The sequence below is a fragment of the Ambystoma mexicanum genome, chromosome 8 (genome assembly GCF_040938575.1).
Source record: "Ambystoma mexicanum isolate Mex_15411 chromosome 8, UKY_AmexF1_1, whole genome shotgun sequence".
NCBI classification, from domain to species: domain Eukaryota; kingdom Metazoa; phylum Chordata; class Amphibia; order Caudata; family Ambystomatidae; genus Ambystoma; species Ambystoma mexicanum.
In genome coordinates this window covers 860,392,886-860,464,974 of record NC_090929.1, presented here as the reverse complement: position 1 = coordinate 860,464,974, position 72,089 = coordinate 860,392,886, and the positions used below count along the sequence as shown (strand labels likewise).

The window sequence follows — 72,089 nt, the reverse complement described above, 5'->3', positions numbered from 1 at the left end:
CTGCTATGAGGAGGACAGGGACAAAGAAGATCACGAGCAAGCTGCCATCAAGTAGAAAGAGTGCTCAACCTGCTGTTGTCAGTCAAACTGACGCTATGCTGGGGCAGTAGCCACTATTTAAACCCAACTGTAAAGAAGAACTTAGTTTGAGTTCTGGTTTTTGTTCTGAATCCGTAGAGATATCAAATGAGAGACCGGAGGAGATTTCGAAGGAGAAACCAAAGAAGGGAACGAGAGAGACCCGGGAAGGAGAGCAGAGTGCAGGGTGTGGCTGGTCGGAACACATGAGCATGTTGGGAAAGTCAACAGGATGTCATCGGTAGCAGTAGTAGCAGAAGAAAGTGGAGTGGGTGGCTTGTAAGGCAGCAGTACGTCTGCAATAGCAGTGGAAGAAGAGCGTAGAAACCGGAAAGTAAGCGAGAGATCGAGGAGAGGCGAAACTGGTCCAATCCCCTACCAGCCCAGGAGAGGGAGACCGGGCGAGAAGGTGAACCTACTGAGAAGAAGTCGAGTGAAGTGGAAAAGACTGAGTGTGGTACGCCCAGAGAATATCTTGATAATTGATCAAAAGCTGACATTAGTAGAGTGAAGCGAAGGTGTGTTGGTGGTGAGACATGTGGTGGATAGACTAGGCGGTCCGAGAACGGGACTGGAACATCAAGCACTGGCCTACCGGGGAACCGCATAGGCGACTACCTGCAAAACATCCAGGAGGGTGAGCAGTACACAACCTGGAAAGACTGTATGGTTGCGTCTGCACCAAATGCCAGAACTGCCGATAGCCGAGAGCTGTGAAACCAAATGGGCCCCAATGAAAGAAGAAGTAAAGAACTTAAAACGTAGGGAACAACCCCAGGTGAATAAACAAGTGAAAATACCAAAGAGACTTACTTTTTACCATGGGCTGGTACTTAATGTGAAGAAACCTACAGATCCCCCACTGAAACCCTGCCTAAAGTCTCCTCCTAGGTGGCCAGGGGAAGGCAGACGCTTCGTGATCCCAACCCTGGGGGTGGTGTAATGCAGGAGGATCACCTGAGAGGAGACCAGGACCAGCGTGGTGGGCGATTCCATCGGATGAGACACAGTATTATTTCTCTGATAGGAAGATGCTTCCCAATGTACCTAAAGAGGTCATGGCATATTGTCACTGTAATGTCTCTAAACATCATATTAGATGTAAGGTTGTGAACTCCAAGGTTATAAAATCAGAGCAATCTATACCGAAAGAAAAACCTTGTTTGGTATCCCAAACTAAATGCCTTCCTCAATCCCGAGGGTTCAATGTGAAGAATTATAAAAGTGTTGTCTCCAATAGACCAGCTTCCTCTATAATAGTGAATGTTCATAGTCCCTTTATAACAAGCCTTACAGGAATTAAATCTACCCTTGAAAGTTATTCAGAAGTGGAAAAACCTAACTCTGTTAAAAGAAACTACAAGTCCCAGAATCCTAAAGATACTGAGACGAGGACGAGAGCTGAAGAGGCATGTAGATGTAGCCATCAGGTAATTAATCCTAGTAGCCATTGCAGTAATCAGGCAATTAAGGCTAATAGTCCACACCTGAAGACAATTGTTGAACCTGTGAGGCATAAAAGGTCCTGCCAGGAAAGAAGGTGCCGAAGGAGCTGGACCGTGAGCTGTATGGCTGGCTGTAGCAATAGAGAAGAAGCACAAAGCTTGCAATTCACGAAAAAGTGGAAGAATATGAAGAACGCCGGAACGTGGAGACAGCAGATTTCACCTGCAAGTTCTGAGACTGTCCTGTTCTCCCAAAATCTGAAGTGCAGAGGCTGCGCAGCAGAAGATGTTCAGGAGGGTGAATTTTCTTGATGTCAGCCTTATTGCAGTGATTACAGAGCTGCGACTGTTCAGGAGACTAAGGGCAGAAGCAAGTGGCAAGCCGAGGGTCTCAGGATTAAAAGGAACTCCCAAATTGAGTGGCCAGACTGAAGACACCCATGCTTCAGAAGGGTGCCGGTTCCCAGCGAGCCAGAAGCAGTAGAAATGGTAGAGGAAGTCGGGAAAACAGTGTGGCCTACAAGAACAGTGTTTGTGAAGCCTGTGAGTGAAGCACGGCATTTGAAAACACTGTGCAAGCCTTGCCGGTAACTGTAGCTAGCTCTTGACTGACTTGTGTATTACTTTATGCAAGTGAAAGCTGTTTGTTATTTCAGAAGTCTTTCGATACGTGAATGCTACACAATGGGAATGTAGCACTCGTGTGTACCGTGAAAGGTTTAATACTTGCGTGAGACACTTGCTGTCTCACAGAGTGGTCGCGTGACCCTAATTAAGAAAAGGGAACATTCTTTACACTATTACCGAATACCAAACCTTGACAATATAGAGGTTACAAGTTACAAAGAGTTAAAACTACATCAAAAGGAGGTTTCCTGTGACTAATTGGAAGAATTCCTGAAGGAAGTAGAACTTGATCCTTTGCTGTTACACGGCAATACAACTCTATTCTTTTTTAAACTTTTCTTTATTGGCAAGGAACAGTAGCAGGCATGTAACACAGTACATCGGCAAATGTTATTACATGTTTGGGATTAGCAATGCATGACACGTACAGGGATTTACAAAGGAGGATTGATTTACAGCCCATTAGTCTTTTCCCAATTCGAGGTTATGCTTCAATCTGTGCGTCTGACAGGGGAGAAGAGAGCAGTTCTATATCATCTTTACTGTTCAGGTAGCTACAGAAATCTGTCCACACATTTTTCCGGCGGGAGTTCATAGGGAGGGAATTGATGTAGTCTTCCTCGCACATTTGAGTCCAGGTAAGGGCCTTCAGCCACATCCCAAGAGAGGGGGGATCATCGCTTCCAGCACTGTAGTATGCATTTATTGGCCACCATGGCCCCAGTGTTCAGAAACCTAGACACTTTCTTCGCCCCGCCCCATCCCACAACCCGAACAGTATAGCAAGAGGATCAGGGACAATATGGGTCCGCCCTATCTCTGATAGGGCTTCAGTCACTGCTTCCCAGAATGGGACAAGCGTGCTGCAGGACCAAAACATGTGGGTATGGTCAGCCTCTGTAGATCTGCATCTCGGGCAAGCGTGGGACTGGTTCTGTGCAAATTCCACCACCCTGTGGGGCATGTAGTATAGCCGGTTGAGAAGCTTGTATTGCATACATCTCAATCTGGAATTGAGGGAGACCTTGCGTGTGTGTAAGCACATTTTGCCCCACATGGCATCTGTAATTGCCAAACCCAGTTCAGTGCTCCATGTGTCCCGCGGTTTCTGGGGTGCATCTACCGACTTTGCCATCAGCATTTTGTACAGGGAGGATGTTATGCCCCTCCCACTGGCCGAATTGGATATGTAGCAAATCTCAGGTGAGTCAGGGGGCTCGTGGGGGTAAGAGGGCCACATGGCGTGAACTGCCGCTCTTAGTCTGAAGTATTGTAGCAGCTCCAGAGCTGATCCGAAGTGGCCAGGTCACAATGTCTGCGGGGTGATGAATTTTCCTTCGGAGTATAGATCAGATAGCGCCCGATATCCTAGGTGAAGCCAGTGTCGCCTGAGGAGTTTGTCACTTGTGGGGGTGAGACCCGGAAAGTGCCAAATAGGCAACCACTTATAATATGGGTGATGTTTGGGGTGGAGTTGCAGTAGTCGTCTCCATGCCATGGTTGTGGTGGCCACAGGGTCAGCCGGGGCATCGGTATGGTATGAGAGATAGAGAATTAGGGACATGATATTTACCTCCCCGATTGCAAGGTTCTCAAGTTTCACATTGGGGGTGTGGGTCTAGGTGTTTATACCAGTGTGTAGCATGTTGGGCTTGTGCGGCAATCCAATATCGGGTAACGTCAGTGGCATTAAAGCCCCCTTTCTCATAAGGTAGGGTCATGTGTTGCCACTTCTTGCGAACCGCGCCGGAGTGCCACAAGAATTGGGCACATACAGAGTGCAAGTTCGTGAAGTACTGTTTTCGCGGCCAAATCGGGATATTTGCGAAAATATAGAGAAGCTTGGGGACTATAATCATTTTGATTAGGGACAGCTTGCCCGATAAGGACAGCGGGAGGTTACGCCACCTTGACATCTTGGATTCCGCAAGTTGTGCAGTAGCAGTGTAATTGTCGGCCAGTAGCGAGGATTTAAGTAGAGATGCCTGAACCCTGAGATATCTGATGCCTCCTGGGGACCAACGAAGGGGGAACTCACATGCTGTTTGTAGGGTTGCAGTAGTGAGTGGGAATATTTCGGACTTGGAGTAATTTGTGGTAAAGCCCGAGAATGTGCCAATTTTTGTTATATCTCGGATGATCGGGTCTAAATGTACGGAAGGGTCCCTGATGTAAAGGAGTGCATCATCAGCATATACTGATATAATTTCTGGTGTGTCGCGCAGTCGTCTACCCCTGCGGGAGTGTTTATCTCTGACACTGTCGGCCATGGGCTTAATGGCTAGCGCAAATAATATAGGGGAGAACCGGCAGCCCTGACGTGTACCCCTATGGAGCGTGAAGGGTGACGACGTTAGGGAGTTAACCAGAACTATATAGCAGTTTGATATAGGATATCATGCATGGACCAATTCCCATTTTCTGCATCACTGCCCACATATATTGCCAGGACACCATATCAAATGCCTTTTGGGCGTCCAGGGTAACTGGAACTGCATTAGCTTTGGGATCGATTCTGGACATGACATTAAAAAGCCGATGGATATTGAGGGCTGTTTGGCGGCCAGGGACGAAGCCGCTTTGGTCTGGGTGGACCAGGTGCGACATTATGGGGAGGAATCTGTTTGCTATAGCCTTGGCAAATATTTTGGTATCTGTGTTTATGAGGGATAGGGGTCTGTAGGAACCACAGACATTGAGGGGTTTACCCGGCTTGGGGAGCACAGTTATAAGGGCTTCTTGCAGGGATTGGGGCCGGGTAGCCAGACGAAGCGATTTGGTCCAGACTTTGTGTAATCTTGGGGCCAAAATGGCAACATGTTCCTGATAAAATTCTGAGGTGAGCCCGTCCGGGCCGGGAGCCATGCCCTTCGGGAGGGTAGAAATAACCTCAGCAATCTCTTCAAGGGTGATCGGAGCGTCCAGCTGCTCTCTGGTGGCTCGAGAGATGTAAGTCATGGGAATTTGGTCAAGTAGTAGGTTTATGTCGTGGGGGCTGTGCTCCCGCTGGGGGCGTACAGTGCTGCATAAAATTCCGCAAAGGTCTCCAGGATGTGCTGGTCTGACCAGTGTTGGGCACCACTCACATCCCGGATGTTGTCGATTCAGGTTCTACCCCCTTCAATGCAGGCCAGTCTGGCCAAGGTTCAACTCGGTCCGTCCCCCTCACTGTACTTCCGTGCATCCAGGGGATGGGCGTAGTATTGTACCTCCCTGAGGGCATGGGATTTGAAGGTTTCCAGCTCTGATCTTATCTGTGCTAGTTTGATTGGTGAAGGTGCGGAGGTATATTCCCGCTCAAGTTCTTTAAGTTTGGTTTCAGAGCGTTGTAGGCTATTTTTTATGTCCTTGAGTACCCCGGATTCCCTAGAGATGCACATATCTCTGATAAAGACTTTGAATGCCTCCCACCGGGTCCCATCAGGTGTATCTTGTCGTTTGTTGCATTCGAAAAAAGGTGTTAATTTCGGCCAGGATTTCAGCCTTGAAGACTATATCACGCAGTGCCTCTGATTTGAAGCGCCAGGGGGAATGAGTAGGTGGGCCAGGCCCCAACTTGATCCGTAGCGTCACTGGGGAGTGGTCCGAGAGTGTGCGTGCCAGTATCTGTATGTCTGTGGTCTTTCCCATTAGCTCAGACGATATGAAGAACAAGTCTATCCTAGATAGACTGTCGTGTACAGATGAGTAAAAGATGTAATCTCTCGCGTGTGGGTAGAGTGCTCTCCAGACATCTCGTAGGCCCAGTGTGTCCATGTATGTGCGTAGGCGGTTGGCAGCCCGGGACATGGCTCCGCTGCGATGCCCAATCTGTCGAAATCTTTATTTAAGATCAGGTTCATGTCTCCCCCCCATATAATTGGGACCCCGATATATTTCATGAGTAGGGTGGTTACTTCGCCAATGAATTTGGGGGCATCAATATTCGGGGCGTATGTGTTCACCAGTAGACACTCTGGGCCCCATCACGAGTTTGGCGGTAACGCCAGCGCTAAAAGCGCTGGCGTTATTAACCCTACCGCCAAACCCATCGCCGCTATTAGCGCCAGATCACGGGTTTGGCAGAACGGGTATTCCCCATTCCCCATTGAGCCCATTCCGGAATACCCCATTCCCCATTGGGCTCAATGGAGAAAATTCACGCTTTTACCGCCGGCAGATTTCCCACCGGCGGTAAACGCGCCAAAAATTGGAAAAATCTCGGCAGATTTCCCCCAGCTCAGAGCTGGGGGGAAATCAGCCAAAGCCGTGATTTGGTGGACCCTTAAATCCGGCAGTAACAGCGCTACCGCTTGATTTAAGGGCTACCGCCAAACTCGTGATGAGTCCCTCTGTGTCGGCCAAAAGACAGTGTAGGATTACTTATCTGCCCCCCGAGTCTATATAGCTAGTGCGAAGTGAGAATTCAACTGACTTGTGGACCAGGGTCAGCACTCCTCTGGACTGGGTGGAATACTTAGTGTAGAACCTGTTGGAGCCCCAAGTCGGCGCGAGGGATGCTGCGAGGTGCCCAAGGGCATGTGTTTCTTGAAGAAGTATTTTAATTCCGTGTCTTTGGGCATATGCAGTTATCCTATGGGCTTTTGTGAAGTTTCTCAACCCCCGGACGTTCCATGTCATTAGTTTAACAGTCATGATATAGCATTATGGAACATCCCAACAGTGAGATCCGTCATCTTTCAGTGGTGCACATACTGCTACTGCACTGTCGTGCCAATTTGTAGCCTCAACCACTGCTTTCTTGCCATTTTCAATGTAACAACCCCCAACTTTACCCCCCCCCACTCTCACTTCCCTCCCCCAACTAGCAGTGTAGTGAAACCCACCCAAGTAGTATGTGCAAGCGTGCTGGTCCCAACGAGGCAGCGCCTACCCACCTGCCCAACAGGGGCACAACTGATAGCAAACCACCAGAATAAGCATTGCAACTGCAGCGGGGGTCACCGCTGCCGTGTACCCAATTTAGCTAATAGTTTGGTGCAGAAGGCACCGCAATTCATTTAACTGTGATTTATATCGAGATTGCAAGAAAAACATTGTGATGCATTGTAACAGGCAAATGATGAAGTCATGGTAATTGCGACATGAATGGTAGTGGGGGCCTGCAGGAGAGTCGGGAGGCGAAGGCAACCCATATATGAATATAGTTGTGACAGTGAGTGGGGGTGACGTCCGCCTCAGACCAGGGCAACCCCAGCCTATAGTATATCGGGTTGAGTTGGTGTACCATGATCAGGATTAGGAGGGAGGAGGATCTTTTGTCAGTGATCATGGTTTTGCCCGATAGGCCCCACTACTGGTAGCAGGTATCTGCCTCCTTAGTCATTGGCCATTAGATCATCTGCAGGCTCCCCAAGCGGGATTTGTGATTCGATGAATTTCACTGCTTCATCTGGAACTGTAAAAAAGTAGAGTTTGTTGCGATGGGTACATTTCAAGCGAGCAGGGAAGAACATTGCGTGTTCGATTTTCCTTTCCTTAAGCATCTTCTTCACTCCATTATACTGTCTACGCTCCATCTGGACCCCCACAGAGAAATCTGGGAAGATTCTGATGATTTGTGAATCTAGTCTCAATTCTCCTTTCTCTCGCGCTAGCCGTAGTATGCGATCCCTATCTCTGTAGCTGAGGATCTTACCAATTATTGGTCTGGGAAAGTCGCCCGGTTTAGAGCAGGGGGCCAGAGCCCGGTGTGCATGCTCAACTGTGAAGAACGGTGAAAGTTGAGGGTTATCAAGGAGGGCCTCGAGGAGGTTTTCGACCGCTAGTTCCATCCTGCCTTTGAGAGCAGACTCTGGAACACCCACAATGCGGATATTGTTCCTCCGTGATCTAGACTCTAAGTCATCACACTTGACCTTGACTTGTTTCATATCACGCACCAGTTCTGTGACTGTGGTTTGTAGGGCGAGCACCCCGTCCTCATTGGCCCCGATCCTGGTTTCCACCTCAGTTATCCTAGTACCATGCTGGTCCAACTTAGTTCTCACAGAGGCCACATTAGCGTTAATGTCGTCGAGCTTCTCACGAAATGAGGCCAAATTCTTCACCATGGACTCCATTATCACTGTTAGATCAGGCTGAGGGGGTCTGAAAGTGGGTCTATGTCATCGTGGTTCGAGGAGGAGCCTCCCAGCTCAGGTCTGGGTGTTGATTTGGTCTATTTATCTATAGCTCCAACCTTGTTGGCCCCACAGGATCTGTTCGACATGCTGTCAGTGGTTGATGGTGTAGGGCAGAGCGGACAGATGCGGCTCGTGTAGTTGGAAGGAGCAAGCTCTCTCTGCGTCCGTGTCACTGGACAGATGTGGGTGCGGGCTGTGGTGTCGGAGGGTACTGATGCTTCGAGTAATAGAATCGGGAGCTGGGGCCCAGGGAGAGACCGAAGTAGCTGGGTCGCAGTATGGGATTCGGGGAGCAGCTCCCTGGCTCAATAGTTCAATGTAGAGCTTTGGAAGATCTGCCAGATACCAGGTACAAGATGAGGGTGCAGGGGCGAGAAGGATGTATTGTTAGGCAAGTGCGGCCGGGGTGGGGGTGTTGAGGGTCCACTGGTACAGACCAATGGAGGCCTGCACAGTGCTGACCAGCCAGTCAAATAGGGGGGGCACCCCACTATGGCGACCCTGGGTGCGCAGCAAGGAGAAGGTGCGGGGGCCCACCACAGGCCCCTTCAAAGATCGTCTGCAATATTATGGGCAGCCTCTGAATCAATCCCACAAGCAAGGTCAGTGGCAACATGCGAGCGTGGGCAGCTCGCTCCTTCAAGCCAGTAGTTGTTGCAGATGTTTTGGGCGGCTCTGAAGCATAGGACACACAAGGCCTCACAGGGGGCAAGGCCACAATGCAGGTGCTGATGGGGGTACTGCAGGAGGAGAGATCAATGCCCGCAGGCCTCACGGTGCAGTCCAGGCCCCAGGCGTGAGGCACGAGGCGCACAGGTAGAGGAAGTGTGGGGCCAGCCTGAGAGGGGGGTGAGAATCAGTTCGGGCAATCTTTGGGGGGGTGCAGAGAGCACAGTAGGCGGCCCCCCCAGCTCCTCACCTGTGGCGACGATGGTCCAAGTGGCTGTGTTGAGTGGGGAGGAGCTGCCGGAGGGGCCGTGGGGTCCCAGCGAGAGGTGCAGGGACGGAAGGTAGTTGCTCACTCCCCGGATCACCTCGCCAGGACGGAATGTGGCCACCAGCCACGCGCCGCCCGTCACCCCCAGGTCCGGGCGTCGCGGCATGGGAGAGGTGGTTAGGCGGCAGCCCCACGGAGGCGGGCAGGTCTCTCCACGCAATGCTGCCCCGGCCCCCGTGGCCACTCCAGCAGGAGGCAGGTGTGGCGTGCGCCTCAGCACGGGCGGGTCCGGCCCGCAGTACGCAGCTGGCTAGGGAGGGCAGAGGCAGGCGAGTTCAGCAGGGTGGCCCAGCACAACGCAGATAGCTGCCGCTTCAGGCAGCACTCGTTCTCAGGTGGCAGAAAGTGTCTCCAGGGAGCAGCGCCCCAGTGGGCGCGTGGCATCTTCACGCGGCCCAGTGCGGAGTGGGCCCGAACCAAGCCACACATGAAGGAGCAGAAGACCGGCCTTAATGTGGCTGTGGGGCTCCAATTTTCTTCCACATTGGGTGCAGATGCAGCACCAGAAGTCAGCTATGCAGGGAGAAGGGTTCAAGCACAGGATTGTGCTGTGGACCGCTGATGTTGGCGGATAATCAACGGCTGGGCACGGAGCTCCAGAGCTAGGCAGCCATTTTCCAGACTGCTCAACAGCACCCCCCTACAACTCTCTATTCAACATTAACTCTTGAAATCTACTTTAATATGATATGGCATTTGATATGATATGATATGGCTTTTATAATGCGCCTATACACAAGTGTTTCAAGTGTTTAAAAAGAGGTTGCGTGTGCCCAATTGTGTTTTCACTTGAAAGACTGAATCCTATACTGTATCTTTAATTGACATTCTTTTAATTCATACAAAGTAAAGAATCAAGACTGTTGAAAAGAACAAGCAATATCCAAGCCAAGAGGCAGCCCGTATGTATAGTGAAACCAACTTTGCCAAGAGTTAAAGGGACATCCAACTACACTGGGAAGTTGTTAACTATCAAGTGGCCTAAGTTACAAGTATACCATTATTACCTGAAGATGGGAGAGTGGCACCAAAGCTTCTCGATAACTACTTGGGCTGATAACTGGCAGAAAGGTGTTTCGTTATAGATCAAATCCAAAATTGGTGGTCTCGAGGTAGCGCAACATTTGCCAAAAAAAGCCAGTCTGTTCCAGATGACGGTACACCTCAAGGATGGGAGGCCCAATTCTCTACAAAGAATAGCAATCGGAGTAGATTGTGGAACACCCAACACCCGTTTCCAAAAAAAACCTCGAGGTGGGTCCACAAAGGCTCTGAGATGTTAAACATAGCATCGGCTCTATAGGTTACAGCTGGAATGACTTTTGCCTTGTAGAATCGAACAACGAGAAGAACGGAAAAACACCCACATTTTCTATTTATTGCACAAGCCTGGCTAGTTAGTGTTTTCCTTTTTTCAAAAAGGTGGGATAACATGGGAGCTTCAGATCTTAAATTACTTAGCCAAACACCTAAGTATTTGAAGGATTCTACATGTTCGATCTTCTCGCCACCAATGTGCCATGAAGGGAGGGTCTTAGATTTAACAGATGAACCAAAACTCATGGTTTTTGTCTTACCTTTGTTAATCTCGAGACCATTTTGGGCGATGTAGTTTTGAAGGGCATCAAGTTGCCTCTGTAGGCCCACCGGAGTCTGATCGATGAGTACTACATCTTCGGCATATAATAGTTGAGATAAATGAGAGCCACCCACCTTAAGGGGAAAGGATCTTGTGAACTGAAAGGCACCGGGCATATCTTCCAACAAAAACGTTAAAGAGAGCAGGAGCCATTGGGCACCCCTGTTTCACACCTCTCAAGGTCTTGATTTTGTTAGACAAAAGCCCGGCTTGGCTTAGTCTAACTCTCAGAGAGGTGTCGTAATGCATGGCCTTGATGGGCTCCAGGATAGCCATGGGACAGTTCTTCTTCTTCATTTTTGAGGCCTCTGTCTACCTGGTCAAAAGCCTGGACCAAATCCACAAAGACCATTCAGATTTTGGTTTTCATCTCTGTGAGATTTCCTTCAGGATTTGCAGCAGAAGGATGTTGACAGCCGTGCCCAAACCCTTCACGAAGCCAGATTGAAAAGGGTTGTGACTATCAGTGGACCGGCTTCAACCATGGAAGTGGTCCAATAGAATTGTGCCGTACAATTTGCCGATGACATTGTGGAGAGCTATAGGGCGATAGTTCTTTGGATCATTCCGATCACCTTTTTTGTGTATCGGCACCAGTATTGTTCTCCTCCATGAACTAGGCAATTGATGACATGTGGAAATTTTCCCAAACAAAATGGCTATGAAGATAGCCCAGTCTTCTGGATATTCCCTGAGCATTACGTTCATTAGCCCATCTGGGCCTGGAGCTTTAGCGGTCTTTAGCTTCTCAATTTGATCCACAACTTCGTTAGTATTGGTGTTCGTAGCCCATGAACCAAAGTTCTTAGGGTAGTCCTCAACAGCCCCTATAGCCGTGGTCGAAGTGTAGAGCCTGTCATATTGGTCAGTCCAGATCTCCTCACTTATGGGGTTAGATTGATCGACCTCTGAAGAGGACTCATCCATTTTAATTAGGGACCAAAAAGCTTGCAGATCTTTACCAGGGAAGGCTTTCAACATGGACTCAGCGGCATTCTGATATCTTTGATATTTTGTTGTATGGAGCCAGTTTTTATAACTGAGTTGAGCCAGCCTAGCTTCGCTTCGCTAAAATCCTTAGGTAGATTAGATTTCTTTGCAACTCGCCTCAATTTTCGAACTAGTCTTCTCTTTGCCACCAAAACTGGATCAAAGACGTGGTTGCGAGTCTTGGCCTGAGGACCTTTAGTTTTAAGGATGTAGCTGAACTCCTCCAACAAAGGTGAGTATTCGACCATAGATGCAGTTTTCTCAAAGTTAGAGGTTGAAGTTCTGATTTTATTCGATGACATCCTAAGGCGTAGACCCTTGTTGCATGTGTACACCATTATAGGCGTGTAATCCTGAACAGTAGACTATAGATTATTCTGTTCTGAATCTCATTATGTAGACTACTGGGGAAGTATAATTTTGTGCTGGAAAGTGGCTTGGAAAGATGGGTGGCGTGAAACTGATTCATGGAGAGCACCTCTAAAATGTTGTTTCAGATCATGAATGGGCTACACCTTGTGGAGCTGTGCTAGGACACAAGGAACAACAGGGGGGCCTTTCATCCCAAAACAAGGAGATCTTACTCCAAGCTTTCTTTTCTCCTGAGCGGGTTAAACGGATGGGGGGGTTACTTTTATCAACACAGAGTACCTGAAGTTATCTCTGTCAGACCATACATTGCTAGGTTTGGGTATATATGATTCCTTTTAGACTTGACTCTTCACAAAAAAACGTTTTTAAAAAACAACATTTCTTTTATGCGAACAGCGAGTCCCTTTATTTCAGGGCATAGACCCACTATCGAAGGCTTTTAAAGTTGTAATTCATGGTGTTTGAAATGCATCCAGCTAAAGAGTGCAGCGAGCGCCAGTAGGGAGATTAGAAGTGCAAATAAAAATGATTTAGAGGCAATCAGTGACGTAGGTGGAACTACATGCTGACACAAAAGGATCCAGGCCCATGCTAAGGAGTTGTATGAAAGGGTTGGTAGATCTGGTTAGGGGGGAACATAATGAGGGAGCCATTGCAGCCTAGATGTTATCCATGGAATATGCAGACAGCATTCTTCATTTTTGTCAATTTGGATGGGATGCTGTTTCGCCTACTTTGGGGAGGAAATGCGCTTTGGCTAGCCTAAGCATCGTTGAAAATGCCATATGCAATGGGAGACTCCTGACTTCAATGTGTATTATGGGGCTTCAGAGGTCCAACATGTAAATGGATGGCTTTCGGAGGGCTCATGTGATCGGCCACAACAGTGATTTAGAAGGGTATCAGGTAATAATGTCCCCATACATAATGTCCCCATACATAATGTCGCCGGGAAAATCCATTGGCGACATTATATAGGGTGACATTATGGGAACGGGTTGTCCCCTGCTCCTCTTGTAAAAAATGTAATAACGCCTCTGCAAAATATTGCGACTTTTTTGTCAGGAGACATTTTTGTGGGGACATTATTACATGAAACCTTTAGAAGGTGTTGTACCTATAGGACTTGTTGAATTACCCGGTTCTTGGGAAATAGAAGGTACATACATTTAAAAAAAAAGTGAGTGATGGGTGGAGTGTTTTTAATTAATAGTAAGCCTTGACACGGCCCTGGGCCTCTTCCATGTTATATTTTCTGTAAGATGTCTGCGTCATTACTGCTGGGTACTGGCCAAATGCAAATCAGTCTTGGTCCTGCCAAGAATTTGGGCTGGCTAGTTTGAAATGCTGCCCCATGCTTGCTCTGTTGGGAACCCTAAGCAACCACAGAAACAATTGGCTTTTTTGGGCCTCATACGTGATGTATATCTTGGTTCCGGATGGCGGTGAGTGCTAAGGGCCCAGCCCATGTCTGTGTATACCCTCTCGCGGTTTGCACAGCAATTGCCAGTCACTCTTATTAATTCAAAGTTTTTCCAGCTGGCAATATTCAGTGTTGCAGAAAGCAAAACATTCTAAAGACAATTAAAACCATACAAATAGCCTGGAGAGAGATGATTAGGAACCCACCTAGAGTGTGGAACATTTTTGAGGATAACCAATATGGTATATGGAAATGGAACATACAAGGGTGATGCTCGTGTGTGGCAGGAGAAGATCTGGAAGGTTAACGGCATACATGCATTGTTATAAGTGATTAAGACGTTTTGCTATGCACAGACAGAACTGGGCCAAAAGTTAGCCAATCGTTTTGGAGTTCACCTGAATTGCCGCAGGGAGGTGTAAAAGGCTTTTCATCCTGCAAAGGATCGTGATTACTCAGTGGTCAAGCAACTGCCGAATAAGCCAAGTACATCTCCTTATTACACATGGCTTGGCTGCACCAGCCTTCAGCGGCTATACCAAGGGCATATGCAAAGTGTGCAGCCAATTAAGGGGGCCCATTGGAAGAATGTGGCTAGTACAGGACTTGTGAATGTCCTAGGAGAGCTTCACAGAACATTCGTTTCAAATGAATTCACTGTAAGGGAATGATGGAGGTGTATAGATGTCCTCTTATGTTTATGACTCAGCCAGCATCTTTCACAAACCTTGAAATGTACTGTGATTGTGTGGAAGGTGGACGGAGAAGAGCGAATTTGCAGACGAAGGGAGTTCCAATGTTTGGGGGCCAGGAGTGCAAATTAACGAAAATAGAATATTTTCCTACTAGGACATTCAACGTTCAACCGTAAAACAATAAATGCATTTGTAAAAATAACTTAGAGCTGTCAAAGATTGTCATAGATCCATGTCGGATCTTGAAGTGAAATAACCATATGAATGGCATTTACCACTCCGCACAGCAGGGTGCCGCTCTCCTCCTTGTGAGAGTTTCGACTGTTACACAACATCCCCCTGAAATCAAGCATGAGGTTGCAAAGGGGAACTGCCACCTTTTCGCAAACCTTTTGCACATGCCACTTTCAGAGCATGGCAGGCCACAAACACAGGAATAGGCATGGACAAAGGAGGTGGGAAAGGTGCCATGGCAAAGGTGACTTAGGTATGTTGGGCAAAAATTGTTAGCAGGAAAACATCATGGAACCTGCAAACCTGTTACAGATTATTAGCGTAGAACATTAACAGCTAGCAATTGAATTTTCCCAAGAGAACATTCAGCATGGTGTTTGGTCCAAGTTCACTTTGGGATTCTTGATGACTTAACTAATGAACCCTCCAAAGGTATTGTGGAGGCATCATGAAGCAAGACACAGACAACAGATTCAAATTTCAAACAGAAATAATGTATTAACTCAAATGTCAGGATGGTAGAAGGTCTAACTTGCTATATGCGCAGGTGGGTTTGCCTACCTGAACGGAACTAAGGAACGTCTGAATCCTAGAGTTCAACTTAAAAGTCTGTCTGTGTTCAAAACTTATCCTTGGTCTCACAACTAAAGCTAGACAATGTGTAGGGATGTCAATAATAAAAGAAATGGCGATGAACACAAAGTTCTGGGCTTCTTCCAGCTCTTAGCTTCCTTTTCAGCTCCTCTTCCCCATTCTCAGGTTTCCCTTCCCCAAATTCAATGCAACACAGTTCCAACGAAAAGGGTCTTGAGGCTTAATTGTCAAGGCAACATTTGCAGTTCCTCAAGTCTCGGGGTTCCCTTCCCCAAGACTTTAATTCAGCCACTATACTGTATTAGTCTTTTTCAAAAGGTTCAACACAACTCAAAGTCAATCTGACCCTCCTTCTGCATTGCATCACCAGTTCGCTTACAGTGATTCTCCTTGGCTTGTTTCACAATATCTTTGGTTTTCACAATTTAGGGCTCACTGGTCTAGGTGCAGTTTTTAGACCAAACTGTGCATCCATCACAGGCCTGCAACCAGGATTCCTAGGCTTTTCAGCCAACAATAGTTCTTCTGTACTTGCCCCTGTGTTCAGAGGCACATTCACTTAGCTCCTCTGTGGTGGCCTCTTGGCTTTATGTGCAGGTTTACACTCTTATGGCTTCTCCTAGTTAGCATCCTGGCTTTGCTAACACTCTTCTGGCCTCTAGCCAGTCATTGGCCTTGCCGCACTGCTTCTGTTCATAAAGTTCACTTTCGGCTGGGCTTATTCATACCCCACCTTTGTATGACACTTTTTCACACTTGCACTCTTTTCCATATGTTGCTGTCACATGGGCACTTTCCCTTTGGCTGTCATCTGATATTTGCTTTGCCCATAAAGTTGCATTAAATTCAGTATTCAATACGCTTAATGCATAATTCAAATTAGTTTCAAGTTTTCATTCAATTTGATACTTAGTTACTTATCTGCAGTCCGCTAGGAGCGCTCCGGCTTTGTGTGGCTCTCCCGACACCCACCGGTCCTCGGCATTCCTCCCCGGTAGCTCCTGCTGCTTCCTTCTGCTTCACCAGTCAACGGGTCAGCCTATGCGAGCCCCGCTTGCAAGCCAGTTGCAGTCTTGCACATGGAGGCAACTCTGTTGTCTCTGCAGGGGCGCAAATGGTGTCCTCTCTTCTGCCCCGGTCGTCCGCAGCTACAGCTGTTTGTTCTGGCACAAGGAGGCTCCCACAGCTGTAACAGCCTAAGAGCATCTCTTGCATTGGACTCCACAGGTCCTCTGGGATGTCGGCCGGCATCCTAGCTCCTTCTACGGTCCCACCACGGCTCTCTGCTCTCAGAAAGGGTTCCCTGATGGTCTCTCCCACACAGGCCTCCCTGTTGCCATCTCTGCTGTTCTCTGGCTCTCCATGTATACACCTGCAACCACTTGACATGTTGCAGGTGTGGATTCTTAATTGAGCTTGCCTGACTATAATTAAAAGGACATGCTTGACCCTCACAGTACTCTGCAGGCATCTTCCTCATCCCAGTACTAGAGTGGTGAAATGTGTTTTTAATGTTCATTACTCTCAGTCGCCTCTTCCTTGTCTCAGTACTAATGCAGTGAACTAAACTACTAGTGTGCACTACTCCTAGTTGCTTCTTCCTCATCCCAGTACTGTGTGAGAAACCTGAGGCTGTCCTCACATTTTCACCCTCTGGGTCCTTTGCTCAGGTTGCCAGGGAAGGGTCATCGCATTTGGATCCTGACCCTGGGGGCAGACAAGCGAGGGAGGATCACCTGCGTAGGGGGTCCGTGGGCAGTGGAAAGAGGATACCTAAGAGTAAAACACAGTATTCCCCACTTTCCAATTATCCATCATGCTACTCTTCCTCAGCCTTTATGGGATATTACCATTCCTGTCCCGCCCCCCTCTCCATTTGCAACATATACTGAGACGAGGAAGAGGCGACCAAGAGTTTGAAAGATTACCTTTCGGAAAGGTACTGTGAGGAGGAAGTGAATGGAGAGGCATACTACACTACAGTACTAGGCTGTCCCTTTAATGAAGTCAGGCAGAGTCAGGAATTTGACAGAAATTATCCACACCTGCAACACCACTCTAGTACTGACAGGGAGAAAGGGAAACCTAAGGATCAGGCATGTCCTGCTAACTGGCCTAATGAGAGTCACCAGGCGAAGTGATGATTTTAAAGGTGTGAGCGGCGCACAACAAAAAAGGAAAAGAAAGAAAAGCATGCACCTATTTTTAAATTTTGCATGTAGAAACTTGTAGAAACTTGTCAGAGGCATTTTTAACATATTAGCTTGTTTTAATGTTTTAATGTTCTAACTTTCGTTTAAATTTCGTAGTAACTGCATTGTTGGCTTTAATTATTGTGCTTTTACTTGGAAGGCAAACGCTAGCTCTAGGCATTACTTTTCAGTAAAATAGAACGCCAGGTGAATTAGAGAAACGTTGTTTCCCCTGCATGCTTTCAGGTCCTAAGAAAACTACAATCCCCAGCAGGATTGTAGTCATCCAATCCCATTCCTCCTGAAACCCGGCGCGAACGTGCCGGCGCACACGGGCAGGCACAGTCTGCTTCAGTCTGTGCAAGAAGGTGCCAGGAGGACCCTAGAGGTAAGCGAGCCAGCACCCTGGTATGTTTCATTGGGGTAGCCAAAGCGAGCAGTAGAGCCCTCTCTGCCCACCTTGTCTTCACCCCTAGACCATAGAGCCCACCTTGGAGGCTAACAAGGCCCAAGGAACATTAACAATGGAGTCTCCAATGTAGACGGTGAGGAAGCAGGAAGGAGTCGACTTTCCGCAGCAGTTCAGTAACATACCGGTACAGTTGCGTGGTGAAGGGAGCATGGAGAGATCCACAAAACAGCCAAATAGCAAGATTGGGCAGAAAAAATCCCGCATATATGACACAATAACCCTGAAAATAGGCCTCCTAAACACGTTCTCACTAAATAAACACGCTTTTAGTGTCCATGATTTAATCAAAGAGAGGGACCTAGGCGTTCTGTGTTTAACAGAAACATGGCTGAAGGAGCCTATTGGCCCGGTAGCCTTAAATGCTGTCCCAGAGGGATACATCTTGTATAATAAAAACAGAGATAAGGGACAGGGCGGAGGAGTGGCAGTAATAGCCATAGAGGCTCTACACCTTTTTAAAGCAAGCTTTGTATGCACAGGCTGTGAGACTATTCAACTAAAGTTGACCCACACACCTAACAACTGTCTGAATATCATCGTGGTATACAGACCTCCCTCCCTAAACTCGGATTTTGATAACGAGATTGCTGTTCAAATTAGCAAGCTAGTCTGGGTAAATTCCTCCACCTTATTAGTTGGTGACATGAATAGGTGGAGGGGCAACCCAGTAGACAAAGAGGCTATGGCCTTGGAAAGTACCTTGAACAGTACGGGTTTCCACATAATAAACAACAAACCCACAACACCTCAAGGGAATCAGCTGGACTGGATCTGTACAAACAACCTGCAGTCAGCACAGGTCTCAACAGAGCCTTGCATTTGGTCCGGCCATAGTCTGGTCACCTTTGACCTAATACTAGAATCCCCACCTAAAAAGCAGGAGAACCCTCATGTGAAAGTTTGGAGCAGAGATTTCAGGAATTTAGGGCCCGAGCTTTTAAAACCATGCATACAGCAAATATTTGAGTCATTTGCAGAAAATGATAGCTGCGAGCTCATGTTATCGAAATACACCACACATTTTCAAAAGCTAGTAGACAAGCACGCCCCATTGAAAAACAAGTCCATTAGAAAAAACAATAACCAATGTAAATGGTACAATAACGAAATCAATACCCTTAAACAAGTAAAATGCACCAAGGAAAGAGTACGGCAACGGAACCAAACCCAAGAAAACAGGGAAGATTGGAAACGTATAGATAAGGAGTATAGAAAGGCAGTAAAAGAAGCAAAATCAAACTATTACAATAAAGAAATTGAGGCAGCCGCAAATTCAACCAGCAAACTTTTCGAAATACTCAAGGCAATTGAAAAATCCAAGGTGCTCTCACCACCCCACAACCCCTCTAAAGAAGACTGCGATAGAGTGCAAGAAGCTTTTGCCACCAACATTTTAAAAGCCAGAAAAAATATACTGGCAAGGGACATCACAAGCTCAGAAACCCTCCCCATAGAAAATCCTCCATCTGAAAGTAGAGAAAGTTTCAGCTTTGCATCTATTACGGAGGAGGATTTTTGTCTGCTGTCGGCCAAAATGAAATCAACTTTGTGTGCGGAAAATACACTCCCCACAAAGATTATACTGGATAGCAAAGAACTTTTCGCACCTACTCTTACTAGAATAATAAACGCCTCTTTTATAGAGGGAATAGTTCAAAAAACCATTAAAGATGTCACAATAACTCCCCTAGTCAAGAAGGCGGGTCTGGACCCTAAAGATCCAAGTAACTTGCGTCCCATAACCAATTCGAACTTTATCTTGAAGATACTGGATAAAATCACTACAAACCAGTTGCAAAAACACATGGAGATTCATGAGATGCTCCACTATCAGCAATCAGGTTTTAGAGCAGCACACAGCGCCAAGTCAGCTATGCTTGACTTACAATCACATCTGCTGGAGTTGATAGATAAGGGCAAATCAGGGCTGCTCATGCTGCTAGACCTCAGCGCAGCATTCGACGTGGTTGATCACCAGTTACTCCAAGCTGCTCTAGAAAAAATTGCAGGGTGCTCCCCATCAGCACTGGCTTGTTTAGCGTCTTTCCTGAGTGACAGGAAGGCAAGAATTCACTGGGGAGATAAATCTTCAGAAGCGGCCCTTATCCTGTTTGGAGTCCCTAAAGGAGCTAGTTTGTCTCCACTGTTATTTAACTTATACATGTGAAGCCTCTGTGAATTACTGGAAAGCATCGGTGTATTTTTCACAAACTATGCCGATGATACACAAATTGTCTTTGAACTAACAGGAGATTACGTTACAGATAGTGCCAAAATAGAAGAGGTTTTTAAGGTCATTGACATCTGGATGCAGAGACACTGGATGTGTCTTAATAACAACAAGACAGAACTCATAATCTTTGGTTCTCGTCAAGCAAGAACTAAATTAGGAGTACAATGCAAGGATTTTGCTATAAAAGAAGCCACCATCTCAGTGCTACCACAAGTTAAAACACTGGGGATGATGGTGGAAGCATCAGTTGGTGCCGAAGCCCAAGTCAACTACTTATCTAAAAACAATGCATATTATTTCCGCCTCTTAAGAGCCATCAGACCCTTCATTATTGAAGAAAATACCGCAAACATCGCAAACATTGCAAGGGCGATCTTACTGTCCCGCCTAAATTATGGTAATGCTTTGCTAATGGGAGCCACAAAGAGAGAACTACAGAGATGTCAGGTCCTACAGAATGATGCTGTCCGTATAGTTAAGAAAACCAACTACAGTGACCACATATCGACAGGAAGGAAGGATCTTCGTTGGCTTAGAATAGAAGAGATAGTCCATTTTAAGGCCATGACGATTGTCCACAGATGCCTCTTTGGAGTGGCTCCAACCTATTTTAGACAACAATTCTCACTCTATATGCCAAAGAGAAGCCTCAGATCAGCAGATGTAGGCCTCCTGATGGTTCCGGAGGCTAAATGGGCAGCAGGTCAAGGCAGAGCCTTTCCGGTCAGGGCAGCCAAATTTCAGAACAGGCTCCCAGCAACCCTGATACAGGAAGGAAATTACATCACTTTTAGGAAATCTTTGAAAACATTCTTATTTCAGTGAATTTCAAGGCAATAGGGCACTCTCTAGACATAGCTATGGTTAATCTAGTACTTAAAACTTCCACCCTTTCATGCAAATCTTATTCTTCGGTTCTCCGCACCCTGATGCCTGCGGGCTTTCGGTGTGCTACAAGCACATAGAAATAGAAAATAGAAATAGGCAAGGGAGACCAAGGACTCACACCCGAGGCCCCTTGACAGGGCTCAGGTGTATAAAAGGTGGAGCAATCAGTAGTGCATAGAGCAGCAGTTGGGAGACCAGAAGGGAGGCTGTGAGGCCGAGTCCAGCCGGGGATCCCTTCTCAGTCCTCCACCAGTTTTTGCCAGAAAAGCAGAGCGAGCTGAGGGTGCTGGATAGACCATGGGGGCTGAAGAACAGGAGGCTGCAGCTGAAGGCTCCAGAGGAGAGTTGAATGCCAAGACGCTGACCCAGCGTGTCAGAGGGGTTGCAGCGTGGCAAGGGAGCTGCGGCACCAGGCAGCCATATCGGGCAATGCTGTATCCTGTTGGCCATGTCCAGGCCATTTTTCATTCCCCTGGGAGGTGTCAAGGTCCCAGGGGCGTCTGAGGGGCAGGTGGTGAGAGCCTGACCTCAATGCTAAAGCCTAATGAGTCTGCCCACCACTGTCACACTATCCAGTGAGTTTCAAATAAACTGAGAAACTCAGTAGCGTGTGGGAGGCTGGAGCGGGAGAATTAGAAGAGAAAAGTGCAAACAGGACGACAGTGGCAGGGAGCAAGAGAGAAAAAGAAACAAAGATGCGCAAGCGGCGTGAAAGAATAGAAAAGGAAGAAACAAGAGGTTGTGGACGACCCAGAAAGAAAGTGAAGTGAAGGTTTTAAAGGTGTGAGCAGCACACAACAAAAAGGGAAAAGAAAGAAAAGCATGCAAGCAGCACGAGGAGAGAAAGACAGTTAGCAGTGTGCAAGTGGCACAGAAAGCCAGAAGGTGCCAAAGGAAAGTGTGCAAGTGGCACAGAAAGGCAGAAGGGGCCAAAGGAAAGCAAGAAACAAGAACATTAAAGGCTGAAGGTACCAGAATCATGAGGGAAAGGCAAGTACCATGAAAGCAATATAAAGAGTCTGAGCAGAGGGGGCCATGCATCAGAGTGTTCGTGCATGGGGAGGAGTAAAGGCCATGCGTCCTCGAAAGTCTCACATATTGCCCCAGTGTTTAAATGAGGAGGTGTACAGCACCATTTGAGAGAAGGTGGGGAAAGGGGAGCTACACTGAGAGTGAAGTGGGAGCGAAATCCCCAAAGTGAAAGAAAGGCTGTTGAAAACCCAAAAGAAGGAACAGTGATTTGCGAGGTGCATCCTGACAAGATGAACCTTTGTGTTTTGTGTTTGTGAAACTTGAAGTGAACCTTTTGAGACCAGAGGGGCCTCGGCTTGGGGAAGGGAAACCTGAGAGGCCCAAAGGAAACTGTGAGTGAAATTGTTGTAACGAGAAAGGCCTAGGCTAGGGGAATGGAACCATGAGAGGCCTGAAAAGAACTTTCATTGAACTGTTGGAAGAAGAGGGGCCTAAGCTTGGGGAAGGGAACCCTGAGAGGCCCAGAGGGATTGTGAACTAAAATTGTGAAACTTTTTGTACCAGAGGGGCCTAGGCTTGGGGAAGGGAACCCTGAGAGGCCCAAATAAACTGTAAGCATTAAGAAGCTTGGTGAAGGGGAACCCAGGAGAATTGCTGTGAACTGTTTTGTTTTGTTGCAAGAGCCCTACCCGGAAGATCCCAAAGGCATCTTTTTGAGTTGAACTATTTTTAAACTGGCAGCAGGAATCCTAACGATAAGGACACTTGAATCCAACCTTATTTTCAATTTCTTTTTTTTGAACCACTATTTTTCTTTTAAGGAGACCCAACACCCCATTTGTTTCAAGAGTGAGGGCAAGCATAGGTTTGACACAGACCAGTTTTGTTTTGTGATTTACGTACTTTGACTCTCCTTAGAAACATCAGTTGAGGGAACCACCCCATTCGAGATAGGACAGGTTAGGCATTCCACCAACCCTACTACTTTTATTTATAAAGGTTTTCAACTGATATCCTTGTGTCTGTGTCTCTCTTGATATCAGGCCTGTCTCACAACTGTCAGATGTAAAATGTGGGAAAATGAGGGCAGCTGGCTTTCAGTAGCCTATAAAGACTGGGGGAGGGCTAGGTTGGGCTTCAATAGGGAAAGGGGATACCATGTCTCCCCTGTGGGTACCCCACTCCCAATACCCAAGGACCATCCACCCAGGTGATCCTCCCTCGCTTCTCCACCCAGGAACCAAACGCAATGGGCTTTCCTGGCCACCTGAGAAGAGGATCCAGGGGGAGTAGGATTGAGGATATCCTCAGGTTTCTCAGAGAATTCACAATCACACTTATCATGAAGGTGCCTTTCTCAGAAGTGCCCTCGCTCCAAGATTAGTGCATGCTTACATTATCTCCATCTTAATCCATAGAAAGACTACTGAAATCCACAGCTTCTTACTTATTTTATTAATACTGCATATCAAATCTTTGATGTGTCTCCTTAGTTCCAATTAGATCAGTCTTTGCAAAAAGTGGCTACGAGAAATTGTCACATTTCTTGTATATTTTAGCTGAAACATGCATTATTCAGTTATTGTTTTTACCGAGTCATATGCAAATACCATAGCAGCAAGCAGCACTGTATAAGTGGATGGAACCCTTATGACAAATGGAATCTGAGGCTCTTATGCAAGATGCTTCTGAGCACTGTATCCTTCAGTTATCCAGATGGGAGGCCATACTTGACCATTCAGGAGATTTTCAACCTTTAGCTCACCATATGATTTGGACTACAGCTCCCATCAGCCCTAGACAACACAGTTAATATTAATAGTGATGAATCATGGGAGTCATATTCTAAAATACTGGAGAGCCAGAGGTTGTAGAACCCCTGTCTTAAGAATAGGTTTAAAATGGAACAAATTATAAAAAAGTAAAGAACAGCAATACCAAATGAATTCATGATCTGGCCAATCCAGATACACTGCTTGGAGATTCGTGTTCAACAGATCACTTTAAATTGTACACAACTATTGTTTGCCAGATGCCAGGGGCAATATCATTCGATCTGCAGTGTGAAGGGACCCATTGTACTGGCATCGTGGGTGAAGTATCTGGTGGTCGTTGAATTTGCTGCCTGGCCAGAGGCATTTCCAGTTGGAGTTTGAAGAGTGCCTTGTGACCCATCTTTGATGAATTGTCCACATGGCTTAGCAGTACACTCTGCTTCACTGTGGGATTACGCTCATTCACCACCTGCCTTCTCCTCTGCAAGGTCAGTGATGTGTGTGCCCCAGCGGTCCCTCCGCATTCAGCGCCTGTGTGTGCTCGCTGCTAACTAGAACTAGCGCAGAGGAGGTTCCTGCTTTCCTCACCAGGCGATGGCCTGGTAATTCCTGTATTTCTGCTGAGTGCAGACTCCCTTCAGAAGGTCCTCAGTCCTGGGCTGATGATACCGAGAGGCGCTGGCGCAGGTGCTTGATGAAGTCCGCCTGAGACTGCGACATCACCTGGTTAATGATGGATTTAGGTATCCAGCCCTTCAACAGGAAAAATAGGAAAAGTATTTTAACATGTGTTGGGTGCAAAATTGCACAATAAAAAAATCTGTCTGTTTCGTACCCAATTAGAATCAGCTGTGTAGTGTAGCCTAACTATACCTCGCTCAATGATAGCATCAGTCCCCCTGACATATGTTTTTGTTTGACATTGGCTGAGATCACTTCCTGTTGTTGCCTATGTTAAGAAAGCAAGACAAACATGATTGTGGTTTCCTGTAGCTCTAGCCCCATGGAATCTAACTAATTCAAAGCAGGGAGCAGTCTTATCCATATCTCTAATATTATTTTTAATAAAGAGTTGAATGCAAAATATGAGGAGTATTATGCGAGTAGGCTGTAGCTTCTCCTCGGGTGGCCCCTGAACAGCGCACCCTGTTGACAAAAGCTTTTTCTGACACGAGCTGGTGCAGCCGTTGCGGGAAAAGAAGCACCTATGAAATGTATCCCATATCCCTGCCACCATTTATGACAATCTTTCTAAGGGTTATTTGACATGCTTCCTTTCTAATACTGGGGTTGCAATGCCAGGAACCCATTTAGCAGACGAATATCAAATACACCAGAAGTATCTATAGGAGAAACTCTTTTTTAGATTATAGTAGATTTGTGGCTTCAACTACAAAAACGAAAAAAAAAACTAGACCTTCCCATGGGCCCCACAGACCATCCCTCCTCTGCCATTGTATCTACCCTGCTACGCCAGAATTTTGATCAGGGTGGCAAATATTTTGTACGTTCCAGGCCCAAATCTCTGAACCGCACTCACCATAATAGTTCAGTATTCTCTCATTACGCTTCTTGATCAGAAAAGCCTTTAAGCATGAATCTTCCCCAAACCATGCTTATTTATTTATTTATTTATTTTAGTGATTCGCTTAGAAAAACAGCCTTTCACGCAGATGTAACAACAAGTACAAAACAAATACAAAATAGAAGATTTACATGGGAAGATAAAGTAACTAATGTCAAAAAGAAAAGAAGAAATCAAATATGTTCACATAATTTAAAAATCTGAAATTAGCCAGTGGAGACAAATCTCAACGTCGAGATAGTTAAAGAGATGTTCTTGCCACTTAGGAGTCGCAACCAGAAGTGGGGGGACGAAAGCATATCACAATCATATACATAGCGGGAAAAGTATAAGCAATGTGTAGAGATGCTTCTGCTTATGCTACAAGCTGTATAAGATAAGAGGTTGCCATGACCGTACCTTGAGGTCCATGTTCAGAAGCCAAGTGAAGTGCGTCCTCCTACTGTCATTCTCGAAGGGCCTCAGTATGATGCAGGTCAGACCTGCTTCGGCCCTATTTAAAAGAAAAGAGTAACAAAATAAGAACTTTTTTGGGGGGGATCAACAAAAAGTAAAAAAAATATTAACAAGGTTCTTCTGTGGCGAGCTTCTGTATTTTTATATCTTGGACATTTAATTGTTCCTGAAAGGTACTGGAATTTGAGAAGTGGGTGTTCTACTGGTAGCGGAGGGGCATTAAGAGCAGTGCCATTGCAAAATTCTCATCATTGCCACCACCCCTGGCTCAGGAAGGACCATTAGCATTCCTGGGAGCCAATCAGGATCCAGGGCTTCCGGGGAATAAGCATGGTACGGCCATGCTTCCTAACGGACCTCAGGATTCCAGACAAACACCAGTCACTGCCACGGTCTCCATCCGCTCCTGTCACCCACTCTCCCCACTGCTTTCTACCACTCCCCTCCTACCTGCTGCATTCTCCTCCTCTCTCCCTGTCCTGCCACCTCTACCCACTCCCTGTGTCTCGTCTCGCTGATTGTCCTGTGTCAGTAACATAGTGAGGGACTACCTTGGCCAGCCACGGAGTGTCCATTGCTCAGCAGCCCTAAACCAAAAGATTCCTACTCCCTTTCTTTTTCTACTAATCTCTTCAAGCGCCCTGGCCCCATGACAGGGGGCCTTATTGTTCAGAGCTACTGGACAACATGGGCTCTTATGCGTCCTCAGCCTGCCTCCCCTCTTTATGCACCTTTCAGGGATGGACTGGCCTAGAGGGAACTCTGGAGATTTCCCGGTAGGCCTCTGCACCCTGGGCCTCTTTTTTGTGGAAACCTATTTAATTTTCAAATGTTCTCATTGGAAAAGGTTTGGGCTTGCTGAAAATGTGTAACATGGATCCCTTTGAACATTATTTCCAGGGCCTCTTTTAGTTCCTAGTCCACCCCTGACACCTTTACCTCCCTCATGGCCATAAATCGATGATCCACGCTCATAAGAGCATGTATTTTCCACAGCTGCAGGCAATAATGCTTAATTTCTTGCCAACATGTAGTTGAGTCATAGTCCATGCCCATTCCTAGCGTTTATGTTATTTGTATCCGACTGCAAGGGAACTAAAATGCCAAATATTGAAGGCTCGCCATCTGAACGTACCTGACCAGTCCTTTCCTCGGGGGCATCAGCTCGGACTGGGTGGCTGTGCCGACCAGGTAAATAGCAGAGCCCTGTCTCCAGCAGTGACGGACGCTCACAAAATCTCTTTGGCCAATCAGGTTCCCCAGGGTTTCTGCCGTTACTTCACGAGTGACCAGGGTATGCTTTCCAATTCGCTGAAGGATCTGAAGGGAAATGGGATTCATGAGTTTGAATGGATTTACAAATGAAGTCGCGAGTACAGTTCAGCTGAGGTAAGATTCGCTCGTTGGTGTGTCAAACTTCTTTGCTCGTTGGCTGTTCAAAAGTAGTCCTCACAGATGGTGCTCAAAGGGGCTATTTACGTTTGGTTTTCTTCCAAGTGGCTTGACAAAAGTTGTACTAAGCACTTAAAGCTAAGCATTTGCTTTCCAACTGATATTTGATGCAAGCTTTTGCTCGGTTTAGCTGCTAATTATAAGGGCCTTCATAGGAAGCAAAGGAGGATCTTAAAGACAGAGCCAGAGATATACACAACGCGCGCACGCGCGAACACCACACACACACACATGTAGAGGAAGTGAGATAAGGAGCCTCATTACGAGGTTGGTGGCATCTCATCGGGAATTCCACTGAGATACCACCAAACTGTATTGCCTGTACTGCCACTTCATCGGCAGTATTACTACTGGCAGTAATATTGGGGATTTTTGGCGGTATTACCACCAGCAGAAGCTGGAAGTCGATCCTCTACTTTACCTTCAAAAATGAAGGTAACAGGATTACTTCCACTTTTTTCCCGCCCTGCCAAAGTCGTCTGAAAGCAAGGAGTGAATAGAAAAGAGAGGAATCGTGGTTTATCAAAAGAGAATCAAAATAAAGAAAATAAATCCACATCTTTCACCGCGAATAACAGAAACTATGCGCATCTCGACCTCATAATAACTGCAACTGAGAGCTACACCATTTCAATCTACATTAAAACATTTACAATGAAGCTTTCATTGAGATCTTCTGACATGCAGACATGTATTTCACGTGGAATTGAAGTCTATGGACAAATAACGAGCCAACACATTCCAGATCAGGGCAAAACACATATGCACACACACTTGACCTCCATCTCTGCAATAATAGGCTAATGCATAGAACTGTCCCCAGCAGTGGGTTCAGAGGGCAGCTAAGAAGATGTTCATCTCTTATAAGCATCCAGAAAGGGAAAGTCTATGTTTACAACCTAGAGTCCCATATATCGCTGCTGCTGCCGCCGCCGGGGCATTAAAACATGGCCGTCCAGGACTTTCACACAACTACCCTAGTTCTTGAGATTACTAGAGCAAGCCTTAGAAAGCCACTGCACTTCTTGTTTCAATTTGTAATCCTATATCTTGCACTTGCTCCTACTCCCCTTCCCCTGGCACTTCTCCCCTTCCCTCTCCCCTGCACTTGCGCGATCTCAATGTCACTGGGCCTAGTAAGATCGCTGTCTTGTTCCCTACTTTTCCCCTCCCTTGCCTTGTCGCGCCTTGAAACACGTGTGTATAGGCGCGCTATAAATAACATATCATATCATATGTTTGTATGTATGTGCACACTGGCATGGAGGGCACATGGATGGAAAACAGGTCACACTCAAAGCTCACTCTCAGCAAGGCATGTTACCGTTTAGATTGTTTTTCTGTGCCCACTTAAAACATGCAACCCTCCGCTTCCTGCAATAGGGTCAGGGTGGTCTCATGAACCAGGAGTTGGAATTTTTGAAGATCACAAGGGAAAAAGTAGCATCATTCACAGCAAACGTCATGCAGTTCACTCCCCTAATTCTGGGCTGAACCTGCTCCAAAGGCTCTCTATGCCAGACCCGACATAGGGATCGGTATGTATGTGGATTTTATGACCACAAAAATGGGACAAAAGTCTCTCTTGTGCTTCTGGCTTTCTGGTCGGTGGCTTGTGCCCCTGGCATGTGATGGGCGAGATCTTCTCCTGGTATCCCATATCTGTAGTGGTGGTCACTCAGTGGTTTGGCACAAACAAGGCTGGTGTCTCACAATTCCTGAGACATAGGCATGAGGCCACCTCTGAACTAACCCTGGTTTCCTAGCCCCCTCGCCCATGAGAATCCCTTGTCACATCTCCTGGACGCCTCGCCACATGCTTTTACTGCTGGAGCCCATCTGTGCACCCCTCTCCTCATACTCTCTGGCCACTAGCTTCACCTGCACCTCATCAATGCTTTGCCACATACTTGTTCCTGTATCCGCCACAGGCTCCCCCTTGTCAGTTTCAGTGTTCACCCCTGCCCTTCTCCTAGTTGCCGCCCACCTGTCAGCACTCCCCGCCTCCTGACTTACTTCACCTTCTCCACCTCCTCCTGATATCTCCCGCCATTCTTCTTTGATCTTCACGTCCTCCTCTCTCTTTCTAATCTCCTCTCTTCTGCCACCTGCTTCCTTGTGTCCCTCCACCATCTCTACTGCTCTGCCTCCAAACACCCACACTACTCTGCTTTGACTTCCGCCTTTTAAATGCCTGAAGGGCTGGTAATTGGTGATTTAAATGGTATAGGGGTTTCATATGTGGCGGATGTGAAATGGCTGAGCCAGAGTGGATGGATACTTTGACAGGTACGTCCAGTTCAGTGGATTTTCACTTTGCAGGTTGTTGGGCCCAGACACTGAATAAGGGGGCTGCCATCTTGGATTTGTCGTTTTCGGACATCACTGTGCAGAGCTGTCAGCTTGTGCTGACTCGCTCTCTCATCCTAGTGCAGGCTCCAAGAGACCAATGCTGCACCCTGGTGCTGCACTCTCGCTCACATGCTGGCTTTTTTACAGTCAGGATTAGATAGCTGCCTCTACCACAGTGAGCGTGTGTTGGCAGAAACAAGGTATGCACGATTTCTGGCCACCTTGATTCCAGATTAGGAGTTGCTTTTTTTTTCCTATGGGGCGGAAATTTCTTTAACTTCAACAAGGTAAATGGTCCTCAAATCTAGCGATCCCTACACCTGTGGGTGGCATGGTGGGGCTAGCCAGGGGATCCTGCCCAATGTGCCCCTTTGGTGCAGCATCACATGCCCTTGGGGGCCTCTGACATCCACATCCGTGTGGTCAAGCAGGGGACGTCAACACAAAATCCTTATGTCAGATAATAGATAAACAATGATCTATCAACTTTCATCTTTAAGAGGTGAAACATGTCATGGATAATCCTTTGCAGTACTGCTATACCTTGTGTTAATAAACCTTTATTTGAATATTAGAGAGAGAGGATTGAGGGAGGGAAGGGGGTAGAGGTAGAGAGAGAAAAGGCCGCCCGGAGAAATAGAAAAAGGGAGCTGTGGCTTTGGAACTACGCCTCAGTGGTAATGTCTTTAGCAACCACCAATCAAATTTCACTGGGGCCTTATTTCCACAATACAATCAGGTACTCCTCCAATCAGAATGATGCACAACTCAGCAGACTTCATGTCATCTTCCACTGAGTTGCCCACCAGAAGCCATGAAACGCTTACCTCTACTTTGCTGACAGCGGGGTTCCAGTCATTCATCTCCACCAGTTTCTCAAACAGCTGGTAGTAGAGCGCATCGGCTGGATAATCCAAGATGGCTTCAGCTCGGAAGACTTTACCAATTCTGGGGAAACCTTTACTGAGCACACAATCTCCGCTTGCCTATCAAGGGACAGATTGCTTATCATAGTCTGACAAATATTTGAATGCAAGGCATTTTCGCATATTTTATGACAACTTACATTGCTAAACAATACACATTTGAAACTGCGATGCTGAAGCTGAATGGTTGAATATGCAAATCAGTCAGTGCAGAATTGAAGACATCCCATAAGCATTGAGGCAACATACACGTGCTTCGAGTGAAGGTTTATATTAATTGATCAGGTATTGATCTATTTGATTTAGTGTATGCCTTGGACGGATAGCTTTGTCTTACAAAAAACATTCTTAATAAACAAAAAATAGATGTGTTGGAGCTTTTGCACTGTGCACAGTCACAAAGTAGAATCACCTCCAGTTAAAGAAAAATCCTCCTAAAAGAGGTATATTCTGATCTGTACACACCTTAGTCAAGACCCTCTCAATAAAGAGCGTCTGCTGTGTTCCTGCAGATGAAGTATGTAGGCATACATCTATTAGATGTGTTTTGGCTACTATGTGTCGCTTGCAACACCTATAAGCCTAAACTATTGCATTAGAGTACAGATAAGGAGAAATGGCATATGAGGAGGGACACACAGCTTGCAGGTGTTTGGTTATTTGCCCATCCATGACCATGCTAATCCCTATGGCCATTCCCACCCAGTTCCTGCCCCTCCCTGCCCAAAACCCTTCCTCATGAGAACTCTTCGAGCTTGCTTTATTCAAGCCTCACCATCAAACGTATACCATCAAACGTATGTGCTGGAAGTGCCTGCCAGCTTTTTTTTTCAAATCTCTTGAGAGTTAATGACTTAATTGGAGTTGTAAACCCACTACTGGTGTAGTAAAAATGTCCTAACCATGTTGCCTTCAGCCACTCCATTTATAAGCACTCTGTGCGTCCTACACTGAATAAACAAGCATTGGCAAAGCCAACAGTTTTGGCTTATGTATAAGTATTAGGCATTTGCCAGGCACTGCTGTTAGATACCCAGGTACTTCCATCATTTTTCATCTGCTATAATCAATGGGCAGTTGATACCACTGCGGCTGTTTATGTTTATGTTATGTTTATGTTTATTGAATTTATATAGCGCTTTAAGCCAAAGCACTTTACAATATAACAACAGGTACAAAAGTGAGAGAAACATATTTACAAACAGGAACAGGTCATTAAAACAATAAGTAGAACTATTTACAAGGGGGGGAGAGGGTAGGGGGAGGACAGAGGAGGGGGTAGGTGAAGGAGTAACGGTGTAGGATTTGAGTTAGAGGGGAGGGGGACGGGGGATGGGAAGGGAAAGGGGGGAGTGATCTGGTGTCCTCATTGCCCTTAAGTAGTATATGTTACCAATTTAAGGTCAGAGGGGAAGGAGAGAGGATGGGGGAGTGGAGGAGGGGGCAAGGGTAGGAGGGGAGGGGTAGGGAAGGGAAGTCGGGGAGGGTCAAGAAGATGGGCTTTCAGGGAGTGGCGGAAGGATGAGTAGGTAGGGGCCGAGCGGATGGGGAGCGTGAGGGAGATTCAGTGTAGGGGGGCCAAGAGTTGGAAGGAGCGGAAGAGTGAGGAGGCACATGGGGCTGGGGGTACAGTGAGGAGGTAGAGGTTTGCTGAGCGGAGAGAGCGGGAGGGGGAGTAAAATGAGAGGAGGGAGGAAAGGTAGTTGGGTGCCAGGTCGTGGAGAGATTTGTAGACAAGACAGAGGAATTGAAATTTCAGTTGTGAGAGGATATGAAGCCAGTCAAGTTGAGAGAGAGAGGAAGAGATAGAGTCACGGGGGCCGAGGAGACATAGAGTATGGATAGAGGAGTGGTAGATGGATTTTAGGGAGTTAGGTGAGAGAGAGGGAGTCCAAAGAGGAGAGGGGAGCAGTAGAAGAGGCGAGAGAAAATAAGGGAGATTAGGAGTTTGGAAGCATGGAATGTGAGCGAGGAGCGGATCTTGCGGATGTTATAGAGGTGGTGGCGACAGGCTCAAGAGGTTAGAGAGATGTGGTTGGAGAAGGAGAGAGAGGAGTCAAGGTGGAGGCCGAGATTGCAGACATGGGAAGATATGGGGAGGTTGGAAGGAGGAAAGTGGATGAAGGGCGGGGGAGAAGGGGAGAGAGTGTTAGGAGGGAAGAAACCCATTTCAGTCTTGTCACTATTGAGGGACAGAAAGTGGGATGACGTCCAATCTTTTAAGGCCGTGATGCAGGAAGAAAGAGTGAGGTGGAGGTCAGATTTGAAGGAGGAGAAGGAAAGAAAGAGTTGGGTGTCATTGGCGTAGAAGTGGTGGGAAATGCCGAAAGAAGAAATGACTGAGGAGAGAAGGGAGGTACAGAGAGAGAATAGAAAGGGTCCCAGCACGGAACCCTGAGGGACGCCATAGTTCAGGGGGAGGCAGGTGGAGGTAAGGCCGCCCCAGGAGACAGTGAAGGATCGATTGGAGAAGTAAGAGGTGAGCCAGGAGAGGACAAAGTCTTTGAAGCCGAAGGAGGACAGTGTGCTAAGAAGTAAGGGGTGACCTACGGTATCAAAAGCTGCAGAAAGATCAAGGAGGATGAGGATTGAAGATTGCTTAGCGTAGCGAGCAGTGAGGAGAGAGTTGAGGACATAGGTGAGAGCAGTTTCAGTGGAGTGTTTAGGGCTGTGCCTGGTAAGTGCCATTCCCATGCCTGCACAAAAAACAAAACTGTTGACATTGCCAACGCTTGTTTATAAAGTTCCCATTCGATAGAAAGTAGTCCCAGGCAGGCCAATTTCGCATAGATCACAGTTAAATAGAGTACGCACGGGTGAAGGGTTTTTTCCCTTCTGGTGAACGGCAAACAGATCATGAGTGCAATATTCTGGTAAATACGCTATTTTGGCAGAAAGCGAAATCTGGATTTTGCCCGACAGATTACCAGACCTTTCCGGAACCTTTGTGACATAGGAAGAAAATCACGAAAATGTCTCAAATGCTCATGCGTTTTTTTATTCGCTCCTGCAGGTGGTGAAACACTTGTGTATACGCGCGTTATAAATGCCATATCATATTATACTCGCAAACCACGTGGCTTTAATTCACAAGACTGCGTCAGTAGCGGACAAATATATTTGCATGTCTCCGATACAGTTTTCAGAATCAGGGTCAGTCTTTTTCTGAAGAAATATGGAGTGACATGCGCTCTTGGAAATGCAGCCCCCTCCAAAATGGGGTACGTTTCCAAGTGCGTCTACCATGCAACTCTTTCCACTGAACCTTTCTGCTCGTGTCATATCACAGGTGCAGAAAATAGTGGAAGGCTGTCATACCTGACTAGCGTTGGTATTATTTTTTGCAAATCCGCCGACAGTGACGGCCCTTTAATGCGTGTGGGCATCGATGCTGTTGAGATTGTGACGTCGATTTTTAGTTGCATGTATTGAGTCATATGTATGGAGTTTGGTAAGCAATATTGCTCATTCGAATTTGAATGGTATTTGTGATTTTTAAACGACACGGTTTAGTAACGTTTTGCATATGCATGATTTATGGAACGGTACAGTACATAATTAAATCATTTGCAAGACGGACAAAGGACAATGAGCCGCGGGAGGCGTTAAGTCCTCTCACACTTTCTGCTCTGGTAGTTCAGCGCTATCACTGCCGCCTGGCGGTTAACCAGAAAATGACCTTCCCTTACCGCATATGAAGATTATCAAGTCTCAGAGATAGAAGTTAACACGATGAGGCTGGTTACGTGGTGCACACAGGAAAACAACTATATTCCTGGAATCTTTACACAGTGGCAAGAGATTACTGAGTATTTAGACTTCAGGTTTTCTGTGGTCTAGCGTTTACATTATGCCCATAAAAGCTCTGTTGGGTCGTCTGGAACTGCATTATTGCTTCTGTGTCCACTGGCCAAAATGTACTTAATCACTGGAAAACATGTTTCTTGATATTTATCTTTACACTGTCCTTCCTTTCTTCTTAAGGCCAGTCTCCCTTTAATCCTACCTTGCTTTCGTTCCCCTGGCACCCCTTCTATCTACATTCCTTCCTACCGCTCTATTCTCTCCTTGTTTCTACTTTCTGCATTTCTTCCCTCAGTAATTCCTATCTTTATACTTTACCTCCTCGCAAAGTCCCTTTTCTTTCTTTCTCTCTCCCAACCTGCCCCTTAATGCTGTTTCATTCGACATTCCTTCCTCCTTTCCCTCACCTCCGCCCTTCCTGCCATTCTTTCTCGTCGTTATTTCTGGTTCTACTTTTTTCAAATCTGCTTGACTTTCATCTTTACCAAATCTGTACCATGGGGCATGTTAATTAGCACGAAAAATAGAGAGGGACGTAAAATGCAGAGTAATATTTACTCTGTCTGTTGCGTAACGCAGTGACAGCAAGGGGAAAGCTGGGAATCAAGCAGCATACAGAGTGAAACAGGAAGAACGCGATTAGCACTGCACATTACCCAACCCAGCAGCACCATTTCTATCGAATTCAGAAGGATACAATGCTGAGTGGGCCTCACAAGGAATCAAAGCAAGGACCTGTAGTGAACATCAGACAGTGAGTGGGCAACTAACAGAGATTTCCGGCCGCATACGAGGGCTCTGCCAGCCTCAATGACATCATTGAAATCATTTATGACATCACATATGACACCACATTTGTGGAACAGTGATTTATTGGCTTGCAAGTACCGTGCTCTTTCACACACTCTGCCTGCCAATTTGTAGACAATGTGAATGTGTCCCGTGATGTAGTAGTCCCTTGCCTGGCTCTGGGGACATCTAGTGGGGGACCAAGGGGACCAGGTAGGTCTGCAAGCAAGTAGATGACGGACCGGGGCACATCGCTGGTCACTCCTACTTCGTCTCTATCACAGGTTAGGGGAGAGTCACACGACACTCGTTAACCATGACAACCCCTAAATCTTGAGGGGCGAAGCCATTTTAGAACCACTAAAATAAGGCTCTGCCTATGCTAAAAAAAAGCGGTTTATGTAAACGGTTTATGTATTCCTGGAGTAGGAGATGTTATAAACACTGTCTTGTTAAAATAACTCAATACTGCACGGGAGGTAAAGCATCCAGCAAAGGAAATAACTCGCTTTAACATGGGTAGCACACTGCCGCTCAGACATCAGAGGCCTATCACATTTTCCAGTGCCCTGGCTCGGTGAGCCTGCCAGACATCAGAGGCCTATCACATTTTCCAGTGCCCTGGCTCGGTGAGCCTGCCAGACATCAGAGGCCTATCACATTTTCCAGTGCCCTGGCTCGGTGAGCCTGCCAGACATCAGAGGCCTATCACATTTTCCAGTGCCCTGGCTCGGTGAGCCTGCCAGACATCAGAGGCCTATCACATTTTCCAGTGCCCTGGCTCGGTGGGCATGCTCAGACATCAGAGGCCTATCACATTTTCCAGTGCCCTGGCTCGGTGAGCCTGCCAGACATCAGAGGCCTATCACATTTTCCAGTGCCCTGGCTCGGTGAGCCTGCCAGACATCAGAGGCCTATCACATTTTCCAGTGCCCTGGCTCGGTGAGCCTGCCAGACATCAGAGGCATATCACATTTTCCAGTGCCCTGGCTCGGTGGGCATGCTCGGACCTCAGAAACACATTACATTTTCCAGTGCCCTGTCTCAGTGGACCTGCTCAGACATCACAGGCATATCACATTTTCCAGTGCCCTGGCTCGGTGGGCATGCTCAGACATCAGAGGAACATTACATTTTCCAGTGCCCTGGCTCGGTGGGCATGCTCAGACATCAGAGGCATATCACATTTTCCAGTGCCCTGGCTCTGTGGGCATGCTCAGACATCAGAGGCATATCACATTTTCCAGTGCCCTGGCTCGGTGGGCATGCTCAGACATCAGAGGAACATTACATTTTCCAGTGCCCTGGCTCTGTGGGCACGCTCAGACATCAGAGGCATATCAAATTTTCCAGTGCCCTGGAGCGGTGGGCATGCTCAGACATCAGAGTAACATTACATTTTCCAGTGCCCTGGCTCGGTGGGCATGCTCAGACATCAGAGGCATATCACATTTTCCAGTGCCCTGGCTCGGTGGGCATGCTCAGACATCACAGGCATATCACATTTTCCAGTGCCCTGGCTCGGTGGGCATGCTCAGACATCAGAGGAACATTACATTTTCCAGTGCCCTGGCTCGGTGGCTCGGTGGGCATGCTCAGACATCATAGGAACATTACATTTTCCAGTGCCCTGGCTCGGTGGGCATGCTCAGACATCAGAGGCATATCACATTTTCCAGTGCCCTGGCTCTGTGGGCATGCTCAGACATCAGAGGAACATTACATTTTCCAGTGCCCTGGCTCGGTGGGCATGCTCGGACCTCAGAAACACATTACATTTTCCAGTGCCCTGTCTCAGTGGACCTGCTCAGACATCACAGGCATATCACATTTTCCAGTGCCCTGGCTCGGTGGGCAAGCTCAGACATCAGAGGAACATTACATTTTCCAGTGCCCTGGCTCTGTGGGCATGCTCAGACATCAGAGCAACATTACATTTTCCAGTGCCCTGGCTCGGTGGGCATGCTCAGACAGCAGAGGCATATCACATTTTCCAGTGCCCTGACTCTGTGGGCATGCTCAGACATCAGAGGCATATCACATTTTCCAGTGCCCTGGCTCTGTGGGCATGCTCAGACATCAGAGGAATATTACATTTTCCAGTGCCCTGGCTCGGTGGGAATGCTCAGACATCAGAGGCATATCACATTTTCCAGTGTCCCAGCGCGGTGGGCATGCTCAGACATCAGAGGAACATTACATTTTCCAGTGCCCTGGCTCGGTGGGCATGCTCAGACATCAGAGGAACATTACATTTTCCAGTGCCCCGGCTCGGTGGGCATGCTCAGACATCAGAGGAACATTACATTTTCCAGTGCCCTGGCTCGGTGGGCATGCTCAGACATCAGAGGCATATCACATTTCCCAGTGCCCTGGCTCTGTGGGCATGCTCAGACATCAGAGGAACATTACATTTTCCAGTGCCCTGGCTCGGTGGGCATGCTCAGACATCAGAGGCATATCACATTTTCCAGTGCCCTGGCTCGGTGGGCATGCTCAGACATCAGAGGAACATTACATTTTCCAGTGCCCTGTCTCGGTGGACCTGCTCAGACATCAGAGGCATATCACATTTTCCAGTGCCCTGGCTCGGTGGGCATGGTCAGACATCAGAGGAACATTACATTTTCCAGTGCCCTGGCTCGGTGGGCATGCTCAGACATCAGAGGCATATCACATTTTCCAGTGCCCTGGCTCGGTGGGCATGCTCAGACATCGGAGGCATATCACATTTTCCAGTGCCCTGGCTCGGTGGGCATGCTCAGACATCAGACGAACATTACATTTTCCAGTGCCCTGGCTCGGTGGGCATGCTCAGACATCAGAGGCATATCACATTTTCCAGTGCCCTGGCTCGGTGGGCATGCTCAGACATCATAGGAACATTACATTTTCCAGTGCCCTGGCTCGGTGGGCATGCTCAGACATCAGAGGAACATTGCATTTTCCAGTGCCCTGGCTCGGTGGGCATGCTCAGACATCAGAGGCATATCACATTTTCCAGTGCCCTGGCTCGGGGGGCATGCTCAGACATCAGAGGCATATCACATTTTCCAGTGCCCTGGCTCGGTGGGCATGCTCAGACATCAGAGGAACATTACATTTTCCAGTGCCCTGGCTCGGTGGGCATGCTCAGACATCAGAGGCATATTACAATTTCAGCGGCACTCAGTGAGTGCACGCACACATCACTCACTCAGTGATCCCACACATGCAACAAGGGCACACCATGCATGGTCATCCAGATTGTCTGCTGATCACAGCAATGTCACATTTGTTTCTCTGTGGGCCAGGCACAGAGAGCTCCAGCAGGGAAATGGTGGTTAGTTCAAAAAATACTTTACTCTGCTCACCTTTGGATAAGATCAAGTACCATAATTGTTCTACACGTGGGGGCACTATGAGCAGCCTGGGGCAGTGCCGGACAGAGAAAAGAAGTACAAAATATTGGGTCAGCCCCAAAGCACACACAGGTGACCCCTATCAAGCACAGCTAATAAGCCACACGCTCATTTACATACACAGGTGCAGAGCCTCACAGCTAGCCCAACCACTGGGGGGTGGCCGTGTCAAATGGCTATTTAAGCAAAGTGATACGTTCAGACAGTGTGGGTGTTTGAAGGAGGGGCTGGCTGCAGGAGTTTGGAGGGAGTTGGAGAGCGGGGAAGGAGATTGGGGTGAGATTGGAGACAGAGAGAGGTTTGAGGAGCGGCAGGGCGATAGCCATTGGAAGGAGGTGGTTGGATTGCGTGTTAAGTAGGGGACTGGGTTAAGTCATCAGTCAAAAGTGGTTGGGTTCAGAGTTAAGGAGGAGGTTATTTTAAGACATCTTTAGAAGGACATTTTAATGACAGTTAAGGAGTAGGTGGGTTGTAAACATCTGAAGGAGAAGGTTGAACAATAACAGCAGAAAGGGGTAAAGGAGGGTAACACAGCCATAGTTAGCAGGCTCATGGAGGCTCGAGAGAGCATGTTTGGTTCAAGGAGAGACCCCATCTGAAGGATTAAAGTCCTTGGTGGTAGGAGGAATGAGTATGTGGTGTGGCATTGAGGAGGGACAGGAGCAAAGCGGGAGTAGAGAGGCATTGTGGGGGCAGGACACGACCCCAAAATTTGAATGTGACAGAGACCTCTTAAACTTGCCAGTGGAAACTGAGGAAGCCAAATCCAGTGACTCTGTCATGATGTAGCAGAGAAGCACTGTCTGTAGGGGCTACACAGTGAACTGGTATAGGTTATATCCCGCTAGTAAACACTAACAACCTGAGGCATACAGGAAAAAGCTTGAGACATACCCTGAGTGAGAAGAGAGTTACCCTGAAATTCAAGCAAAGGAACCTTGACACTGGTTGATACATACTGTTTTTATGTTAGCTTTCTGTTCAGCCACTTGCTGACCCCACTTGGCGTTAAGACACTTTCCTCTGACTAGTCTAGTGCACTCCCTACCCTACCTGACACTCAGTGATATGGTCCTCACTGTCTCCTCCCCTGGTTGCTTGTAGATCCATTGCTGCCAAATGCCCACCCTCACCCTCCCCGTTAGTTCCCCGCTCCTTTTTTCTCTGTTTCACTCGCTGTGTTCTCCCCCCTATGATTGGAAAGTGCTCTGTTGTTTCCTGAAATTAGGTCTGCACTCAATAACTACCCTAATAACAATAATAATAATAGACAGGTTCTGAGTTCAGCCGTCCCCAGCTTAGACTGTCCAACTACAGGTATTGTGACAAATTCCAGGGCATTTTCACTGCTTCCATGAAGAAGCCCCTTCCCATGAGGCCAGGGAGGTGAGGCCCCAACCCGATAGTCCCCCTGGGGATGGTACTCTGCGGGTCGATGTCTTCGGGAGGGAATCGCTCTATGGGACCAGTGACGATCCCCTTGGGAGAACGCAGTAACCTCCTCCTTCCGTTAATTCACCTCTGTCCTTGCAGCACACTCAATACCCTGTAGTTCCCCAAACTTACCTCTGTAGAGTTGAGGAAATTAAGTCCCAAGAAAACACTGAGACAAAGAAGAGTACTACTGAACTTCATGGTGATCATCAGTTCAGTACTCTGATGAGGAGGAAGGATGGAGTAATGAGGAGTGTGCAGTCCAGTCGTTGGAGACTGCCTATTGGCTATACAGAGTACATATCAAAGGAAGGACTTAGTCATTGGTCGAGCATGTCCCTGAGGAACCGAGAGCAAAGTTTGAGTCCTACAGAGATACAGGGAGAAGTTGCCGAATGGCACACCGGTGGAGGAAAACCGCTGTCTCTGAAGCTGCGTCAAAGAACTCGCAGTGCATGGGAAACCGAAGTGAAACCAAGCAGCCAGGTAACTTGGGACACCTACAGGAACAAAGCCGTGCAGTACGTCTCGCTGAAGCTGGAGCAGTGATGCAAACTGCAGCGGGAGCAGAAAGAGAAGGATCAGAAGCTTGTCCAGAGAGTCAGAGAAGCCCGAGCAGGAAGCAACGCAGCGGGAACCTGAAAACAAGGTGCAAGTGATGTCTGGATCCATGAGAGGGCTAGCGACTAAAGAGAGTCAGCCTAATAAGGATCAGGTACCGATAAGGAATAAAGCTGATTATATACGGGTCGAAGACCCTAAAACAGACATAAGGACACAAGCATATGCTGCATCAGTAAATACACGGGTCCAAGATCGTAAGATAAATATATGGACACTGAAATATGCTGCACCAGTAGACTCTTGGCAGGGGAGTAAACCAAGTGTCCTTAAGGACCAATACAACGAGATCTGGTATAAAGCAAAGAGGCAGATGACATGCGAGTCAAGGACCCTAAGAGAAATATATTGACACAAACATATGTTGCGTCAGTAGACGCTTGGCAGGAGACTAAACCAAGCGTCCTGGAGAGCCAATACCAAGGTGTCTGAGACCTAAGTGAACTACAGAGGCAAAGCCAAAGTAAATGAGTCTGGGACCCTGAGATAGCCAAAAAGAGGGAAAGTGAAAGAAATTGTTTAAAGTATCTTATGTGGAACAGTACCTGATAGGGAAGAACACCTGGTCTGTTCACTTGGACATTGAGTAATATTATGTGGAAAACCTGCAAAAGCAACACAGCAGGGTCTGGGACCCATATCAAGTTAGGCAAGGTCCAGAAGAGCAAACTACAAGGGTCAGGGACCCACACAAGAGCAAAGAAGCAAAAAATCAAGGGGCTGAGGCCCAAAGCAAGAAGGAGACAACCCATAGGGGTCTGGGATGAGAAACGCAATGAGTTGAAAGAAGGGGTTGTGAACCTATTACCATAGGAAGAGACCATTTCTGAGTTATGTGGTCAGGTCTGGCAGGATAGTGCACCAGACTTGGCACTTCAGTTTTGAGTTGGAAAAAGATCCCAGGGGAAGACGTCCCCCTGTCACAAGGAAAATATGTTTTGTGCTAAAGAAGTCTACGGCTAAATCTGGTAGGAAAGTAAACCAGACTTAACCCTACATTTGGGAATTGAGGACAAGAACAAGGCGAAGAGACTCAACACCCTCCTTTTGATACTTGAGAACTGTGTCTGGAGGGTCACTTATTGTGTTTTCACTCTATGAACTGAACTTTAAACGTCTGTATCTAGAACGTGAGTATCTAGATCAACAAGACGCCCAGTTTTTCCTTAGTTAGTTTAGTGTTAGGGACGGAAACAAGTTTGAACACAGGACGGTGGACTTTATACATTACAAAAGACATCCTGAAAGAGTCCTTAGTGTTTTTGTTGAGGTAGAGAAACCCCTCATAGAAGTAGGGTAAAATAGGTTTTTCCTTTTCTTCGTATGCAAATAAGTCTTTGCCGACAAGCATGCCACCACTGTGTCAAACCCGCACTTCTGAACCCGCACAGTATTTATGCATGCTGTGTTCCTGCTGTTACCCTGCTCATGAGCCCCTTCTTGCCTCTTGTAGTCCAACTTCTCACTGCAATAATCTATTCCTGGGGTGGCGCTACAGTACCACCAAAGGTAACTGCTATTACTGCCAGTGGTTAACGGAGGTGCATCACCTCGCTACAGGGTTACCACTGTTTTGGCAGTTACGTTTTATGAAATACTACTGGCTGTATGTCAATTACTCTGCATTATTAATTAAATAGCTAAATTGAGGTTGTGAATAACATACTGTGCCCATATCTCTTCTGATATTTTTATTTGAGACCATTTTTATGACAGTTATCACAAATGTATGATTACTTTCACTCCAAATGTACATACATCATGCCAGATTGGAGTCTGCCTTCCTAGGGATCAGCTGATACCTGGATCACAAAAAGTACGTATTTTGGCCACAACTATTGAGCGCCCTTTGACCAACACGAGTTTCACACTCCAGATTACAGTGTGTGACTAAGAGTCGTGATTCAGGGCAACATATTTATCAATTCTCAATGTTAACAACTGTTTCCATGTATTTCAGAATACAGCGATTCATCCATCCATGTTTGGATGATAGAAATTGTATAAGAATAAAAAACAGGTCTCATTCACAACATTTAATAGAAAGGTGTTTGCGATATCCTGAGGGTTTGAAGTACTAATCCTGTGAAGGTCTGATTAGAGCTTAGAACCAACCAGGAACAGTGCTAAAGGCTTGAAGGCTTTTGCACCAGCAAGGCTTTGAAAGGTTTTCTGAATTTCAAGGGCGTTGGTCCGGATTAAAGTTCTTGGGAAAGATTGTTCCACCGTTCTGCTCCCCCGGTGGCAAGCCTTTTACTTCCTGTCCTCTTGGATATGTGAGGTGGTTGTTTCAATTTGTTGGGAGTAACGGAATGGAGGCCGCGTTGGAACATGCCATGATGAACTCTTTATCATGTATTTATTTATTTAGATTTGTAGAGCGAACTGCGGCCCGCGGGCATCGAGGCTCTATAAGATGAACGTAGGAAGGCTTGATTCAGGGTTACATGAATGCTGCCCACAGAGTTTGACTTATTGGTGGGTACAAGTTAAAGGTACTGAGATGGATACAGTATAGGTTACAACATTGTGATGTATGTGATGCTACTTAGGTTTGCAAAGAGCAGCGAGGCTGCAAATATGGCTTTGTAAAGCTAGAAAACAAGTGCTGCCTAGCATTGCAACTCAACCAAGGAAATACTAAAGAGGAAGAGAGTGGCAGAAGTTAATAAAACTAAATGAAAGACTAAGGGCCTCATTACGAGGCTTGCGCTGACGGAATGAAGGGGGCCGGTACGGGATCAGCCCCCTTCATTCCGTCAGGGCTGATTACGAGCTTCCCATCACGGGACCCGGATCAGACGCCTGGTAAAACCAGGTGTCCCTTCTGGGTCCCGCGAGGGGAAGAGGGAGGTAACAACGGGACACTTATAATGTGCCCGTTGTTACCTCCATCCCCATTCCCATTGAGCCCTTTGGGGGCTCAAATGGGAATGGGGAATGGTTCCTGCAAGGAGGACTTGCCGGGACCTCCTATGTCAGAATGACCCGGTAAATCCCCATTGCAGGAACCCGGAAAAGGAGCCCGGTTTGAAGGCAGCCATGGAGCTAACAGCTCCATGGCTACCTGCAAACTTGTAATGAGGCCCTAAGTCTTTCCTAAAAAACGAAGACTCTTCTCGAGTTCTTAAATTGTCTGAAAGAGAGTTCCACAGCTGGAGGACAATAGCCAAAAAAAGCTTGCTCACCTGCTCTTATAAGTCTCGTGAGATTTGCTTAACAACTTGAACCTCACGTGAGTTTCCACGGTGGGCTACAGGAGAGCCTGGGAAACATACTCTTGATGTCTAACTCTTAGCAACGTCGAAGCCATCACATCTTGCATCCTTTCCAGGAGGCTAAGAAGATATTAAGGAATATCGTGTTAGCCTCCTCATGTGTACCATTGAAAAATGCCAAATGGGAAAGATCTAGAGACATTTTGGAACTTTGTCTGGGAAGTTGAAGTATGGGGCAATCCTCTTCGGAGTCTTTAGTGTGAAGGAACTTTCAGTCACAGCAGCCCCTATTTGGAATTTCATGGTTAACCTGTCAGTCAAAAGGGTATCTAGATGTTTCACTGGGTAGGATAATGAGGTGCACTGACCTAGTTGTGGTGGTCAGATATTGCGAGGCCACCCCTCGGCGGAATTCACAACAACCGTAGTTTCTGTCTTTATGGGATTCATTTTTAGGGGTTTGCCTGCATCCATTTATGCAGAGAAATTAGACAGCTGGAGAAGATAGCGTATTCTATATTGTTAGTCGTTTCTAAACTAAAAATCAATTGAGTGTTTTAGACATAATTGTGCACCGAGACCCCAAAACCTTTGCTTAAAAAAAGTTGGCGTCCTGCCCCATATGTTCAGGGCTAAGATGGTGGGAAGGGGGTTCCAGTTTTCAGAGAGAATAGTTTTACTTAGCATCGTCCAGCTTTATTTGTAATACTGAGTCCTAAAACACCTCTGATGGCCTGTCTGTCTTCGTCTTACTGATAGATTTGATCCATCAGCTATGGTTTTTGGATACCGAAGCTTGAGCCTCATTACTCCATCTTCACGGGTTGAGTATGGAGTCGTGGGTAAGGATTCTTCTTGGTCTGTGTGGACTTGTCACAATAGGACTGGTTTCACAGGGTCCTAGCCATGATTGGCCGCGGGTAGTGGTCGAAAGGGTTTGCAGTGGTGGCAGTGAGTCTTCTGATCAGAGGGTTCCGGTCACAATTCGAAGAAGACTTCTGATGGCATGGCTCTGTCGACTTAAATATGCAGAGCCATACAAATGCGCCAGAGGAAGCTGCAGGAGCAAGGCGCTAATTAGTTGCGAGGTTCTGGTCTTGTGTTATAATCGTGGGGCGGTTAAAGTTTCTTGTAATGTTCTGCCTGAGGGGGAAGCATAGAAATGGGTTCCATTGTTTCTACTCTTACTCTTTTAGTATGTTTTTAATATAGGGGAGTGTTATATATGCATTTAGTTTTATTCGCAACGTGGCACAGAAGACAGTAGCTTTTGATACATTCCTTTTGAACACAAATATGTGCATAATTGTATTGTTGATAATTATTTTTAGGAATAAGTGTGCATAACATTTTGTGATTGTTGTTGCTTTTATGGATGCATTTATCCGAATAAAGTTTGATTGATTGGTTGGTTGAAAAAGCACCACACCCTTTGGGACACCAGAGGTTAGTGGAAGAGATGCTGGAATGGGAAGGTGGACGTGCAATCAGTTGTCGGCCACTCACCAAACCCAACCCCTTCAGCACCTCCTCCCTAGTTCCAATTCCCACTAGCCTTTTTCGCAATATTAAATGGGTGACTGTACCAAATGCGTTGGACAGACCTGGGAGCACCTATGCTCAGGTTCCCCCCCTGGTCAGGAGCATGTCTTGAAAGTAGAAAACTAAACTTATTGTTCACACCCTCTTCATGCATGGCCACATGTTCCCTCGCTCGCTTGAATCTTGAGGCTGCTTCCTGTGCTGCTTATGCATAAAAAAAGATCAACCCAATAAGGTGTTGGGAGGCATGCTACAATAAATATGGAGAGCTGGCATTGATGGTGTTTCATCGGTGGGCAAATAAATCACTCTCTCCCCCAGCCAACCTCCATGACGTCCCTGCACAAGACTGTAGATTCATGTACATGTGAGTGGCAACATATACATTAAGTGAATTGCATGTTTCGCAGCCCTATGTCCTTTCACAAGGCCAGCAACAGAGATACACATCACTCACTTTCTGGATTTCAGTCTGCCAGCCATCCTGCTGCTGGAGCATTTCCAGGGCCCTCTGCCGAGTGGCTTCTCCTTGGTTCACATAGAAGAGCTCTGTGAGGGAATACTTCATGCTCACAGAAGAGGGCGGGGCTTTGTCCAATCCTGAGGCATTAAACACAGATCACCTTGCCATCAGTGAGTAACAGTTGTATTGTTTGTTGTTTCTTCAGACTTTAGAACTCACATTGCTATTTCAATGCAACAAAAATATATTCCGTTTTCAAAGTTTGTTGAGCTAATCATCAGCTGTTTTTTGTAAGTTAACAGTGGATAAGAATTATATTCAGCACTAACCAATGGCAGGATGCAGAGGCGTGGTGGAAGTTAAGCTGTTTTGTTTTCATGTGCAAACCCATGTATATACTCACTCATTGACCCCCTCACTCATTAACCACTCACTCGCCCACTTGCTAATCACTCACTCACCAAGTCACTCAGTGATACCCTAGCTAACTTACCCAAGCACATATTCATGTATTAATTCACTGACCCCTCTCACACACTTACAAAACTCAATCACCATCCCAGCCATCCTGCCAAGTAGTCATTCACACTCATGCACCTATCCACTCACTTAATGCCCCGCTCACTCAATTTCCCGCGTAGACCTTAATGCATGCATACGCTAAGTCCTGCACAGTGCAGATGATTGGTGCAGCAAAACGTGGACAATCGGAGCACCCACCAATGAGGTTCTTACCAATGTTTCTCCGAAGCATCCTGTGAAGGTAGTCAGGGACCCTTGCGAAGAGGCTGTGAGAGCCGTTCACCATGAGCCTGGTCAAGTCATGTCCAATGGCAGCCACAGCGGTCCGCTTCAAACCTGCGCAAAGAGGGAATACTGTCAACTTCGTCGTAACCTTTTGCACTTGTGCAATGAGCTGATTAATCCGAGTCGCCAATTTTTCGATCACGTGCTCGGTCTACAACAGGTCACGGCAGGCTGTCCAATTTGTGTGTATTGGCAAAGAACATAGACTGCAGCATTACTGGTGGCTGTTGCCATATCAGCAAGTGCCTTATTTCTCCATCTTCTAATGACAGTTCTGGTTTACCTTCTAATTCTAAGCAAAACTAATGTTCATATATTTCTGAAATCTGCTTGAAAGAAGGACATTATAAACGTTTTTTTTTTTAAAACAAATGTATGTGAATGTATGTTTATGTGACTATCTTCAAACTCATCCAGGGGAGTTGTCTAGTGGCGAATTTTCAACCACATCCTAGGGACTGGTGGGGGTTGACGGTGACATCACAGGACTCTTGACCAATAGCTCTCTAGGAAGTGACATGACATGTCACATTGTCATTGAGCCTGAAGAGCCGGAATGATATGTCTCATGGCAATCTTGTTTCACAACTCAAGGCTGGAGAAGTAAATAAGCAATGATAACTGCCATACAATGATCTATAAGCAACAATAAATCATATGCATTTTTTATAGCTTGGTACCAATAAATAATAATATTTATAATAATGGTAATATCATGGCCGTTATTATTACCCACATGTATTATCTATTGTATGGTCCTTTTCTTGGCTACATAGTATGAGATTATAAACTGTATCTGTGAAATTGGTTTTTATGGGCAGTGATGCAGAAACAGCTGATGATGATGTTACCCGCATCAAGGACACACACTCTGAAGGATGGGAAGCTGTGTTTGCCAGCCAAGGCTCCACCATGCCAAGGCTTGCCCAGTGTCAGAGGCAAACTCTTATCCATGAGCGAGCCACACGCTGGGGGTATCTGACAAAAAAACGCAGATCTGATTTAATTTAACACCCCCCGCCGCCCCTCCCCCACCGAAATGATCAGATTTACTTTATCGTGTACCATGTTATTCAAAACTCTCTGCTTTACCCACAAAGTGTACCCCAGAGAAAGTGATACCTGCTTTAAAATCCTCTGCAACAACTCCTCACCACCTCGGAATGACCAATGTGAGGGGGCGTAGCTGCAAACAACGCCCAGATCCGTGGCATGAGGGGTGCCGAGTGGGCTGGTGGGCGAACATACGAACGCCCTGGGACCCGAGCCACAACAGCTGACTTCAGCCGGAAAGTAGACACCGAAAGAAGAAACCTCCATCCGGGATTGCACTGCTACTGCTGAGCAGGCCCTGGTCATTTCTTACAAACCTCCCACCTGTGCCTCATAACAATGCCTTTTATCCAACCTTTTATCCGAAGCACTTTACACAGAACATTGTATATACAATAATTATTCCCCAATCGAAAATTGGCATTCATTTCACGGGCATCGGAAGGATGAAAGGCTGGGTGTATCTTGCTGGGATTCACATGCAGATCGCAGCAGCAGGCGCTTAATCCGCTCAGCTATTTTACCAGCATAATGAGAGTAGAAGAGATGCTTCAGGGGAATACCAAACCTCCACAGTTGAATGTACACAGTAGTGAGATATTACCTCACTGCCTAACTATGACCTATGCTCTAACTTCCAAACTAACGTATGACAATCCTAAAATACGGGAAATCAAGCTAGCATCCCCGTTTGCGACTCTACCGGCTCATTTGAAATGTGTCAGAAAAGACACAGATGGGGAAAAACGGGCAGTGATAAGCTCCACCTGCTCTTGCTCATCGGTGTCATTCTCACCTGGATTGCCCTGTTGAAGCAGGACTCTGGACATGTCCTCGCTGGGGAGGGGGCTGTGGGGGTGTAGGGTCTTCAGCTTCTTAGCAGGCGGAACTGTTACCAGCTGCTAATTGAAGCTGAAGAAAGCAAGCAGACTCCATAGAAAATCATTCTAAAGGCAGCCGCCATGCGTGTATTGGCAGCAGACATTAACGCTTTGTTTCTTTTTGCACGGTAAAGGTAATGCAAATCGACAAGCCACCCGGATTCCTGTGCCTTATTACCACCAGTCCAGAAAATGATCACAATGCTCCAGCGAGTGCAGCGGATGTAGTCACTTATGCCACCCTTTCTGTGGTATTCATGGCCCATTTAAAACTAGCCTCTAAGTGTGCTGCATAAACCAACAGTAGGCCTTCTTCTTCTTCTTCTTCTTCTTAATTACCGAATGCGTGGGCGGACACACGCAGACGCTTCGCCATCCAATAGGATGATGTGCACCAACCCACCAATCAACACATAGCCCACATAAACTCACAACTCCTCCCACCGGCCGTCTGTCTCACAAAATCCAACAACACACTGCTCCTCCTCCTGCCTCTCACCCCGTCACTTCCCAGCAAAGCCTTCCCACTCATCTCAGCCACACCCTGCGCAGACAACCGAACCCTCATCAATTCTCTCTCCACAACATGTCTCTCACACCTAAGCAAAAAATGTGCCACAGTCTCAGGCACCCCACGCACTGCACAGTCCCTTGACTCACGCTTCCCCACTCGATGCAGACAGTCATTCAGCCCCACATGCCCTATCCCCAACTGATTCAGCATCACCTCCTCCCCCCTCCTCCATTCCAGACTTCCCGCGTCCACCTTCACCGACACTTTCCCACAGACACCAAACATCCACCTGCCCTTCACCCCACTCACCCACCTCTCCTGCCACTCATCCATGACCCGTCTCACCACCACAGCCTTCACCTCATCCACACTCAAAGGCAACCTCACATCAACCGTTCCCCTCCTCAGACCTTCACCAGCCGCCAGATCCACCAACTCATTACCCAAAATGCCACTGTGAATGGGGACCCACGCCAACTCCAAATCCTGAGAGCGGGAATCAGGATACCCCTCATTAATATTCACGAGGAACATTTGCATAGAAAGATTCTATATGTATGCATTTTTTTACATGAATATTAATGAGGATACCCAGAAAACCTGTCAAGATTCTGGCTATGGAGGCCTGGAATTGGACAACCCTGGCATAAAGCAACCAGAACCGATGTTCATTTCAAAGAAAGAAAAATGAGTGGCAGCCAGGGAAGTCACCGGAAAAATTGTGGGGATACACTAAAAAATACATCAACAGCAAAAAACAAAACAACCAAAGACTGCAGTGGCAGTATACTATTGAAAACAATTGACATATAATACCTTTCTGAATAGTCCACAGCCTATTTGTGTTTCATTTATGCTTTTCCCACAGCATCACACTGTGGCCTAGGGATGGCATAAGGCATGGTCCTCTTTCACTCAACAATCCTGGCACATCACATAGCTCTCAACTCACACGCTTATGGCAGCTCGTGAACAGCTGACTCACCCGCCAAGCCTCCTGCCCATGGGCATCTCACCCGCCAAAAAACAAAATCGGGTGTTTTCATCCGCCTCTGAGACACAAATGGTTGAGAGCTATGACATCATGACTTAGGCTAAAGGGGTTCATGACCCTCCACATATTCCCTCCCATTAAAGTGCCACGTTGGATGTGCTTTGTTGACGAATGCTTTGGTGGGTGTGTGGAATGCACAGGGCAGGACATGGGCATGAACTAGTCACATGGTAGCGCACTTCCTAATAATAACGCCACTTCAATCACATCTGTGACATTTTTAGACACAGGTAGGCTGCTGTGTTTGTGTTTGTGCCAGGAGATGCCGCACCAACACCAGCATGAACCTGGCACTACAGTGTAGTTTTCCAACACTGATAATATTTGCATTGCTCTTAAGAAAAGGATCAGTGACGGCTCCTTTAATTCCCCTTGTCATGATTTTAGAGGGAATCGCACAGGAATGGAGACTGCGCTTTCTGGGCAGCCTCTAAAAGAAACCACCCGCCTACATAGGGCAAGAACCGCGCGGGGAGCAGATGCGTCTCTGCGGAGGCCAGAGTGGTGAGGTTGGTTTGGGGAAGTGGGGTGTGGGGTTTGGGGTATGTATACTTCTGGTGGGGGAGGAGTGGGGAGGTGGCGTATGGGTATTCACCGCCCCCCATTTAAGCCCAATAGGGAGGGCAAGACGTGACTGGATGGCAGAAAGGGGGAGGGGCGTACAGGCGGAGTCATATTCCATGCCGGTTTGGGAGTGGTGAAACACCTCAATCACAGCATAGTCATGCCCTTTGGAGTCCGGCCCGTGTGGTGCTGCCCCTTTAAGGGAATAGCCCGCGGCAGAGTGACGTAGCACTCTGCTGCGTGCCCTATAAATAAAAGGGGCATTCCCGGCCGCGTCAGTGTGCGACCGGGGAGCCGGAGCCTGACGCATGTCTCCGTTTGAGTCTCTACTGCAGCGGGGGGGCCCAGGGCTCACAGAAGAACGCAGTGGGGGGCAGGGATTCCCCCACAACAGCCTGTGGTGGCTAAAAGAGCTATTTTTTTAAAGCAGGTTCCAATGAGCGGAATAAAGACCACCTCTCCTCCCCCGCCCCCAAACGGTCTCCGGGAGCCCTCAGCCTTCCCAAGATGGGTGATCCGCCCCCCTGTGGCCAGCGTATTCTTTTCAATAGCCCAGACTGCGCACAGTTGATGAAGAGTCACGTGTTGCCTGCAACGTGCTGATGGAATCCACCAGCTTTACACATTTGCGTTTATGCAAAATCCCACTAGCAGTGCACGTTTTATTAAAAAATGTCCATACTTTCGGGAATTGTAACTAGTAAAAATGACACAATTCTGCGGCAAAATTCTACCATGAAAACTATAAATCTTTCCTCGCGTGCGTCAAGTGCAACGGAACACGTGCTGGGAAAAGGGACGATTCTGCTGTTGGTGATAACTGGTAAATACTACTGGTTGTGGAATCCTGCCAATTTGGAGGTCAACTTAAATATATGCTCCACTAGATTTCTTCAGATTCGTCACAGATTCGGTGCCAATGTTAACATTACCATCCTCACAGAAAAATAAGACGTCTTAAAATAGTGGAAATTACCACTGCAAACAAGGACAGCTGTGTACTGGTCTTAAAGAATGTCTTACTCGTTAGGCGCTTCCACGAAATATAGTGTGTTATGGAGTCAAGAAAGACACCTGTGACCATGAGGATGTGTTATTGTTGCCAGAAGACCTGTCCATGCTTCAGAATGTGTTTGTCATGGTACATTTTTGCGGCAGAATTATGTCATTCTTACCACGGTTATAATTTAGAGTGACCACACGTTCCGGATTTGCCAGGACTGTCCCAGTTTTTGGTGCCCTGTCCCCCTTTCTCATTGGAAACTGCAGTGGTCCCGTTTTTTTGTAGTAGGTCTTGATAGCTGGCAAGCAGGAATGCACAATCTCGCACAATCTCGCACAGAAGAAATGCTGCATTTTACAATTTAAGACAGTATCAGTATCATCATCAATAACTTTATTCGGACAAAAGGCCATCAAAGTGCATCCTGACATATACATTAGATAAACATGCAAAGACAAATTACATCAAAATATCAAAACAAAAACAAAAGAAAAGTACAGATGACCAGCCCAAGTCGGGATTACACGCAATCATTTACGTTTAACCCCCTTCCTCATTAGCCCAAAGGGATAAGATTCGGGCCAGTAAGAGGGGTTTTAACTGAGGAATAACCCCAACTGCCAGCAACAGTTTGTAAAGGACGGGAACTTGACAAGATCCCACCCTGTGTCTCCCCATCAACCCACCCAGTTCTTCCCAAGATCCCCTTGGACACTCTGTGATCCCAGAGGACCAACTTCACCATGTTGTGGGAGTTCGAGCCCTTGTCACAGATTCTAGAGCATCCAACCATAGATTCTCTGGTGACAAACGTACAACCTCTCACCGACCGCAACCAATGCAGGCACTTATTCCGTAAAGCGTCTGTGGGTTCAGGCTTAGACTCTGAGTTTTGGTACCCTGTGCAAAAAGATTGTTACTGGGGCGGACCCCTAGAGTGTGGCCCTGGTATGTTCCCTTTGTGATGCCACATGTGTTGGCCTGAGGTGGTTGAATCTTGGCCTACTAGAGGGAGTCGTGAATCTTGCTTCACAATTGAGGAAAACAATGGCTTGTCAGGAAGTGCAGTAATACGGTTCCGGGGCTTATTTCTATTATCCACAGTAGCTGGTGTAGAGGACAGTCTGTTGTGAGCCCTACAGTGAGACGCGGCATAAACATCTGAGGGTGAGTTCCTGGAGTCCTGATCCTGCGGATGCCCCAGGAGGGGGTTTAGTGGACCTTTGGCCATTTGGGGAAAAGTGACAGCATCCTCCTGTGCCCTTTTGCCTCCTTCCCCCTGACTATTAGCTAGGGCCAGGAGTAGGTTCTTAATAGCTGTCAGTTCGGCCAGCACCTCCATGAGCACTGAGTTGCACTTGCACCTCCCAATGGGGCAGATATTATCAGTTTTTCCCGGGCAGGGCTGGGCTCTGCTGCCCGGCATGTAGGATGATGAGCTCTGAGTGGGGACAGACAGAGAAAGGAGTTTCCCCCAGTGCTGATAGAGGGGAATTGCTCCCTCCATACACAACTTGAAGAGCCCAAGGCCCCCAAAACCGTGAGAGCTGAATTAGCAACACCAGACACGCCATCCTCTGTATCCATGTGGGAAGGGACTTCAGTGCATATGTGATGAACCGCCAGTGTACCAGAAGTCAATAGAGGATCGGGTACCGCAGTGGGGGGCTCTGAAGTGACATCAGAAGGTTGGGTGCCTCTTTCCAGACTCTCCGGAGGCAAAATCCCCAGCACTGTGGCTTTTTGATTTTGCAAGTCCACGGCAGACGGAGTCCAGCGGTGAATTCAGAATGGGAACAGCCAAAGGGTCAGCCACAGGCTTAGGGGGGTCAGGGGTATGGTCTCGTGGGTCAACAGGAAAGATTAGGGGATGAGGGGGTCCAGCATTACCCCTTTTCTTGACACCGTAAGGCCCAGTGGGTGTATTTACAATACAGGCTATTTTCAGCTACTTCAGTGGTCCGGATTGGTGGCATTGCCTCTTCATGGACAGTACCTTACGCTGAGATTTAGGGACAGGAGGGACTTGTGTGTCCACAATAGCAGGGCAAAACAGGAATGGAGGCAGGGGAGAGTCAAGAGGGGGCTCCATGTTGGCAACAGGCAACAGGCAATTCCAGTCAGTTCCACAGCCAAATGTAACAGGGGGAAGAGGGAGGGTCAATGCAATGACAAAAAGCGTGGCAGACTTAGGGGGCCCACCTCCATACAAGCCAAGCCTATCACCTCTGACTTCAGTACTTGTCCACAGGGTGCCTCACTCTTCCGCGCCGAACACCTGCGGCGTCAAACACAGCGCCCTTGTCCCGCCGCAGGCTTCACCGCTGCGGGGTCAGGGCCGGTGCTTTGAGTTCAAGAAGGCAGGGCCTCCCACCACCAACAGCGAGGACAGACCCAGAAAGGGTCTCTGGAAGCAGACAAACATTGCGCCATTGCCCCGCCGCGGGCTTCACTGCTGCGGGGTCGGGCCGGTGCTTTGAGTCTAAGGGGCGGGGCCTTAAGATAGTGTTAGTTTGTGATACATTAATTATAATATGTGTTTCTTTGAACAATAACACTTAAACCCTGTTCTCCTCCAAACTCTACTGAAGTATAGTGCCCTGAGAGCCACTTTCAAGAGTTGGTCCTACTTTGATGTTAGTTGCCCTGTCCCGGTTTTTTGCTTTAAAAATTTGGTCACCCTGTTGTAATTCCTGAAATCATGGAAACTTGTGAATAAAACGTGCGCTGTTAGTCAGTGGTTGAAATGGAAACATTTCATTTAAAGGGGAATCCAACAAGGACGGGAGGTGGCAGTTGAACTCTGTTTAAAGGAAATGTTTAAAACAATAGTTTAAAAATGGGGCAATTTCTTCCATGCTGCTTATTTCCAAACCCCCACACTGTCATGCATTAAAACTGCTTGTTGATCGTATGACTTTTTGTAATTTCTTATAAAAAAAACAAATGCTATAAAATGTGTTTGGCCAGGGCATGGGTTAGGCTGGTCTCTTGGTCATATTCAGGGCAGAGGTGGGATTATTTCAGCCCCTGCTTTGAAAATCAGAAGTTGGCACCCATCAACCCATTGTTTAATTTCCTAATAATTGTCAGCACAACAGAAGCATTTATTTGTAATTAAGCCGTTTAAGCATTTAACATCTTTACACATATGATCTGTGATAAAATACAAAGGAAGGGGCACAAAAATCACAGGGTATTTATGTGGTAGTCCGACAAAAAAAAAGAAACGTTTCAAAGAAAACAAGTGAATGCAAGTTTAAGCAGCATTTTTGGGTTTGGAAATTAAGATGCATGCACATTTGGAAAACAATAGTATGCCCAGCATGTAGAAAGCCTACTTTGAACCGTGATGGGTCTCACCCCAGTGATCGTCATGGCACATTAATTCGTGTGGTGTCCCTATCAGGTCAGAAGAAAGAAACAGGCTCGGCAAAGAAGGACTGCAAATGCACAAATGACATCTGGGGAAAGGAGCAGAGAGCAGATTAGATGGTGCTCGGTAAAGGCTTGTCAGGGCTAGATCCGGGGAGAGAGCTGATGCCGGATCTCGGACCCGGCAAGAGTGGGTCCACTGAACAGCACCGCTGCTAGTGGTATTTTAATCACCAGCAGAATTTAACACAAATGGTAATTCATTACTGCTGGTTGTAATGCGCTGATACCACAATCACCACCAGGGCCAGTGGGCCGGTGCTAGCCGTGGCCAAGCCCCAGCAGTCTCCAGGAAGGGCTCCCGAGCCAGGGCCCTGCTGGGGCTGGCAGGGGCCCTAACGGGGCTAGCCGGGGCTCACCCCGAATAGCCCCAACCATGCCGGCACGTCAGGTAGCTGTATAGCCAAAGCGCTGCACAGTTACACAGGGTGCCTGCAGGTGTCAGCACTTTGTAAGTACTGACATTTGCAGACAGCCAGTGTAACCATGGCTTCTGCTACACGTCTGATAGATGACTCTGAACTCTGAAACAGGAGGAGAGCTTGAGGGCCCAGTCTCTCCTTTTGTTTCAGAGTAAAAAGTTAACATACAGCACGTTTGAAACGAGGCTTCATGATGCATGATGACTCTTTACTCAGAAACAAAAGGAGAGACTGGGCCCTCCTCCTGATTCAGAGTACAGAGTCATCACGCAGCAGGCAGACCTTTTATTCCAAGAGCTTCTGGTTTTCAACCACGACGACGCCTTGAATGAAAGGGCTGCCTGCTGCGTGTGAGAGCTGGTGCACACTGGTGTCACACCTTTGGCCCTTAGGGCTGGTCGCACCAAAGGTAATGGCAGTGCGTTCGAGCTCACCTGCTATCACCAGCCCCCCTGCCATCCATTGGCAAGGTGGAGCTCTCGTCAGTGGGCATGGCCTAAGTACACACATAACTAGGCCACGCTCCCTTTAGCATCCCACTTAATCCAATTATCACCACCGTAGCGAGTAGCAATAATGGTGGAGTGGTAATTCCTCACACGCTGTGCTGGAATGAGGCCCAGTGTGCCTTTGGGGTTGAAGAATGGGCCATTTGTACATTGGTTCATGCATTAATGTGCCACATTAAAGTAGCACATCCAGTGTTCCAAGTGACAATAATGAGTGGAACAGGGAGGACACCTGTTTTGTATCGGGGAGGAAGTATAGCTAAGGGGCAACGTGTTTGTCTTGGAAGCAAGACAACGCAGGCCAACAGAGTTTCGAATCCCAATCCCGTGCTTAGAAACCACTCATTAGTATTAAGCGTGTTATAAAAGAACAAGTATTACTATATTCAGGGTCTGCAAATGTTTGCTCTCTAGATGTTTTTGACAACTCTATCAGCCAGCATAGCGAATGGTGAGGGATCATGGGAGTTGTAGTCCAAAACATCTGGAGAGCCACAGGATGTGGACGACTATGAATGTGCCCCACACTTTCATTTGGGGAACATTGGATGGCATGTAAAGAACACACAGGGACTGAAATTAGAAATTAAATGACACTGTGGATGTCTGAAATGTAGTTAAATGAATGTCCAATATGACAAGCAATTGTGATGGCACACTTGCAACAATGCATCTGTAACACTGGGTGCTTGATTTTGAAACAGAAGGTTAATGACCATTACATGGTATGCTTTTAAAAGAGACCAGAACACGTCTTCTCTGATATCTGGGAGTAGATGCCTGTTCATGCATTTGAAATAAAATGTTCTCCCTCAAAAATGGAAAAATGCCCTCTCGTTATGCTGCGCTTCATGGCTTTGAGTGGTATGATATGAGCAGGGCTGGTCATTGGGCCGGCTCTTGCCGGATCCGTGATCCAACACCAGATGTGTAGCCATATCTCGGGATCCGGCTAGAGTCAGCCGCCCAAACCACTGCTCTGCGCTGGGGAGAAGGGAAAGAAAAAGCGGGAAAAAAGTGCCCGTGACCAAACTGTCACTTCCTCTGGTGACCCCATGCAAGAGGCCACAAGCGCAAGTTACAGTCCTCAGCCAGGACCCAGTCCTCCACCAAGACCCTATTTATTTATTTATTTATGCAATGTTTGTCAGATACATGGGGCCTCATTACGACTTTGGAGGTAGCCATGGTGCTATAAGCGCCATGGCTGCTTCCAAAATCGTGTCCGGGTTCCCTGAATGGGGAATTACCGGGCCATTCCGAGTTTGGAGGGCCCGGTAATCCTCCTTCAGGGAACCCGGGCCCGGTCCTTCCCCATTCCTATTTGAGCCCTGATAGGGCTCAATGGGAATGGGGAGGTAGCTAACAATGGGCCCACTCATAATGGGCCCGTTGTTAGCTCCCTGGTTCCCTCGCGGGACCCGCTCTGTATGTCTGGATAAACCAGACGTCCATAGCGGGTCCAGCAAGGGAACCTCGTAATAGTGCGGAGTGGGTTTAGCGGCGCCGGCACCATTACCAGCGCCGTTAAACCCTTTCCGCACATCTCATAATGAGGCCCTTGGACTCGGATTAGTTATTTATGCAATGTTTGCCAGATACCTGTATCCGACAAACATTGCATAAATAAATATACAGGTATCCGACCAACACTGCATGAATGAATACGCCTATTAACATCACACACGATGCAGCCACCCAACTGCTTTCAGAGGGGAGCTGCAGGAGCTGTGCCAGGTGTGGTTCAAGTAAAAGAAAACGTTGCTTATGGCGAACAGAAATCACCCTGTTTGAATAGTACCCAAGGAATTTTGTTTTTTTATAAAATAGGATGCAAATTGTGCATTTTTAAGAATATCGGAGGTCAACTTCCAGCTCTGCCCCCCTTAACCCTGCCTCCTCGGGCACCGACCCCCCCCCCAAACTCTGCCCCCACCCTGGGCCTTTGTGGGATCCCCCACCAATGTTTTTCTATTTCCACCACTGGTTATAAGCACCACAGGGTTGGTATTAAACAAACACTCGGGGGGCCTAGGACGTTAAATTACAAACATCCCGAGGATCAGGGTGGCATTCTATTTTTATGGCTGTGCCAAATGCCTAGCGAAAGTCAATCACCGGCATTCAAATACTGCAGTGGTCGGAAGGCCTCTGTCGCAGGTTGGTCCACGTGCTGTGTTAGGAACGTACAGGACGTGGGTGTGTCTGACACGTGACTCGTTCATTGCCCCTTCTTTCCTTGGCAACACGTGACTTGGCTCCCATCGAATGGGGCTTGGGCACTTGGCAGATACGTGGGGGAGGGAGAAGTGGTTTAGTACGTTGCTTCGTTTGGAACTAGAAAAGTGTCCAGGCCTGACATACCCACTTGCCAACAGTGTGTGATCCTGTGCAAATATCTCAATTTCCATTATACCTCAGGTGGGATGTGTACCAAAATGTGGTGAACGTATTACTGCTTGTGGGTATTGGGAAACATTGTGATGTTATTGTACCGTCCATTTAATTACAGCAAGGAGATAAATACCTCCAGAAGTATTTCTAGGGAACTCTGCTGTAATATAGGGCGGATTTTCATTCTGGAAATCTGCAAATCTTTACTTCCACCCTAGAGGTGGAAGAACAAATTATGTAAAACACAGTTTTAAAGTTTTTTAACTGTATGGAAAGAAACATATGTGCTTCCTTTTAATACAGGAAAAAATAGGATCATGGGGACATTATAAGGGGGTGGGAAACTCTCCATCTCTGATGCCCCATCTAATCACCACGCCCATGTAATCATAATGGTAGTGTTTATTTTTTAAAGCGCCTATACGCAAGGCAAGTGTTTCAAAGCGCTCAAGGAAGGTGGGAACAGGGGGAAAAAACAGTCATTCAGAGCTCTTGAAATTCTGAATGCTAAAGGTCTGCAGTGTAGATAACAGCAAATAGGTCTGACGACGATTCTGCAATTTTTCCAAGTGCATTGAGGCGCCACCATGCAGTAGGGGCAGGGCTGGACTGCCCCACCGGGACACCGGGACGTCCCCTGGCAGGCCTCTGGACATGGGGCCTCTTTGCCGGCGAGGAAGGATACACTAAAGCGTGCACCTCTGCCTCGCGTGAATCCGCCTGGGTGGTTTTGTGGAATTGGCTGCCCACTTGCTGCCACCACCACGGCACGCTGGCACTGCGGCTGAAAAATGTTTTCTTTCAATCACACCTGCGCGTGAGGGCCAGAGCCTGGGCACTGGCCGGAGCAGAAACCGCACGTGCCCACTGTCCTGGACATACATTGCGCAGCAGCACAGGTCAGGTGCAGGGCAGGCAGTGTCAAGGGCTTGGTGCGTGTCACTGGCAGGGCAGCGGTGGTGAGGACTTCCCTATATGGCATGTGACATGTTAGTGATGTGAAGGTAAGATAGACGGACGCTTGCTTTATTCTACCCAGATATTGTGCATTACAATTAGAACTAAGAATGCTAATTAAATGTCTCCATTAAGTACAAGATTGTATCACTGCATTTATTGGTTCCTGTGCATTCTGCTATCAAGGGCTAAGCCCAGGAGTGAACGGGTTAAGGTTGTAAAGTGCTTTATTTTCCACCCACCATGCTATGGTAGCCTGTGTGATAAACCTGTAATGCTGGAGGTTTTTGCAAACATTTTCTTTCCTGCGCGTTGTGGCTTGCCTCGCACATATATTTGCGCTCAGTCGTTCGCTTGGTTTTCCCTTGGCCAGGTTGGACCAACAAATCAGTGGCTGTTGACTTAGCGCTATACCTCCTCTGTGTTGGTGTTAGACAACCGTGCCAGCATTGTGCTAACTAATGGGGCCGGAAGACTTATTTTTTTTCCACTTTACAAATGCGCGTAAGGAAAAAAAAGTTCAGAGTTGACAATCCAAGCAACAACCACATGTGTCTGTAGCCAAAACGCAGCAACGTTTCTTTCTCTGGTAAGTGTAATCACGTAACCAAATGTATACACCTTATCGAACAAAGTGTGGAATTGTCATCTTGCTGCTGATAAGACATGGACCTTTCATGTTCTTTCTAGGAAACATGGCCTCTCCAAGACTCCAGAATAGCTATCTCAGGAAATACCCAGTGGACAAAAGAAAACCACACAGTCACGAAATGTCTCATTTTAGGGAAATTATACTTCCATGCGTCTTTCACCGTTAACAACCCTGTACTCTGGGAACTTCTTTAAAATGTCAGAAAAGATGCAATCGTGACCCGTGGTATTTTTTGTCCAGGGGTGTGGGGGTACTTCTGACATGAGCACACTTGTTGAACTCAGCAGTGTGTAAAGCAAACAGAGTCTGAAACCCGGTCCTGTGAGCAGTGTTTGCAAACCATGGCTAATGCAGGAGATTTGGCACATGTCATGTCTAATGATTAAGCCGTACTCGTGTGTTTCTGCTCAATGCAAATTGAAAAAAAAAGAACCACCTCATCATGCATAAGCAGTCCAACAGGTTTTCTGTACTATAGGGTAAGTGGGAGCGGAGAGTTCCTTTGGCTGGGATTCTTGTGCACAGGGCACTTCCAGGAGTGGCGATTGTGTGGAGTTTGCTAGTAGTGCTGTTGCTTCTGCTGTCTCTAAAAGTGGAAGCAAGCAACCCCAAATACCAACCCTGACCTATGATTTTCTATCAACAAAAAGCACAATCCCAATACTTTCCAAACTGGTGTAATCCTAACCCAAGCAAAATAAAAGAGGTGATGGCTGGGAGGTTAAGAATTAATTAAACTCTGTCATTGCTCTGGGCAACCCTCCAGATAATTGTTCTTCGTCCGCCAGGCCATTTCAAAAGGGGAAAGACCATATGCAAATCAGGCTTGGCCCCACCCCAAAAGGAGCAGTGCAGCCCTAACTGCTTGGTTACATCCCTTCTGCATGATACCACAAGCATCCCCAAACATGTTTCAGCCTTTTTGTGCCTCATCAGTGAGAAGTAGCTTCGGTCTCTAGGCCCAGCAGGCATGGGACCCACGTCTGGGCATACCCTTCCCACTCGAGGTAAACTAAGAAAAACAAATGAGGTGATGGCTGGAAGGTCTCAAATCAATCTTAACCTATGGTATTGCTCTCATAATTCAAACTGCCCGCATTATGGATTTTGAGAGCATACCAAATATTTCTAAAGGTTGCTTTGAGGGTTGTGGTATGAGGACGGCTCCCCACTCAAAACAATGTTCAGAAAAATAAAACTTTGCAATTTCTCTGACATAATTTGAAAAATGTTGCCTACAGACCAGTGAGTTTTAGAGACATTACTAAAGAAAGAGTGCATGAAAAATATCCCCTAATGTATTACGGCCACGGTACCCCAGCAATAATGGGCCCATCAGGAGACTCTGTGCCTGGAGGAAACACAACATGCTGGGCAGAAAATTCTTGCAGAACAGAATAAACAAGCATTGGCCATGGCAACAGTTTGGGATTTTGTGTAGGCATGGCAAAGGCACATGCACAGTACTGGCATAGTGGTATTAACTGGCTATTGATGTTAGCAGGTGCAATAGGGTGCAAGTACCTCAGCATGTAACAACAGTGCCTGGTAAAGGCCTAATACGTAGGCAGAAGCTAAAACTGTTGGTTTTGCCAAGGCGTGTTTTTTCAGGACTTCTGGGGAGGACATGCATAGTGCTTATAAATTGAATGGCTGAAGGCAGACCTGGTTATGACATTTTTATTACACCCGTAGCACCTTAACAGCTCCAATTAAGTCATTACCACTATGAAAAGACGACTTTGAAAACACTGGCAATCACTTTCAGTGCAAAATACGATGGTAAGGCTTGATTAAAGAGAGCTCAAAAAATTCCCATGAGGAGGTGTTTTGTGTGGAGAGGGACAGGAACTGGGTGGGAATGGTTGTAGCGATTAGAATAGCCATACACATTCACTGAGTGGGCAAATAGCCAAACAATACCTAGAAGATATGCCCTTTTGTCCTATGTGTACTCTAATGAAATATCCATCCCATGCTCCATTAGGAACACTGAGCACATACTGTCATGAACTCTGAAAAGCAGGGACAGATTCAGTTATGCCCAGTTGGCAAACTAAACACAGATTTCAAATTCTGCAAGAAGCACAGCACAGCAAAGCCAGATGTCATTATGCCCATTTAGCACCACACAGCATATTTCATTTCGATTTGCGTCTCCCCCTGCCCCCTGCAGTAGTATCGGATTCAAGTTAGGACATCAGTGCCAGGATCTATCATAACACTGTAAGGCCAGATAATGCTATGCCCAATTAGTGCAACAGTACCATTATGTGCAGTTAGCACATCAGTCCCAGATTCCATAATGATCAATTAGAAGAGCTGTGCCAGATTACATATTTTTCACAGCAGTGGCAGATAAGTATGACCAGTTACCACTGTAATGCCAGATGCCATTGTTCTAGTTATGAAAGAAAGGTCAGATCCCATTATACCCATTATGCCCAGTTACCTCAGAAAGGCCAAAGTAAACTTGTTTGGTAAAGATTGCCTTATACCTATTTAGCACAGAGGAGCCAGTGATGGGAGAGTCATGTACCTGAACTCAGAGGTGTTGCTAGGTCTGGGAAAGATCCTGGGCTATGCTAATGTCGGAACTGTCGGGAATCGGGGCTAGCTATCCTGTTAGTAGTAGCCCCTGAATTTCTATCCGGGGCTACAAGCAAAAGATCTGGGGCTATAGCCCACTAAGCCCCCCCTCCACCCTTTAGCATCTCCATGCCCACACCGGGTTTACTGGCTACGAGGCTGATGAGAGGCGGTCCAAGACAATACATGGATCATAACTGATCTTCATTCCGTACTGCCTTTGACAACGAGGCTGGGCATGTGTGTTAGTCAGAGGAAACCTAGTGGAGATCGAGGAGGCAGGCAGTGGGTGAGCAGGGAGACAGTGCACTGACTGCAGTAGCTGTGTGTTCCTGCCCAACCACACCCCATCCAGCATTACGCAGCCAGGCTGGGGAGGTGGGCAGCAAGGTTGGACAGGCCTACAGGGAACTCTGGAGAATTCCTGTTAGACGTCTGCACCCTGGGTCTCTTTTGTGTGATAGCTATTTTATGTCCAAATGATCTCATTGGAAAAGGACTGGGGCTTGTAATATGGGGCCACTTTGAAAATAATTTCCAGGGCCTCTTTTCGTTCCCAGTCCACCCCTGAGTACGGGAGACAGGGGGGATGGGTGGACGGTCGTCAGGGCGCGTTCAGATCATTGCAAGTGCAAAGAAGAGTTATGATGGACCCTTTCCTGCATTAAAACATGAACAGTAGTAATGTTATGACCCACTACTTCACACCATCCGTTTCCCATCAAAATAAACGTTAAAAGGGATCGAATAAAAAAATAAAAATATTAATGAAGGCATCCGGTGGTATTTCTGGGATACCGCGTCAGAATTCCAGAAATACTTCTAACGTCACGACTGGCCCATTGGAATATCTATAATTGGGTGGATTTTTGGAAATACTCCCAGTACGGAAGGCAACTACCGCAGATGGTATTTCAAGCAAAAAAATCTGCCCAGGCTGTAATCAAGAGCGTAGAAAATGTTTAAAATAACACTGTACATTTATCAAGTCTGTTCAACTTGCCAAATACTACACGTGATTCTGTTTGCAACCTCCCATTGCTCCCTGGCATTTTATTCGGCCAAAAGATCTGTGCTAAATGTAAAATATAACAGTTTAAAATAATAAAAAAGTGAATTATAAGCTTGATACTTTAACGTGCCACACAAGCACAACCATGGCTTACTGGCCATGCAGCACTTAATGGAAGAGTCGTGCTATTGCTCATAACTTAAAAGATCAGGTGCAGTCAATACCCAACTCAGGGGACTCACTGCGAGCATAGTGGCATAGGTAAACACATGTGGTATTTTAAATACTGGTTGTTGCTAAAATATCACTTCTTCATAAGTGGGGATTGCATAGAGTATGGACTTCATTGGGCACATAGAAAGTACTGCAATCTTTACCCCATGCAATACTTTTCATGCAGCCCCGCTAGACAATGTCCCATGAAATCCCAATACACAAAAAGGTTGTATTTTAAAAACAGAGGCACTTAGAAGATCACATTTTTAATAATGACTCCCATGCCCGTAGGAGGCCCTTAGTGGTACTAATGTCACCGACCGCAAAGGATCAGCAGATCTCTAAGGGATAGCCTGCTGGGCCATTCTGGTAGTGCCACGCGCTGAGAAGCAGCAGGTGCTTTCTCTCCGATATGCGTCCTATTGGGTTATGAAAGAAGCAGAAAAAAAAACCCAGTGGAAAGAAAAGAAAGGCTGAACGTCTCAATAGTGCGTTTTGGATTGCACCCCCTGCCGTGCAGCTTGTATACAGATTTCTGCAGCACACGCATTATCCCACTGAGCTACCCAACGATCTTATTTTGCACCCACCTTTCAGGAGTGGCATATTAGAGGACCGTGACGCGATGGCGCTGTGCATTATGGTGGCTATAACAGGGGGACTGGCGTCTTCCCGGACTGCATAGTTATTGCCACAGCCAGGAGAGAGGGGGTGCAGCCCTACCTGCCATCTTCCGCAGGTGCTGGTGAGAGATCCCGCAGCAGAGTTTCAGCGTGGCGGGCAGCATCCTCTGACAGACTTCAGGCTCTGCAGTGGGCCTGAGTGCTGCCACGTCTCGAGCCACGTCTTTATAGTGATCCCGAAGGACAGCACCTGATGATATGGAGCAGGCGCGCAGATAGGAGCCGAGAGGGAAGCTCATCCAAGGACGTAGGCCGCTGAGAGGCAAGGGTGGCGAGGAGATGGCCCGTGGGAGGGAGGGAGGCGGGGAAGATGGGGGAGCTTGGGCGGTGCACGCGCCTAACAAAACTACAGCTGTTACCCGGCGGGGCTCGTTGATTGCAGCAGGTGTAGATGCCGGGGTTATCTCCAGGAGAAACTCATCTCGCGCCCATTGGCCCGCAACGTGACAGCAGCCCGGGTGTGCTCAGATGCTCCAACTCCTCGGCATGGGCGTAATTTTAGGGTTGGACAGGGGTGTTTGCCCCCCACCCCCCGCCCCAACTTTCATGGCAAACCATGTTGTCCCCATTTATTTGGCTGGGGCACCTTTTCTTCAGATGTCATGTCCACCCCAACATTTTCAGCAAAGTTACTCCACTGCTCCTCAGGCTCTGGAGCTAATGCTCACCGGTTCGGTTTGCCTTCTCCGCTATTTCGCATGGCCGGATACACATGCCATTTAGCCCATCACAGAGCCTCAAAGAGTAATGTCGTGGAACATTCTGAGGTAGCCCACATCAGTTATTCTAGCTCTACCGGCTTCACACTCTATGTGCTTCTGCTTATATGACATATCATGGGTTTCCCATGTTTTAATTGATAGGCTGTAATGCCATTTAAACTGGTTTCATTGATAGATTGTAATGTAATTTAAACTAGTCTCATGTAGTGTGTCCTAATGGCATCTGGGTGTGGATGCAGGATGGTAATGTGACATGGGCATCTGTGTGTGTGGATGCCGGATAGTGAGGTCACAGGGAACCTGGAGTGTTGGTGGTGCAGGGTTCTATGGGTCTACAGTGACAGTTGGAGTTGCTGTACTGGCTGGAGTGGATGTCCCAGTATTTCTGTCTTCCTATCATCTGACTTACCTGTGCTCACAGTCAGGAATAACATTACCTGTAACTTATCTTCTGACTCCAGCGTGGTGTGTGAGCCTGAGAACCCCATTACCACATAGTGTTAAGTGATGCGGGCTGGTAGGGCAGCCAGCAGACCTCTGTATTAATAACAGATGGAGGCCTGGCACTGTGGCAGATTCCTTATTGTAGCAAGCTGTGATGTAACGAGTCATCTACTCTTGAATGAGTTTGTGACAAGTGCTCCAATGGAGCAGGCAGAGCCCAAAGACTCTCTACAGAATATCCCTCCAATGGTTCAAACTAAATAATGTCTCCCAGTTAAAGGTGTGGATAACGCGCCACATGGTGGTACACACATCACAGGCTGACATCATTGTCCTTAATTCTGACTGGCAGTTGCTACTTGTAAAGACTGGAGGGGGGTATCTGGACTCCTGCTCTCTATATGGCAGAGTGAAAGCACAGGGCACCCCAGCCAAGATTCTCTATTCAGTAGCTATGGGCGAGCAATCAAGGCTTAAGCTCTCAGGAGGTGATGCAGGCTGGTTCTTAAGTACAGTGTAGTCCCCAAGCACCCACAAAAGAGTGTCCACACACTATGTTAGTGAAAACACAGTCTTTATGTAAATAAGGCTTTGATTAAGTACACATACAATAACACACGTTGTGCTCTGACAATTCTAAAATGGTAAATATATACAGTATCAATGTGGTACCACAATTACTCTTGATTCCATTAAAATGCATCAACTGTACTCAGGTCAAATGTCATACAAATCAGTTAATAAAGTGAACCAACAATACACATAGGAGGAAAGCAGGTTGGTTAAAACAACAGGCAGAATACTAGACCCCTACCACTAGGCACAGTTCTGTATGAGGATCCCCCCACCTGGGCAACCGGTAAATAAAAATATAACACAAGCCCAGTCCATATAATGTTCAATGAGTCTGATTTACCTCTAAAAAGGTTCTACCACCCCAATGTACCTGGAATAGCAGAGTTTGACGTTGGGTCATCGACGGATCCTTCTTGAGAGACCCCCTTTAAGGCAGGGCTCACAGATCGTCGAGATCCTACGAGGAAATGGTGAACAAAGGCCTCGAGGTTTCAGCTTCGTTCCTGGCGGTGCTCGTCGACGATTAGTCGGGGACGTCCTGCGAAGATGAGGCATGTGGTTCACCTCGACGACGAGGGTTCATTGCCCCAAAGAGTCTATGAACTTTGGCCCAGCAAGGGTGTCGAGTCGTCATCGTCTCTGTGGTCTTCAGGTGGCGGGAAACCCACCCTGTTCGACAACGGTGGACGGCTGTCCGTTGCTTCTCTCCGTTCTCCTCGGCGGTCCCAGTCTCTGGTTGACAGTCCTTCGTAGGCTGGCTTCCAGGGCGCTTCGGCGAAGGGTAGCGGTGCACGAAGGTCCTTCGTAGCTCGGGAAGAGGTCTCCTAGCCAGGTCCTCTCTTGGATCAGTTCCTTGAAGGTACAGCAGCTTTCAGATTAGCGAAGGACAGCAGCAGCAATTCTTCTTCCAGTGGGCTTCAAGTATCAACTTCAGCTTCTGAACAATTTCCATCAGTGAGAGGCCCCCAGATATACTATTGATCTTCCATTCACTCTGCTGGGTCACACTCAGGCAACCAATCCTTCAGAAGGGCATTCAGGCAGTCAGGCAGCCAATCAGGCTCACAGTGTGCTCAGGCCATTCTTCTCCATCCAGACACTCACAACACAGAATGTGGATTTGGACAAGCACTCTGCCATTTAGCACTACACGCTGCATTCATACCAGTTTCGGGCAGGGCTGTCTCAATCATTGTGTCAAACACCAGATATTAGGCACCCATAACACAGAATGCGTATTCGTCACACACTCCATTCACCCAGGTCCCACCCCACAGGCGTACTCACACCATACAGTCATTGGGAAACCTCCAGCCAGTCTGGCCTGGACTTCTCCACAACACCATATATGGAACTTCCACTCAACAACCAGTCAGGGGGAAGGAACAGAGTCAGGGCTTCCCGGGACTTCAGGAAAACCTGGTAACAGGCGATAGAAAGCAAGAGGCCACAGGGGCCATCTTGTTTCCTATCAGGAATCAACTGATTCCAACGGCAGGGCCTGGGTACCCCAAAATGGAGGATAATCAGAGCACCTGTCAAATTCAGCATGGAACTGCCACCAGCCCATACCTTGCTCTATGGTTCACACAAAGGTGCTCAAAAACATACATTAAGCATACAGGGTTGTACCCGACAGATGGGTGCCATAAGGGTATCCCAAGGGTCTGTTCACCACGACCAAAAAGAGGAAGAGCTGCACTGCCAGGAGTCCCACATACACTCCTGATTAGAAAACAAGACAGAACACACATGATAAAGCAATAAAGGACAAGGACACGGAGGCCCTGCGCCTACGAAGCATTTCCAGCATCACACTACTCATGTCTAGAGCAATTCTTGAGCTGGGTTCTACTTTGCCTGGTTGTATGAAACTGGGATGCTCAGCGCGCTGCTGGATACAGGACCGCCTGAGTTAGCGCCAGTGATGGGACAGTGTGAAGTCTTGATAACTGTCTGCACGAAGGTCATTTGGACTGTCTGAGTCATTTTGATTGATGTTGGGGAGTGTACCAGGGATTCGAACCACGTTACATCTTCTATCCTATTGAAGTGATGTCTGCTTTGCATGAAGGACCCATGAGCATTGTCAGCTGTCACAAGCTCAATTCGGCGGTGCAGAATGGTTAGTGCGGTCACTTAAAAAAGTAGGTCTGGTGTGACCCTTTGATGGCGCTTCTGCACCAGGATGGTATGTCAGATCTCAATGTTGGGCTCTTGAGCGTGTCTAACCCTCTTCATGGGGTCATTTGCTTGTTTGCATCAGATACTTACGCTCTCAGGATCTAGTGCTACTGGAGTCCATAAAGTGGGCATGGGAAAAGTGGTATTCATACTTTGGTTGTTGATGGTGGAAGCTGGACTCCATCCTGTTGAAGAATGTGGGGTTGTGCGGTAATTGTGAAGGTATCTGTATATTTCATGTTCTATGTGCAACTGATTTTCATTCGCAATGCAAATCACTTTATTCAAGGTCTGCATGAAACTCTCAACGTCCCCATTGGCTTGTGGCCAGCCAGGGGTGACCTTCCCATGACATATCCCTAATTGCCAGAAGTTCACCTTCAATTTATAACCCTGAAAAGGTGATGTGTTGTCCTTCTTCATTTGATCTGGAATCCCTTGGGTTCCTAGGTTTTTCTTTCAAGCTAGGGGATTACTACAACCACCACTCTGAAGTGCACTAGGTCTGGATACCGTGACTGATCATTTAGGATACCAAACGGTATCAGCCATTCACCAGGAAGCAAAGGTCTGTACTCGCTTTGCTAAAAGGTTGGTCCCCTCGCAGTTGTGTAGGTATTGGTTGAGGTGGATTTCCTCTTCTTGATACCTGACACATGAGGCACATGGGGGTGGTTGATGCCACTCTTCTTTCAATGTCAGAAAACCAGGCTCATCCCAAGTCTTGCCTTGGTTTTGGTGATTCCTTGGTTGCTTCCCTGAACCAACTGGGTGAGTCCCATTGATGAGGGTGCATGGTATCATTATTCTGGTGCCTTAGAACAGGAGTCCATCAGGAGATTTGTATAGTTCTTGGAACATGGTAAAGATTGATGATAGTATGTTAATAAAAAATGTTCTATAACAAATTCTTGCTCTCTTGTTAGGGTATTTGTGATTTCAAAATGTAATTATATGTGCAAGGAGATATATATGTTTGCCTCCCATGTGCTCTGAAGTAAATTTAAGCCATGTAAGTAGTGCAACGTTGTTTGGGTCTTTTTATTTTTATAGGTTGCTTAATTCCAGGTTGACCCCTTCAACCTTCTTCCCCGGTGTCTCACTTAAGTATCATAATGATTGGCGACAGTCAGGATTTCAATGAGGCAGTCCACTGTGTTCATGATGAATGTTATTCCAGTTTCTGAATTCTGCGGCTTGTAATACAGTGTGGAGGCAAGTGTTGGTCAATGTTTCATCTTGTGAAGGCAAATGGAGTCTAAAGCTGTTTCCCTAAACTAAACTGATGCCAAAAAAAACTGCAAACTGTCCTGTGAGGCAGATGGCTCAGTGTATGGAAAATCAAAGACAAATCAAGACTTCCTGAATTCATCTTACTTCCTACCATGAACAGGATGTACCTAACGGACGCAGGTAATAACCCACACACATGAGAATCAACACACAACATAAAACGTGGACTTTGTCACAAATTGTGAACAGTTAGGGAACTGACTAATCCAAAATGTGAGAAAGCCAAAGAACTTGTGCCCATATTATGTTACCTGGAAAACATGGCCACGTTTTTAAAGAGAGTCTTGTTTGTAATACGGAAAGATCTACTTTAAAGACTATAGCAGCCTGTGTATTCACCTGTGATTTTCTTAACCAAAATACCATTTTCTTTCAAATGGAGCAAAGCTTATCCATAAGTGCATTGTATCATGCAATGCATTTCATTCAAATCATGTGAAGTAATGTCAAATGTAAAATGATGCAATCATACACAGAGGAGAGCTTATTTTACATGTGAAGATAATTGGTACACAAGAAACTGTCAAAGAAATACATTCTTAATAGAATGGTGTGTAATTTGCATTGAAAACATAATGTTGGCTTGGTTGATGTTTGCTATGGCAGCCTTGCGTCGAAGGTGTATTTTAACAGCATGTCTACAAAGGAGGAAGTTTAAGATGGTAACAAGTTAAAGCCATCTGGAGTAAAACAGATGTATGGGCTGTTACCATGTTAACCCATTAGGTAAACAGTACAAAAATCCTTGAAGAACAGATCCTCCAAGGTAACAAGGAGACCCATCTTTGTGAATTCACCCTCAGCAAAAGATATTCTTAAAAATAAAAATTGAAATCCAACAAAATGAAACCCAGTGGGTTGTTGATCTGATAAAACTAGCCTGTGAAAACTGGACTCAACTTCAAACAATTTGCATTGCACTTTGCATGGCACCTTTTGAACTCTGGCTGGAAATAAGGCCAGCCAACTCACAAACTATTGCAGGAGAACAAAGGCGACCTATCATCTAATTTAAAATCAATCATTCACTTAAAGTATATAGATTAGTTTAAATGTGTCATGTGCAGAAGCATGATGCCTTAGCCCACAGTTTAAATGCGCGGGATGATTCAAACATAAAATGTTACATAGAGAAACAAATTATGCTCACAATTCTGTAGCCATAGGGCTAAGCAACATGAGACTGGATGTGTTTCAAATCTGAAAATCTCTTCTTTAATCTGACACCACATTTGTGTTCTATATGTTAATTTGAAAATTGTTAAATTGAGAAAAATGCATGACTTTATGAAGCAATATGCCACATAGGCATTCTGTATGTCTAGGTGTGCCTATGCCAAAGGAATACTGTAATCCAGGTTTCAATAAGTTAATATGTTGCTACCATGAATTACAGAATAAAACACATTTGCTATCAAAAGTATTAAGAGCAGTTTTGGCCCCCACCATTCTTCTGTCATGAATATAGAAATATTAACATCGAATGAGGACTGGGGGTACATATTCAATAGGTGTGTCAGCCTGAGACTTCCCTGGAAACACTTGAGAGTTTCTGCCTGCTCCATGCCTTTAAAACTAATCCAAAGTGAGTATGATATTTCTGCAAATGAAGTGAAATTTGCTCTCTATCCACCATTTACATTTTTCCTGCTTAAGTCACAGAAAAGGGGGGTGGTTTGGGTGGTTGATATCAGAATACAGTTATTAAATTGAAAATGGACAGTGCATTCTCACTGCATTTAAAATCAAATGCGATGTCATTTCAATCCAACCCAAAATAAATCTTTGAGCTATGTGTTTCCTCATAAATAGTTAATACCTAAGTCGGTAAAACCTAAGCGAAAAGTGACTGAAGAAATGATCAAAATTGTTCCAACACCGGCCCCCAGGACTCACGTTAATAAACAACAAAGTGCGGCAGCACTAAAACTCACACAAGCAAATCTCAAGAAAGGCAACTACCTGCATCATTTCGGACTACATCAGAATCAAGTGTTGACTTGATGTAAATGAGTCAATACTCGATAGAAGAGTCTGAATAGGATCTCACACAAGTTTCTCGAGACTATCAACATAATTTCCCAACGAGAGATCGCCTATCACCAAACCAGCCAAAGGAGCCTGAAGCTACAATTGGACAGACTATGTCGCCAGTGTTTCTCACTCTGGCAAAAAAAAGGGAGCGTTTTACGGAACGATGGTCCTTAGGAGAAAAAGACAAAACGGACCGCCATGAAGGCCCAGTAAAGAGCTGGGAACAGCCACCAAGAAATCAGTTTGCAAAAAAAGCCACAAAACAGAATAATGACAGAAATAACCCAATAAACAACC

At 46.8% G+C, this 72,089-nt stretch overlaps 1 protein-coding gene across 1 annotated transcript; it reads right to left on the bottom strand.

Annotated features, from left to right (window-relative positions):
• Nucleotides 1-23,409: 23,409 nt before the first annotated feature.
• On the bottom strand, nucleotides 23,410-64,674 carry LOC138473685 (steroidogenic acute regulatory protein, mitochondrial-like). The gene is made up of 7 exons (XM_069612185.1): nucleotides 64,580-64,674; nucleotides 46,530-46,652; nucleotides 45,789-45,931; nucleotides 30,424-30,582; nucleotides 26,928-27,112; nucleotides 25,736-25,829; nucleotides 23,410-24,504 (listed from the first exon to the last, which is right to left on the bottom strand). Exons 1-7 carry the CDS (start codon nucleotides 64,641-64,643, stop codon nucleotides 24,400-24,402), a joined length of 873 nt encoding a protein of 290 aa, XP_069468286.1. The 5' UTR covers nucleotides 64,644-64,674; the 3' UTR covers nucleotides 23,410-24,399.
• Between the last annotated feature and the right edge of the window lie 7,415 nt (nucleotides 64,675-72,089).

Bases quoted from the DNA above. Each gene is read 5' to 3' on its own strand.
- LOC138473685 (XM_069612185.1), bottom strand. From the start codon at position 64,643: ATGCTGCCCGCCACGCTGAAACTCTGCTGCGGGATCTCTCACCAGCAC. The intron at 46,653-64,579 runs GTAGGGCTGCAC...CTCTTTGCGCAG, and splicing joins GCACCTGCGGAAGATGGCAG to GTTTGAAGCGGACCGCTGTG. The intron at 24,505-25,735 runs GTACGGTCATGG...TTCCTGTTGAAG, and splicing joins TTCTGAACATGGACCTCAAG to GGCTGGATACCTAAATCCAT.